Source organism: Gymnoscopelus microlampas (assembly GCF_963454915.1).
Source record: "Gymnoscopelus microlampas genome assembly, chromosome: 3".
Classification (NCBI taxonomy): domain Eukaryota; kingdom Metazoa; phylum Chordata; class Actinopteri; order Myctophiformes; family Myctophidae; genus Gymnoscopelus; species Gymnoscopelus microlampas.
Window position 1 is genome coordinate 24,727,154 of NC_139940.1, and position 72,089 is coordinate 24,799,242.

At 40.5% G+C, this 72,089-nt stretch overlaps 3 protein-coding genes across 7 annotated transcripts in view; all 3 read right to left on the minus strand.

Moving 5' to 3' along the window:
• Positions 1-10,414, minus strand: part of tlr18 (toll-like receptor 18) — an 11,834-nt gene extending 1,420 nt beyond the window's left edge. Inside the window, exons 1-5 of one of the 3 annotated variants that reach the window (XM_084052098.1) lie at positions 10,365-10,414; positions 4,190-4,313; positions 2,406-3,419; positions 272-1,454; positions 1-29 (exon numbers count right to left, since the gene is read on the minus strand). The exon at positions 1-29 is cut by the window's left edge and continues 1,420 nt beyond it. In XM_084052098.1, coding sequence (XP_083908224.1) covers positions 1-29; positions 272-1,454; positions 2,406-3,419; positions 4,190-4,215 — 2,252 coding nt within the window. In that variant the 5' untranslated portion in view covers positions 4,216-4,313; positions 10,365-10,414. Of the gene's footprint in view, positions 30-271; positions 1,455-2,405; positions 3,420-4,189; positions 4,332-8,956; positions 9,143-10,364 lie in introns of those variants that run through there. The other 2 variants (XM_084052099.1, XM_084052100.1) reach the window with 2 other exon arrangements.
• Positions 10,415-15,586: 5,172 nt separating this feature from the next.
• On the minus strand, positions 15,587-42,653 carry LOC311042084 (semaphorin-7A). Its single transcript, XM_084052630.1, has 14 exons — positions 42,442-42,653; positions 37,367-37,506; positions 35,028-35,090; positions 34,128-34,223; positions 32,409-32,514; positions 31,050-31,157; positions 30,315-30,454; positions 29,456-29,634; positions 28,109-28,217; positions 27,712-27,919; positions 23,702-23,817; positions 23,254-23,426; positions 22,589-22,644; positions 15,587-19,673 (listed from the first exon to the last, which is right to left on the minus strand). Exons 1-14 carry the CDS (start codon positions 42,518-42,520, stop codon positions 19,327-19,329), a joined length of 1,920 nt encoding a protein of 639 aa, XP_083908756.1. The 5' UTR covers positions 42,521-42,653; the 3' UTR covers positions 15,587-19,326.
• Positions 42,654-48,501: 5,848 nt separating this feature from the next.
• Positions 48,502-59,334, minus strand: lingo4b (leucine rich repeat and Ig domain containing 4b). 3 transcript variants are annotated; one of them, XM_084052872.1, is made up of 3 exons: positions 59,255-59,334; positions 50,668-50,775; positions 48,502-50,323 (listed from the first exon to the last, which is right to left on the minus strand). In XM_084052872.1, exon 3 carries the CDS (start codon positions 50,309-50,311, stop codon positions 48,512-48,514), a length of 1,800 nt encoding a protein of 599 aa, XP_083908998.1. In that variant the 5' UTR covers positions 50,312-50,323; positions 50,668-50,775; positions 59,255-59,334; the 3' UTR covers positions 48,502-48,511. The 3 variants fall into 3 exon arrangements, with proteins under 3 accessions (XP_083908998.1, XP_083908997.1, XP_083908999.1); XM_084052871.1 differs by lacking the exon at positions 59,255-59,334 and adding an exon at positions 53,853-54,116; XM_084052873.1 differs by lacking the exon at positions 59,255-59,334 and adding an exon at positions 53,849-54,116.
• Between the last annotated feature and the right edge of the window lie 12,755 nt (positions 59,335-72,089).

Sequence of the window (72,089 nt, forward strand, 5' to 3'; positions counted from 1 at the left end):
ACAAAGTCATGTGTGAGGACAAAGATAACCTGCAGATGGATAGAGGAAGAAAACTTGAGGAATATGTAAACAGACTTTAGTATTTACTTGATTATTTGACCTTGTAGTAAAACTATTTTGTTGAACCGATTTACCACACAAGAACTAAGAACTCTTGAGCCATGCTATTCCTCACTTTTTTTTTTTTCCCTCAATTGTTGTTGGAAATCATATCTAAATCACGCTTCTAAAGTATTCTATTCAGTTTAAAGTTTAAACTATCTGCTCTTACCTTATGACTGTTTTCGATGTTTTCAATGATATTATCGATGATCCACTTTCCCGGCATAAAGTCCCTCTCGTGAATACAGAGACGGTATGGGGTTCTGTTGTTCTCCAGGCAAGGCAACAACTGGTCCCTCACCCAGTCTGCGTCAGAGTGGCTATAGGATATGAAGGCATGGTAAGCGTAGACCTCTGATTGGCCTGCTGCCTTTTCCTTGTAAGCCCTGTATTTGGCCCTGATGATCTGATAAGTGGCTTTGGTATACCATGGAACTTCAAAAATGTAACAAATCAGCATTAGTATCAGGACCACGCCCACCGTGGTAGCAACACAGATTACAATAACAAGCCTGATGTCACAAGCCACACGGCCTGGGAAGTAATTGGAAATGACTGTGTCGCGCAAAGCTTCTGGGTGGTAACACTTATATTTCTCAGGCCAGTCTGTAAGATTGACATTCCCCTTGGACAGTGTGTCCTGGATAAAGGTGTGAAGATCACAGGTGCAGTGGTAAGGGTTGTTCCCTGCCCTCAGCTGAGAGAGTCGAGGCATAAGCTGGAAGGATTGTATACTAACAAGACCAAACGAATTATCATCCAGGGCCAGTACCTGCAAAGAGGGACTTTTCCAAAGAGAAGGAATAAATTTGATCTTGTTTCCTGTCAGCAAAAGTTCTTCAAGTTCAGTGGCTTTCTCAAAGTATCTCATGTTAAGCTCATTGAGATCACAGTGGGAGAGATCTAGGTAACGTACTGTAGTGGGCAGACACAGGAGTCCTTCACTGTCAAATTTGTTGTTGTTAGCAATTACCCGAGTGATGTTTTGCTTCCAGACACAGTCCTGACTCTGTCCAGCAGAACCAAGCATGTTGTGGCTTATATCCATCACTTGCAGCCGTGGGAACATTTCTAACACAGATGACAAGTCTTTCAGACTGGACAGACTGTTGTAGCTTATGATGAAGCTGTGAAGACCTAGCCTTTTGGTCTTGTAATCACATCCTTGGTTGAATAGTATTGTATCCACCAATCGATTATTGGAGACATCCAGATGCTGCACACTTCCCATCTCATCCCAGGCATCACAAGGGACAGAATTGAAGTACACGTATTGAATAGACAGCTCTCTGACTTTGTTGAACCAGGTGAAGCGCCAATCAAATCGTAGCACATCAGGGTTGCTGATATACCTACAAAACAGGAAAACAATCCTCAAAAACTGTAAAAGGTTATATCTTTGCGACTTATTATAATTAGCTGCATATGCATATTCAGCCTCAGCTGCAGAATATGAAAATAAAGATTGTAATGAATTCCATTTCTAAAAACGGCATATCAGTTTTGAAAAAGAAAATTCTCACATGCATTGCATCATTCCATATCTTTAAAGCCTGGCTCCTTAGCGGACTGGTAACGTACTGTACGCGCCTTCGGATCCAGGGATCCCGGGTTTGCCCCGCCCCGGCCGACGCTACAATAGCACATGCAGAGCCAATGCCAATGCATTGCATGAGAGCTTCAGGCAAGGGTCTGTTCTGGAGTCTAGGCTAAAGACTAAGGAGTTACGGGAGTATTTGCTGTTAGGGCCTTGGCAATCTGGGAACCCATTGGCAAAAAAAAAAGGGAAAACGCGCGATCGCGTATAGAGTCCGGATGTTGGCCCGTTCACTCGCCTGAAGCCCTCCTCTTCCTGTGGTGCGTCTGTTTTCATTCCTACTAACAAACTCTACACGTAGTAATGGTAGCTGCCGACTGATACAGCTGCGGAGCTCTGAATCTGTTTTGAGAGATTAGGGCCTGGGTAATCCAGTGCAGGGCTAACACACAGTAACAAGTGTGGATCTGGGTAGTACTAGTGCTTTGGGCCTTGGGAATCACCACTTGCCTGAGGAAATTAGGCTACTTAAGTTAGTATCATCTTTTAAATCACTCCATAAAACATACAGTACTTTTGCAACAGCTCATTTTGAATCCTCATTTACTATATAGCTTTGTTATCTTTATGGTTTTAATTACTTGCAATTCGCTCTTTTATGGCTATTGTGTAAATGATGGATATCTCAATTTGGAATGGTACTTTCATTTCCTCCATTTTAAAATGGTGCGCAATGCATAGAAGACATAAAATAGATGGCTCTTACCAAAGATCTAGCTTGTCCAGTGCTAGGTCTGTTATACTTGAATCTGCTCCATCATCAACAAAGGTGGGCGAACGAGCAAAGTCAATATACTGCAGTCTTAGCCTCTTGATAGGAGTTACTTGTAAGTTCAGCAAAGCCATCCTCAGGAGATTCTCATTGAATTTACCCCTGTGAAAGATGAGCTGATATGCTGTAATATATTGTAGACCCTGGAAAATGTCTTCATCTCCCTTGTAGTACATGAACTCAAAGAGGTTCCGAAACTGAATGACACTGAAGGTCTTGTTGGCAAGGTCATGAAGCATCAAAGGGAGAGTGTAAGGCCTTTGATCTATCGCCATATCAAAACCCATCTGGCTTGTATGGATAACCTCCAAACTCCCAGCTTCATAGTAGCTCAGATTGGATGAGCATTTAATAGCAAAACCATGCAACTTTATGTTCCTCAAGGGCTGGAAGTCGCCTTTCTTTAAACCCATTACGAGAGGGCCGCCCATGGAGAGCACTTTGAGCTTGATAAATTTGGAGAAGCCATCAGCCAAAGTAGCATGTTTATAAATGTTGTTTGACATGTAGAGCTCCCTCAGGTTCAACAGGGGCTTCAGAGCTGTGGCAGGAATTTCCTGCAGGGAATTGTTAAAGATGTTAAGATACTCCAGTAGTGGATTGTACTTAAACGCATTGTCATCAATACGGGAAATGTTATTGAACTCCAAATGAAGTACACAGAGGTGAGGGAGGTGAAGGAAGTCATTGGCTCGGACAGCTTGAAGATGGTTGTAGGAGAGATTGATCTCTTCCAGCGTGGAAGGAAACTGTCTCCATGGAACATGGTCAAGTTGTTTTCCAAGGCAGTCTGCAGAGCGGCCAAAGTTGTAGATTTGACAGGGTCCCATTGGGCTGGGAGAGGATTCTGCTGCTGCTGCTGATGATGATGGGATTGCTGGTGGAGAGGCGAGAGCTCGAAGCATTAGAGTGCTGAAGCCCATCAAATAGAATACCATCATAATGGAACTGTAAGGAAACAAGACAGAGTGAAATTAAGTTTTGCCTTATCTTTATAGTTCTCTGCTTGAAGCCATACTTGAACGTTGTTACTGAAACGTTCTTCCAGTGTGGTAACGACAAATAAAATCACAGTGAAGTGATCTCTAATATCTTATACCACAGTAGCACCAAAGAATGGACTGACAATTCCATAATAATAATAATAATAATGATAATGATAACAACACAACTAAAACATATCAACATGGCTGAAGCAAAAAGGGGAGCTAAAAACTGATTTTTTTTTAAATTGATGAGTTACATACTGTAGTAAAATCCAGTGTGTGAATTTACTGTAATTCTGAATGTGTTAGATTAACTCTTCAGTCCAAAATTTGGAGCAGCAGTTCTCTTCTTTTTGTGGACGACCCTTAAACACTGAGGATTTTACAGTAAATTCTGCTTTGTAATCTACTTACCCTCTCAAGACTGCGTCAACTGCTCAAGAATTTCAATGAAAGTCTGCTACCCTCCTAACTGAGCTTCTATTTATGTTACCAGGTCAAAACTACCGGTGCTCACATGGACAATATGTCACCTTTTATAACCATGCTGATCAAACTCCAGTAGACTTGTATCCAGTCCAGACAAGAGTTGAGTAAATATTTACATCTTGGCGGATATGTGCCGTGAAGACATATACAGCTGTTTCCGTGTGTATCCTCATGGATCATTATATTTAATGACTGTATGACATGTAAAACTGTAATGATGTGTGCAGGAACTACATGTGTTACCTATTAGGGTGATAATGATTAATCATCTAGAAAAGTGCTTCCCCGAGTGCAGATTTCCGCCAGGCCTGGTTGCCTACCCAGGGCTGTGTCAGTCGTGGGTTGCAGCTGTCAGGACATGAGGAAGCTGTGGGGAGAAAATAGAGTTTGTACGACAGATGGTGCAACTGTTTGTTTTTGTGATGCCCCTTATGGACTGAAAGTGGTTTTGGAGGTGCAATCTATGGAGGACCCTTACCATGCAATGACAATTTGAGAATGATTGGATGTTGCGTGCATGTCATGATATGGCTTTGTTTGTAAGAAATAGGCCCCGCCCACACATTTGTGAAGGCAATTACAGGAAAACCGTCTGCAGTTATCTAATGACAAGTTTCCCCATAATATTCCATGAACCATTACTTTTAACCTCTGTACTGTATATGCAGAATTGGCTATAAATGTATCCTCCTTCCTGGTTATATAAAAAAAACACAACAGTGATGCCACTTAAAAGGAGGAAAAATAAGATAATGATTCAGCCATATAATATAATCAGGCAAACAATAGACAGGCGTTCCTGGAAGCTAACAATAGATAAGATAGACATTCATAATATTGCCTCATATGAAGCTCAATATTGTAGAATGATGTTGCAATATTGTTTTCTAATCATACATATTTGAACATGAATACAATTATTTTCAAGACCTTTAAGTTTATTTTAAGGTGTACAGTACAGGCAGGAGTAACCTAAGCAAAGAGTCATGAATGAGTAGTTATTAATGAATTACTAGAGTTATTAATTAATTAGACACTTGAACAGGACACAATTCAGTAGTTGTTGTGAAGTCAAAACTGTGACTTTTCCATTACATCTGATTAGCTAAAACTAAAGTAGCCATGATTCTAACCATGTCTATTTTTAACCTATTATGTATGCAGAACCCTTTTGAGTTCATGAACTGAGTTGTTTAGTCATTAACCACAGTATATATTGACCTTCTGCATCTTGATCTAAATTGGAGAGAGATTAACAGATGAGTCACAGTTAATAAATGTGAAGTATGTTTAAACATTAAACTATTTCCTTCCAGTCTATGCAGCTTATTGGAAGTCTTTATCTACAACAGAGGAATGTGTGCACTCACTCACTCACTGCCTGAGGCATTTTGTGGTAAACATGAATCTACCCTAGCTTCAAGTCCCTCATGTACAATACATTATAGGCATTATACACATGCTCTATACATTGACTATTTTTGTGTCAGCTTTGTCCTTAACTCAACTGTATAACCTGCTGGTGCCTGCTAAACAATTGAAGCCCCGGGAGTAAATGAACTGGGAATGCATTCAAAGGTAGCTTACAATGATTACATTACATTACATTACAGTCATTTAGCAGACGCTTTTATCCAAACGCGACTTACAATAAGTGCATTCAACATAGGTAGGGAACGAAACTACTAATCACCAGAGGTCTTAAGTGCATTTCCTGTAAAAACAAGTAACCAAGAGTATACCTAGCGCTAAGGTAAAAGTGCAATATATCAGCTATCTACTTCCATAAACACATGAGATAAAATAGCCAAATCAAATGAGCACGAGCTAATAGATCCAATACAACAATACAACAATAGTTCCTACAACTAGTTAACAACAAGTAGGCCAGGCAAAGAGGAAGGGTAGTGTTTCCTGAAGAGGTGGGTTTTCAGCCTGCGGCGAAAGATGGGCAGTGACTCTGCTGTCCTGACATCAGTGGGAAGTTCATTCCACCACTGTGGGGCCAGAACAGAAAAAAGTTGTGACCGTGTCGATCGACCAGAAGGACCGTTGAGTGGGGAGGGAGTCAGTCGCCCCGAGGTGGCAGACCGGAGTGGTCGGGCAGGGGTGTGGGCATTGACCAAAACCCGGAGGTAAGAAGGAGCTGTTCCTTTCACTGCCCTATAGGCTAGCACCAGGGTTTTAAACTGAATGCGAGCCGCTACGGGGAGCCAGTGCAGAGAACGGAGAAGGATAGTTGTGAGAGAGAACTTGGGGCGGTTGAACACCAGACGAGCCGCAGCTTTCTGAACAAGCTCCAGAGGTCTGATGGCAGATGCCGGAGCACCAGCCAGGAGGGAGTTGCAGTAGTCCAGGCGGGAGATGACCAGAGCCTGGATGAGCACCTGGGCTGCCTTCTCCGTGAGGAAGGGGCGAATTCTCCTGATGTTGTAGAGGAGGAATCTGCAGGACCGTGTCACTGATGCGATGTTAGCCGAGAACGACAGTTGATCGTCCAGGGTCACACCCAGATTCTTCGCAGTCCGAGTTGACGTCACCACAGCGTTCTCAATGGTGATGGCCATGTCTCGGTGAGGACAGCCCTTCCCTGGGATGAACATCAGCTCGGTCTTGTCCAGGTTGAGCTTCAGGTGGTTTGTCGACATCCACTCCGAGATGTCAGCCAGACAAGCAGCAATGCGTGCCTCCACTTGTGTGTCAGAGGGGGGGAATGAGAGGATCAGCTGGGTGTCATCGGCATAGCAGTGGTAGGAAAAGCCATGGGAGCGGATGACAGCACCAAGAGATGTAGTGTAGAGAGAGAAGAGAAGAGGACCCAGAACCGAGCCTTGGGGAACCCCAGTAGTGAGCCTGTGTGGTTCTGACACAGACCCTCCCAGCATCACCTGGTAGGAGCGACCCGTCAGGTAGGATGCAAACAGGGAGAGTGCAGAGCCTGAGACACCCATCCCCATAGTTTACAAAATGTTTCAATAGATTAAACTTAGCAGCTAACAATGACTTTTAGGCATCACAAGTAAAGCCATGTGAAAACACACAGAACTGACCATTGTCAGCTGAACCTCACTTAAAGGGTAAGACCACTTTGGTAGAGGTTTGGGTTGTGTAGTTACCTTGCCATGATGTAACTCGAAAGTTGGGCAAGAAAAAAAAAATGCTCCATTGATTAGAAATTGATAATTCAAAATACGCTCCTCATTGACTTACATTGTACGGTAAAACAGCTCTCAAAGTCACTATTTTAGCACGTAAACGAACGCAAACAAAATTGATTCAGACAATATAGAACATCACCAAACCCAGTACTGTTTTTTTTTTAATAAAAATGTCAACTTCCTGTTGATTTTGCCATTTTTAATAAGTAGAAAACCTGGACTGGATCCGCGGATCCGGATCCAGATCTTGAAATAGTAAAATCAACAGGAAGTTCACAGTACTGGGTTTGGTGATGCTCTATATTGTCTGAATCAGCTTTGTTTGTGTTCATTTATGTACTAAAAGAGTGACTTTGAGAGCTGTTTTACCATACAATGTAAGTCAATGAGGAGCATATTTTTGAATTATCAATTTCTAATCAATGGAGCAATTATTTTTGATTTCTTGCCCACCTTTGGAGTTACATCATGGCAAGGTAACTACACAACCCAAACCTCTACCAAAGTGGTCTTACCCTTTAAGGAAGTGATGGCATCTTGTTCATCACCTGACCAAATTCAATATGTCCTGACAAAGAGTCAGTAGCCTACTGTAACAGGAAATGGTGTCGTTTGACAGTAAACTCATTCTCAATAGGGTTGTCCGATATTGGCTTTTTTACCGATAACCGATATACCGATATTGTCCAACTCTTAATTACCGATACCGATATCAACCGATACCGATATATGCGGGGATTATTGTGATTAGGATAAGCTCAAATTTCATATCACACACACCATATACAGTAAGAACTCCTGTAACTTATTTATAAAGCAAAAAAAAAAAAAAAAAAAAAAAAAAAAAAAAAAAACGATACCGATATTTTCCCGATATCAATTTTTATGCTAATATCGGCCGATAATATCGGGAGGCCGATAATATCGGACATCCCTAATTCTCAACTAATTTGACCTGCGTAATATACACACCCACCCCTGGTTTGCTGTGGTGGCTACGCCACAGCACTATCTATTGTACACCAGTTGGTAGTGACAGGGACAACTTTGGAAGCATATGTAACAGAACTCTAAAATTGGTTTAGATTTTATATGCTATTCAATTCTTGAGTCTTGAGGTTCATACATGAGGATAAATGCATTATACTGTACTGCCTCGAAAAAATGCCCTACCAACAGCCATTAAACATCTCGATTCCCCATCCACATTTAAAACTGATCTAAAAACATGCCTCAAATTATTGTTGGACTTAGGGTTAGTCTAATTCTATCCCCTACCAGCTTTACCTCAGAGAGCCGAACAACGCACTCCCTCAGCAGCTCCATGAAGGAGCCCTGTAGGAGTGGCATCCTCTGCCCCCCGCCCCCACCCCTCTTTTTTCTATAAATATATACTGTATTTTGCTGCTAATGGTGTTGCTACTGATATGTAATATATTGTATTATGTCTTGTTTTCTGAATTGAGTACAATGGACCACAATGGAAACAAGCCCCCCTGGTCTTTTTGTGTTATCCTCCCAGTGAGCCATAGTCGGCTATTAGACGTCTGTCTAAAACCGGGTTATAGCTGGTCTATACAGTGAAAGTTTTCTCAACGTCTAGCCTTACCCTAACCTTTAAGCGTCTATATATAGACAGTTGAAATGACGTTGTTTCAATGTCTAGGCTTAGCCTAGACGTTGAAAAAACATTCACTGTTAGACCAGTTATAACCCGGTTTTAGCCTAGCTGTTTAGACAGATTTTAGATGTCTAATAGCCCGAAAAATACTCAGTGGTTTAGCATAGCTTTTTTTTTACTGTACTGCCATACTGTTAATCAAACATGTTAATAAGATAATGGGTATGCCACCTTCTGAAAACTGGAACTGCAGTTGTGCACAGAGCCGATTGGGGGACAGCGTCAATCACATAGTGACATGTTGCAATTATGAGCTGGGCTTTCATTGTATGATGTATGATTCATGCATGATTAGATATCATCAGCTGTCCAAACTCTATGCGTCATTCTGTGACGTGAATTTGCAGGTGCTTTGACTTGTTGTCCCTGAAAGAGAATGACTTAATCATTGATTACACTGGTATCTCTCTTTAATGTCCTGTGGTTGGCGTCATGCAGGGATTTTCAGTGCTTCATTGTTACCTATGTTATTTACCCAACAGTCAATAATACAGTAGTTGTTTGTAGGCAGCATTTTTCATTGACGTCTGTTGGCAGTCCTCTTGGTTTTGCCCACCAAATGCATTCACAATAGTGTGACAACAGACTTGTCACCTAACTAATGTGATTTGCATTGTGTGTTCACTGATGTGTTAGACAAATACAGCAGCAAGTCTATCATTTTCTGGACATTTTGACACCAGGTCATGCTGTCAGTCTAATGTAAGATTTCCACCAATATTTGTTTATGACATTTGTATCTATGTTGTAAACATAATAACACATAATAAAAAAAAGGTAAATCACAAAAAGAGAATACACAAAACAATTCCTCTTGCTCACATCCAGCTGTGTGCAACTATCAACTGTACCCAAAGTTTTGCAAGCTACCAATTACCTCACACTTGAAGTTAAGTTAACGACATGAACCACATGAACCATAGCATCCCTATTCTGAGAATGTCATCGACGAAAATAGGCGAACATAGAAAATAGAATATTGACAAGCTTATCAACAAACTGTTAATAATCTATTTTCAAATAGGCTTCACGTTATTCTGGTCTCAGTTAGGACTCTGTCTCAAATACAGCACTTGCCTCTAGTTTGGATCAAGTAACATGTGATAGTGGAGAGACCCCTTTTGGGTCAATCTTTACACTCTCAGAGTAAAAAAAAACACTCAGATCTTACTGTGTTCCCCAAACTATTCCCATTCAATGATTTTTCCTATAATCATATTATGTCACCAGATGCTACAGTAGATCAGAGATTTGATTCCTGCATCAGCCAAAGGTACCTGTTGTAGCAGCATCCTTGTCCCATACACAGCCCTGCTCTCTTACTGTAAAACTCTGCCTATACCTAAGTTGAATGAATAGTGCTACGGCTGACTGTTAATCAAAGATGACAAATTGTTCTACTATTAACAGTCCTTGAGGTACGTGTACCTCCAAAAGTCAGTGTTTTACTATTAAACATACTATTTTAACACAAACATGGTAACGTGTTGATTATTTATGGCACACAGCATCAGCTACATACAGTAATACTATAAAAAAGGCTACATAGGGAAACAATAAGTAACTCCTCAGAACTTACCTAAAGCTTCTGTGATGAGAGATGTAACCTTTTCACAACACACTTTCACATACACACACTGTGAGAAGTGACTCAGCATTAGATGGGCTGCCAAATGCAGCTGTCATACTTTGTTATTTTCCTCCAATCAGTGTGCGCGTGCGTGCGTGCTCGTGTGTGTGTGTGTGTGTGTGTGTGTGTGTGATTCACTGTAAAAGCCAGACTAGAAGTCCTTCCCACCAGACTCAATCTTTCCATCTGGTCTCCCACCACCCAGGTCCCGTGCACCACACCACAGAACAGATCACTGAAACACTGTCACACATCTTGAATGGCGTTTATGCATACAAAGGGATGTACATAGCATGCCAAAATATCATGTATCCTCAGTGAGAATGTACATTCATTCCCGTGACATTCCATCCATGTTTCATCTCTGTGATAACCCTTACATCTTTACATCTTTGACAGCTAATACCCACATGTTGTTGTGGTTGATGAAGAGTCCAGACAAGTGTCTGTATTAGAGATAGCCTGCACTTTTGACCCTAGCCTAGAGGAAGCTTTTATGACCAAGGTCATCGAATACTTCTCTGTGTGCTGCTTCATTCAATATCTGTTCACTTCCTGCAGGTGTAATGTAGGTAATCAGAGTGTTGGAAAAAAAGTAAAATATAGGAATTAAGGAACTACACTTAAAAAAAAGCCACAAATGTGCTTATTATAAGCAGACGTGTGTGTGTGTGTGTGTGTGTGTGTGTGTGTGTGTGTGTGTGTGTGTGTGTGTGTGTGTGTGTGTGTGTGTGGCAGCCGCCACATATGGCGGAGACGCTGTTACTTATACCCATAGAGTACTGAGTGACATGCTTATTGTATCATGAAGACGTATTCCATGATTTTGTGATGTAATCTTACTGCACATTTAATATTTGTGTCCTTGTATACTCTCCTTTGTGTGGACATGTGCGTGCGAGGAACCTGAGTGGTTTCCCACCACTCAGTTTCCTCATTGCCAGCACCACACCACAGAACAGATCACTGAAACACTGTCACACATCCTGAATGGCTGTTATGCATACAAAGGGATGTACATAGCACGCCATGATAGAATAGTGGAACTCATAGCAAAGGACATATCAAAAAATCATGCACCCTCAGTGAGAATGTACAAACATTCCCGTGTCATTTCATCCATGTTTCATCTCTGTGATAACCCAGACATATTTACATCTTTGACAGCTAATACACCAGATGTTGTTGTGGTTGATGAGGAGTCCAGAGAGGTGTTTGTATTAGAGCCTGCACCTTTGACCCTTGCCTAGAGGAAGCCTTTATGACCAAGGTCATTAAATACCAACCACTTCTACATACCATCTCAGAGCTGGGCTATTAGGTGCAGACTATTTGTTTTTATATTTGGCAGCCTAGGAGGACATACCCACAGACTGGTTGTTAGAGGGTTCCAACAACTTGGGATGCCCAAAACGGAGGCAAAAAGGCTGGCATAGTATTGTTCTATTTCTGCTATAATTGGCAGCCGCCACATATGGCGGAGACGCTGTTACTTATACCCATAGAGTACTGAGTGACATGCTTATTGTATCATGAAGACGTATTCCATGATTTTGTGATGTAATCTTACTGCACCTTTAACATTTGTGTCCTTGTATACTCTACTTTGTGTGGTCATAAATAAATGGTTAAAATGTGTGTGCGTGTGCGTGTGTGTGTGTGTGTGTGTGTGTGTGTGTGTGTGTGTGTGTGTGTGCGCGCGCGTGCGTGCGTGCGTGTGTGTGTGTGTGTCGGTCTCTCTGTTAGCAACTGCTCAGGAATGCAGGGGGAGTTTCTTGCTGGGAAAGGCAGCAAGAAATACAATATCTCCTCGCTTGAACTTAACTTCAGGTATGTATTAGTGGAACCGTTTTAACTAAACTTTCCACTGCTTGGTACCAGCTTGACTCGAGTCAACTCTTCTAGCTTATGGTAGCCTACCACATAGCACTGCAGATAATGTAAGTAAAGAGTTAAAGAAGGTGGTGGCTTTTTTGGAAACAATCTTTATTTCACCTACAGTCCAACAACAGTTTCTGATAACCTTTTCGGTTAGAAATAGCCAAATGGGCCATGCAGTTGCTCAATATAGATTAATTTCACATTTACAACAGCTAGTTAAGTATATTAATGATGACATGAACCCTAGCATCCCTGTTCTAGCATCTACCGCCCTATGAACTGAGATCCTCTACAACATTTATTTCTTTAAGAGGAAGGTGCAACTCCTTGCAGATGAGCGAGTGATGAAGGTATCTGGCTATGACATCCAGTTCCAGTTTCTCCTTTGCCACATGCTTGTGGCAGTGTAACAGAGCAAGGTGATTGAGTCTTGCTTGCCCCATTGTGGATCACAGATCAGTCACCGCAGCCCTGAAAATTACCTTTCTGTGCTGCATGATGTTACAGTTATAGTCAGCACTTGTTTCACCAGTCTTGTGAGCTCTGGGCAAATAGCTCTGGAGCTCTCTCCCTTATCACCTTTCAAGAACTCAACTAGCAGTAGTGCTTCCTCAAAATGGTTGGCATCCTTCACGAAGAGACGTCATGTCTCCTCTGAGTCTGTCCACCATCTCTCTCTCTTCTCTTCAAAGTGCAACTGGTGGTCTTGGAGTGCAGCATTGACCGTTTCCATGTGCGAGAAAAAATTCACCATGAGTTCAAAGAGAAAAAGGTGCTAAACTTCTGTAGGTACAAAAGCAGACCACTGGCTTTACATCCTGTGTCACCTGATTGATTGATTGATTGATTGATTGAATAAGCACATGAAAGTAGTAGTACATTTCAATACAAGGTCAGCTAATAGGATTTAAAACCCAAGAAAGCCTATGGCTTGTTTCCATTGGGGTCCTTTGTACTCAATTCATAGAGACATTTAATGACAGATATACACTGCTATGCAAAACATCATAAAAACGTTTTAAAAAAATGTACAGCAAACAGTTCGAGGGGGGGGGCGGGGTAGGCTTCCCTTTTACAGGGGCTAGTTTCGAATTGCAGCCCCCCGTAGGTACTCTTTTAGGGCGGTTTTGAAGGAGAGTAAGGTTTTACACTTCTTTTATGGTTTTTGGTAGAGCATTCCACATTTTTGTGGCATTGCAGGAAAACAAATTCAACCTCTTGATTGTGCCAAAGCTGGGTTGGGCTTGATCAGCGGAGTTTCCTCTGGTGTTGTGACTGTGGACTTCATTGACATTTTTGAAGTACTTTGCCAGGTATATGAGTTGTAGGTGTAAGGCCAAGAAGTAGCCTTACCAGTTTGTTTTGGGATGTATGGAGCCTTGTTTTAAGGCCTTTGTGGTGTTGTGGTACCATGAGGAGCATGCATAGTTGAAGGGCTTCTGTTAGAGTCCTCAAAGTATTCTTACTGACCAGAGAGGAAATCTTATACACAAAACTTGTTCTTTGGTTTACTTTTTTGATTACTCTTGTTGCCATTTTATCACTGGAAATGTTAGCCTCTATAATGGAACCTAGGTAGGTGATTTCCTCTTTTCTTGTGATAACATTGTCACCCACTTTGATTGTGAAAGGCAGACGGCTTTGGTTACCCAAAGAGACCACTGTAGGTTAGTTAGATTTTGCAACACAAACAGATGCAAACGCAATGTTACAGTACCTCTTTGTTGGTGGCTTGTTGTCTTGTGAAACTGTCTTGTGATAAGCATGACAGGCATGCGTGCATCATCAAACCCAGAACAATAAACTGCAAATGAACAGGGTGGGACTGTTGATTGACATTTGGACTATTGTGAGTTTCTAATCCCTGACTAATCCCTGACTTTTCAGTTACAGATGTTACTACTACCTTAAAGGAATACCCAAAACAATTCTTATGTTCTCTCAATTACTCACCCCATGAAGCCTTGAATACATGTTTTTGTTTTTGTCGCTTTCCTGAGCCAATAATCCAATATTTGACTAACTGAAGGTAATAGGATACCAATCTTAGCAAGAGCAATTCTATATTTAAAACAGTGAGAGTTGTTTTGGTGTTTTTATTATTCTTTTATATAGTTTTGAGTCGGCCTATATTGGGATTATTGGCTCAGGAATGCGACAAAAACTAAAACATCTTCATGTATTCAAGCTTCGTGGAGGGTGAGTAATTGATAGAAAATAAGCAATTTTTTGGGTGAAGTGTTCCTTTAAAAATAATAATGGTTAACCAATTAATACAAAATATAATAAATTGGGTCTGGTAAAAGCAGTAGAAGTAGCTTTAGTACTTACAGTAGCCTACAGTGTCCTATCCTCCAGCTCACTGTAAATAACTTGGAGTGTTGACCAGTAGATGGTGCTAGACCTTCATTGGCCTCATATCATGCCCAGGCCATGTATCAACCATTTTGTGATATGTGTAGGCCTGTTTATAAACAGTACAGTTGATTTTGTAGGCCCACATGCAGCCTTGTTCTTTACAGTATTTTCTAGTTTTAGCTGTACTTTGTTTATGCACTCATTGTTAAAAAATAACATTTTATCATATGGGTTGTCATCAAGCAGCTGCTACTCTTTCTATTTTGTCTACTGTCAATCAGTGGTGGGAAGTAACTAATTACATTTACTCAAGTACTGTACTTAAGTAATTTTTTTAGGTACTTTTACTTTACTTGAGTACTTCCAATGTTCAATACTTTTACTTCTACTCCACTACATCTCAGAGACAAATATTGTACTTTTACTCCACTACAATTATTTGAAATCTTTAGTTACTAGTTACTTTGTAGATTTTGATTATTATTACAAAACATACATTAACCACTTCAGCCCTATCATACATTTCGGCCATTTGAAAATAGCCGATCTACAAGCTTGTAGATCTGCTATTTTCAAGATTTTTATACATTTGAAAACTTGAAATGGGACATTCTGCATAATTAGTACTTTTACTTTTGGTACTTTAAGTACATTTTGATACCAATACTTTTGTACTTTTACTCAAGTGAATTTTGAATTCCGTACTTTTACTTGTAACAGAGTGTCTACATTGCAGTATTGATACTTTTACTTAAAACATGGTGTACTTTTTCCACCACTGCTGTCAATATTGTAAATCAGTTTGAGCTACAGTACATTAGATTTACAGAGGGGTCGCTGACAGCTTAAAGTAGTACATACATCTATCTCAGACAAATGAAATGCTCAAGGTGTATACATCATTTGAATACTTTATTAATTTTCACTGCACATGTTCAGTCGAGGGAAAACATATGGCATTATGGATTTGTTACATGAATATCTATTGCACTATAGATATCTGTTATTTAAAAATACATGATGTGTGATTATGAGGCGATATTAGACTGATATGACACCAATATAAATCTATTTTTAATAGAGTTTGATGTGTTAATTTTAAAATAAGATATATCAAGACACAGAATTTTGGCACACACACACCATGTACAGTATTTGACATTCAAAACCCCCAGAGCAAACAAAACACAATCCACTTAACTCGACATAGATTCATTTACAGCAGATGGCGTGATTTACCAAAATGGTTTCCTGAAGGCATTATATCAAGATCTTGCTTTGAGGGAGATTAGCCTTTATCATCAGACTGGGCTGTTGATAATAGATGGCAGTGGATGATAAGTTTGATGAGTTTGATGCGTTAGTCACATGAATGTCTACGTATGTCAAAGCAAGGACTTGAAGATAGATGGTGTCAGCAATTATTAACCACTTTCAACCTGGTGCCCCTATTTTGGACATGTCATTACAGGCAAAAAGGAAAACAAATTAATAATACAGTAATTGTCACAAGATTACATTTTTATTTTTTTCAAAATTAGCAGTTCTACAAGCTCACGACGCATCACATTGTGACGCATTGTGAGCTAATAGATCGGCCATTTTTATAAAAGTGGTTAAAAAATCTAACTTATATGAGCCACACACGGGTGTAGCTTTGAAAACGAAATGCCTTTTTTGTCTATTGGCCACAGTGTCTGGTAAACATTCAGAATCACCAACCACTCTAGTAATTCTACCTGTCATGTTGGCATTTAGAATTGAATGGTAGTAGGTATACAGTAAGGTAAAGTCGATACATTTACCAGTGACAGTCCAAATCTACCAGCATTTGGCTGTCACCCTGGTCAAGGATGTTAATTAGATGAGGGGACATTTCAGAGGGACATCAGCCTGAGCACTGGGGCTACTCCCTTAGGAAAACCATAAAGGGCCAATACAATCAACAATGCATGGCAACAATTCATCGGTCTTCTTAACAACACACATGACACCAGGTCATCAATCTTGTGTAGTATTGAAACTACAGTAAGCTTGTTTCACACAACAGTGCAGGCAATGCAGGTGTATTTGCCCAATTAGCCATGGCTAGCACAACCGTTTTACCGTGGCAAATCTAACATACTCTTTAGAGCACAGTTGCACAGATACAGTAGTTGTACTGTAGGAACAGGCATAACACGTAATTATATAATATGGCCTGTACAGTATGTGTGTGTCTACAGTATGTGTGCGTGTATGTGAGATGTGAGGAAAACCCATCTAAAGAATGGTGTGTGGATTTGATGAACAACCATCCTAAAAAGCAACATGAGCGATAAGTGTTAGGTGGATGAGGGGCTTAACATAGCTTAGTTTTGGCATCAGTGCAATGCAGCAAGCTGATCCCTTAGATCTGAAGACAGCGACACACAACCAACCACAAATAGAAAGAAAAAACAGACAGGTCGCCTTCATTAACTAAGAGATTTATGTTATAGTTACTATCTTGTCATATGTAAGGTATGCTCATTATCTACCTACTGATCTACTGATAAGGCATATTGGACAATTCTTAGATAGGGTATACTTGGGAATAGATGTGTTCCTGATGATCTGAAGGCTCATGCCTTGATAATGTTAGCATCACAAGCTGACTTAGTTGTTTAAATATCATACCCGCTGCAGTTAGTTAGCCTAGCGTGGCCAGATTTATATTACATTATTCTAGATGTTAATTTTCCAAACTCGAGAGCAGGCTAATCCACTGAATAATTCATTACAGAGGAAGCTTACTGTACTTCCTCAATCAGTTTATTAGTATGCATAAGGTTTGACTTAGACTTGTGTATATGCTTCAGCAATCTGGGAACACACTCTGTAAAAAAAAATATGTCTTGAGAGATTAAGGCTTCAGTGATTCAACAACTGTTGTTTAGTAATTGACCATGTTTACAAGGTGACATTTAGTTTTTATGTCATACTCGGACCCCGGCGATATATGGCATAAGAGAAAAATGGCCGTCGTGAATATTGTCAAAGATTTGTCTCTCTTGTCTCTCTCTCTGTGGTTGCTGTTTGTTGTGGTTGCTATTTTACTCTACTATGGGATCATATTGAAATCTATCATGCCTTTTGTTTCGCAGCATAGATAAAAGTATGAAAAATAATACTTCTTAGCCTGTTACATAGCTCTAATTTCCCTGTGGAAAGAGGCGAATGCTTCGCAGCCCGTGGTTATGCATCTTGTTATAACTATGGTATAAAACTCATAACCATCAAGATAAACTGGCACATACATAGGCAGCAAAGGTAGGATTCAGCATTGGCAGAGCATAAAATACATAACATACTTCACTGTTATAATTACAGTACCACAAGCCTTTTTTCTCCTGGCACGCTACAAAATGCAGCTCTATTGTCTATGCAACTTATTTTAGCCTCATCTGCCCTTAAAATGATGACTTAATAGTAATGGTTACTGAAAATGCAGTAGTGAAATGTTTGTCTGATACCATCTGATAAAATGATATGCACTGCAAAAAAAGATGGCCTTGAGTCATTTAATCTCTTATTCTGTCTTAATATCTAATTTATTGTTACAGTTATGAAGAAAACTGAGTTAATTGCACTCCACTACGACTGCACGGAAGAGTGATCTGCCTTGTTTCAAGATAGTGTCACAATGTTCTCGTGTACATGACAGATTTTATTTGATTTATTTTGTTTTGCTGGATAAGAAGACTGGATTTTGGAAGTTGGATTTTAAGACTGAATTCAACCTTAAATGACTCACATTTGTTGCAGTGCAAAAACTGCCTTGTCTGAGGAGGAGGTGCTGAGACACAGTGATGTTCGAGAATGAGCTCACGCCCATCCGCCTACTTCCTGTCAAAAAGCTGACACTTTCTTCTTGCTGATTTGGAAAAGACTTGGCTGCACCATTATTAGTTCCAAGTCTAACCACATCTGCAGTATTCTGCTTCAACTGCAAAATTGTGCTTAGGGGTACATGTCCCAGAAGTGTTAAGGCTTTTTAAATCTCAATACCAGACATTCTTTCTAAATACTAGTGAGCTATATTGATGTCCAACAAGTCCGACAAGATGCATGTTTAGATGTAAGAGCAGTATTAAAGGTTTACATATTCACAAATAAGCACAATCAAGTAAACTTAAAAATAAGTAGAGAAACAGTAAAAATAATTGGCCTGGTATTGGGTTTTTCTTTGCCCAACTCATTGGATATGTATCTTTTTGAGTCAGAGGCAAGGTTCGCAAAGCACTTATTGTGATATGAATCTAGATAAAAACTCTCATGACTTCATTTCATAGGAAGCGACCCCAAGCTTAAAAAGCCAACTTCTTAAGTTTGAATATTATGTATTTTCCAAGTTCTAATACATATAAATCTTTATACAGCTGCAAAGTATGTTGTTTTATCATTGAAAGTAATGTTTTAATCATCCATTTACTAGTACTGTAGTTTGGGGACTAGAAGTAAAATTTGTTCAAAATTGATATGATAAATTGAAGGACCAAAAGGAAAGCAAATAGTGGTCACCGTGCAATCCAAACCCTGTACCTCAATGCTGTGCGAACCTAACCTGGTAACAGTGACCCCCTGCCTTTCCTGTTAGTGGGAGCCAATAAGGATGAGGGGTTAGCTTTAGCAGCATTAGCTTTAGCTGCAATTACAGGAGCCAAAGGGTGGCTGCAGCGAGCAGGAGAGAAGACCCCAAGGTCGCAGCGAGGGAGGTGGCTAGGGCCCCCCCATTGTATACCAGCCTAAAGGAGATAACCTCAACCTTAAATCCATCTTCGGTAGCCATGCAACGGAACACACCCTCCTTAAGGGGTGTGTCCACAGCTGGCCCCAGGACACAGGAGTCCCCGGAGAACAGGCAGGGATAGTTCTTGATGCAGTTGTCCTTCTCCCAACGGTACATTGCATGGAAGGAGCGTACAGGGCAAGGGAGGAAGATAGATGTGTTTGACTGCACCACCACCTCCCTGGGCGATGTTCTGCGCTGCTTCAGTGCTGAAAAAAGGCAGAAATCAAGAATTATTTTGAGGAATTAGATCATCGATCATCGAAAAATACAGAAGGTTTACAGTAAAATGCATCTTTTTATTAGCTAACTGTAGCTCCTAATTTGGAAAACAAGGTTTGGCATAGCTGCCAACCGTAGGCGGAGAATATTCTTTATTTGTAATCTTTGGCAAGTCACCATGGTATCTGGTTGATGAAAAATAAGGAGGACTTGAAGAACACAACACAAAGTTTGTGTTTGTTGCCTTCCCCAGTCAGAGTTGTGTTCTATTCCACATGTACTGTATGCAGTGCTTTCTCTATGACAAGTTATCACAAGGTTACTAATACTACTACTATTTGGATACAGGCCTGATGGGACACAATTATCCATTCTACATGCTTTTAGCTATGGCACATCCTGTGTACCTTCATGAACCTGGATAACCCCTAATGGTTTTGGTGGCCTTTCCTCTAGCACCACCATTAGGCAAAAATGTGCACAAGATATCTCTAAATCTAATGGGCCATGAAAATAAACCTTTCTATATTTGGTGACCTAGCAGCCTAGCACCACCCTTCAGCTATTTTCCAGATGGGTTTAGGAGCAGTCCAGACCCTAGGGGATGCTAGCAGGGCATTTGGACTCTCAGCCCTATTTTGGGGTAGGATGCGTGAGGCGTGCAATAGGCGAATTGACAATTTCCGGGGGGCAATGTGGCATATTTATCCCTTCCGGCATGTGTGGGGAGGAGAGGTGCATTTATGGGTCTATTGTTTGCAAATCGAATTGAAACTGAAATTAGGTGGTCAACAAGGAACACGATTTACACCGTCCACCACCCACCTTGTTTGGACCAGATCTATAATGGCATATAGTGAAGCACAGGCTCTTCCATTGCTAGTTTCAGCACATTTTATTATTGCCAGAGATGCATGCAGATAGATGTATCCAAAATCACACCCTCTTTATGTACACATTATGCTTGTCTGTTTCACTTTGTTATGAATCCCTCAAGCTGGAAAACATATTAATATGTTTCTATGCATTCTAACCCACACGTGACAAAGGTTAAATGCTTGTATCCAGCACAATTGTTGTGGTTTGTGGCACCACAACACATGGAGACTATTGAAGGCATGTGGTGTTTATTCTTTCCAAAATGCTTACTGATTCGTCAATTGGGTCGATTATTACACACACTGCCTGGTTCGGTTTCATATTCCATTGTACCAACCCCATTTTATAGACATTTGTCATGGACAGATCACATGGACAGGTGCACAGATACAAATAAATGGCTGCTGCAGACCTCCTACTGTAGACGTCTGTGGATGTCTACTCAGAGCAACAGTTCAAATGGCTTTATTTCGCCTCATCCGTCATTGTCAATGTCAGTGAAGACAAACAATGCTTTTAATATCTTTAAAAGAAGTCCAGCGCGTTTCAGCCAGTAGAAGGGCTTGTCAGTGCTCAACAGGGACAACTTACATCAAAGAAAATAATAATACCTGGGCATTTCAGGAGAGACCACCCAAATAAAACATACTGGAGCACTCAACTGGTCTGCACGTGTATTATTGTTTTGCAGGGGTGACTGATGTTTCGATTGACCAGTCGAGTGCTCCAGTATATTTTATTTGGGTAGTCTCTCCTGAAGTGCCCAGGTATTATTATTTTCTCTGATACTTTTAATATCTCTTCTATCATTCACTAGCCTCATGTTACACACACACACACACACACACACACACACACACACACACACACACACACACACACACACACACACACACACACAGAGACAAAGAGAGAGGTTCAGGATCTTTCAAACGTCAATCACTATAGGTGGACATCTGCTCATTGTCTGCATTTGAGCAGCGTAGCGGACCGAAAGTGGACCCTGAGCAGACATCCGATTACTGTAGGTTCATGCAGCAGACATTTTCTGGCCATCCACCCATGTAGTTTTTATGGCAACTATGAATTGAGCTTAGAAATGCTTCTCATAGGTTTGATGTGCTGTAGATTCATTGGCGTCACTTGGCCACACCTCCTACACAAGAACAAGCATACCATTGCATTGAGCACAGCACACTTCTCTTAAAGATAATGTAACGTCATTTGATTGGTCATGATTGAATCCACCTGCAACACACACGCTATAATATATTCCCCCAGATAAATCAGCCTATTCCAACCCACGTCACCACTTCACCACGGGTACTCTGTCCTTCTCCAGTCCAGAAATGACCAAACGTCTGTCGCCATGCCCCACCCGCCACAGTGTTGACTGCACTTCATGCCGGTTCGCCACTTCCCCCAAAATAGGGCCCATAGTCTCAAGGAAACCCATCAAACACAAACTCTAATACACATCTTGCCAGGTGATAATTTTACCTGAATAGAAAAAGTCGTCATTATTGGACTTCTACTGGCTTGATATTTGGATGCTACAGAGGCAAAGTTATTGTATCATGCTAATAATACACAATACCTGACCTAAGATTCCATTGTTGAAAGATATATGGAAATTATAACAGCTTTCTCTTTACAGTGTATCTTCTCATCTTGAACTTTTCTTGAGAAAGATTCAGGGTTGCTAATTTATCAGTATAGACAGGCATGACCGTTGCAACGCTGACACAACTGGAAAGATGTGTAATGGAAAAGAGAGATCTCTCATGAAGATACCTACCCAGTTAGATCGGAGAAACTGCCATGAGTAGTCGCTTATAGAACTTGGCTTTTGTCTTGGAAGCAGGGCAAGCTTTGATATAAAAATAACTCCCTACTGGCTTCTGGGGCACAGCTCAATTATATGATAATCATCTCTGGACTGTGGCTCCTCAGAAAAGTTCCCTTTTTTGTTTAATTAAGATAGCATAGGGCATGGAGAAAAAGAACATAATACTGTACTCACCAGCAGCTCCACCACAAACAGAAGCATTTGACTGGTCCAGATGCTGCATGAATGTCCTGGAAGATAATAGAGAGAAGAAAATTTGCAGTAAAAGCTTTACAAATGGAAGGCTTTCATGTCAAAATTATACTCAGAATTCATTACGCTCAATTTAAAAAATACAGTGATAAATCATTCTATAATGCGAATAGAAAGGTACAAAAGAGTGTTAAAGTTTACATAGTCCTATATTGGTATATCAAGTTTCATTCCAAACCCATGATAAAACCATTCCAATCCCTCTCCAACCCCATGACACATTTTCAGAAGTGCATAGCTGCCAAAATTACAATGATGCCGTACTCCATCGTACAATGGTGTCCTGTTCCAAAAATAGAAGATCTACAAGTGCACAGCACATCACATCATGGCTATTTTTGATACGGGACACTGTCGTATGACTAAGTATAAATCAGGCTTGAGGCTGCTTTGAAGATGCAATTCTTTTAGCTGACGGCAGCGATTCACTTCTTATGAAACTGCTTGGGAGTGCGCTGAAAGAAAGGACCCCCGACCCTTCCAAAAACAAAACGCAATCTTGGCTGCATATTAAACAGGCAGGCTGTTATCAGTCCCTGCAAACATGTAACAGCCCCACTGACACGTGACATCATATCCCATCATACCCAGTGGTGATGTTGTATCCCGAGGGGATCGCTAGGCACTTCCTCCTGGCCTTGTCCCAGCCGCAATATGGATCGCGAGAAAGGATGCACTCCCTGCATGTGTCTCCATAGCGACCACAGTCAGCCAATGGCAGTCGCTGGACCTCCATCGCCGTGCCAACATAAAGGTGGCCCTAAGAAGCAATTATGTAATACCAGATGTACATGTTGCTGAAATGTTATAAGATATATGAAAGATACTGTATACAGATAGGTTAAAGTGATGATAGTGTAACTGTAAAGACACACACTAATGCACACTAATTTAAACTAAAATGAAAACTAATAAACTCCAAACTAATTTAAATTGTCCAATTCATTCAAATAAGCATACATAAATGATTGATTTAATGGCAGCTAAAGTAATGAAATGTGAGTAGGCTACTGTAGCATAGAATGTTTTACATACTTTTTGGGAGTCGATGGCCATGTTTAAAACGGGACCCTCGTTGTGAAACAGAGAATACTGGGCAATGATGAAGGCCTCGTCGCTGGTGTGAATGACTTTCAGAACTTTGCCTTGTTCTGAAAAAGAGGAGATGAGTGATATAGTTTGTAAACAGGAAAAGAGGGGAAGTTCGCACATTGTTTGAGCTCCCATTGGAAGAGTAACGTTTTGACCCTAACCGGTCTTCATCAGGTATTTTCCTGATGTACGTACTGTATTGTTGTACAGCACCATTGTTTTAGGATGTGCGTGCTCCTTGTTCCTTCAGTTTGTAAACAACCTCCAAGCAAGGCTTGATTCCATCTACATCTACAGCATGTACCAGTGCTTGTTGGTGATGGTGATTCTTTAGTTTCAGAGTAAAGCCTGATTTACATCTATTTCCAACATGCCACGTTGATGTGTCACCCTTTTTTCGTATTGTTTTGTGTCACCAAAGCATAAATCAGTCTTTACTTTACTTACAGTGGAGATTTCTGCAAGTCTACTGTATTTTCATAGTTGATATATCCCCATTTGATCTAGTTTATTTTGTTCCTTTTCGCCTGTCAAGGACTTTTTTGAATTGTAAAAAAATTAAACTCTGATCATAAAACATAAGATAATGAATATATATAACCAGCATACTGTTCAGACTTTTCTTCCATCCCTGAGGAAGGCTTTACTGCAACAGCTCAATGATTGAAAATGCAAAAGGCTTTACTTTACCTTATAGTCATGCTGTCTGTCAGTGAGTTACTGAAGGAAAATCATTCTTTTAATACCTGTTCTATCATTCTGTAGCCTCAGAGACAGACTGCCTCTCTTTCTTTTCACACACAGAGGTTCAAAGCCTTGCAGCAGTCAATACCACAGTACATTACACAGTAAAATCCTCATTAATTTAACGTATAATCTGCTACTTTTAACTGCCGCATTGTATATTTTTTTCCTTAAACCATGCACCTTATGCAATGCATCTGTCATTACATCTGCTGCTATTTTTACTGCCTCATCCCACCTTATGTATATATCATGCACCTTATGCAGATATCTTCACACTGCCATCTTGATATCTGATCACATTTTTCTTTATATCTTTCCACCTTTCTTGAAACTGCAATGATGGAGCATGTATGACAAATAATTTCACCCACTTTTCTTCACCTGTAAACCTGTGATATGACAATCAAGTTGAGTTGAGTTGAGTTCAGGTCAATGCTGCACTAGTGTCCACCTGTCAGTTTTCCTTTGTTCCAAGCCAACGTTAGTAAATAGAACTGCTCTAGTGTCTAAATACATAATGTTGCAGTCTGTGACTGTGGAACACACCATAATATGTGTATGTACTGTATATGGTCTGAGTAAAACGGAATGAGTAACATTCTCCCCTCCTGCAATAAGAAGTATTGAATTTCCCGGTGAATGCAGAGTGTGCTGTGGTTGTACAGGGCAACTCACAATTGGAATTGATTATAGGCGTGTCCAATTGTATGTGGAAAAACAAACGGGGACAAAACTATCTCATTAAGACAACTGAGCAACTTTCATTGTATCCCTTTAATCCAAATTATAGGCTAACCCAATTCCCTGGCCCCTGCTCTGCTTCACACTGACCATAGATCAGATCACAGCCTCTACTACCAAACAAGCACCATTCAGGATCATGTCAATCCTCTTGAGACTGACACTGAAGATAACATTCAAGTCAAATGGAATTCATGGAAACTTGATCTAGAATGGCTCTTCGTGGCCTTGAGAAAATAATATTTACTATAACCTCCAACAGCAGACCAGAAACAATCTTTGTCTAAAATCTCCTTAAGCGGCCCATATAGGCTGTCCTGCTCCTTATAGCAAACTGAACCAAAGTGGTTGGACGGACCGTCCGACTGACCGACATAGCGATCCTTAGAGCCCCTGCCACAAGTGGGGCTAAATTATAAAAAGGCTTCTATTTCACTGTCCCTGGTCCAAGGACAATCCTGTTGTTAAGGCTGGTTCAGTTGTACTTTCAAATTGGTTTGGACCTCCTTAAAGGTGCAGTAAGTTATATTAAATGTATTTGTTGTTAACCTCCCTGTCTCTCCAGCTCTTTAGTAGACAGTAAAGGCATTTTCAGGTTGAGATACCAATTTTATCTAGTCAGAAGAGAGAAATCATACACAGCATACAGGATAAACAAGTGAAATTGAAGTGATGACACAAAGAAATGAGCAAACAAAGTTGGAACTGTCTGGAACACTATAAAATGTATGCTGAAAATATACTGTTTTTGGCAAACTGAAAATATATTTTCTGTCTATTAAAGAGCTGCTGAAGAGAATGGGGAGACCCCTGTCATTGAACAAACACTCTATGGCAATGATACAATCACACTATCAATCATGATGAGCTATCCACTTCTCTCAACAACAAATATTCAGATAGTATATACAAGGAGACCCTCTATCATTCCTACAGACACAGGAGACATTTAGGCTAAGTGTGCAGATTGCTGACCTTAACTTACAGTATAACCTTTCAATATATATTGTTCACAGTGAAGCTGATGAAATGTGGAACGGGGCTAACCTTGGTTTGTGAACAGCTGTCAGAAGTGAAAAATATTTAAGATGTGAGACACACCAAATCTCAACCCCCAAGTATGTATGCATGCATAAACACCTACAAACAGCATGCCTATAACACATCCCATCCCATCACATACTGTATCACAGCCTGACACCATGACTGAACAGTTACGTATACTGTAACTGCTCTAGTTTCTTTTTTAGACCAGCACAGAGGCCCATGGCTGTTCATAGCGTTATATCTCTCCTCTTCTTTTCACTGACACACTTTGCAGAGGCCACAGTGAGAGGCCATACTTTCCTGCCAAGTTGCCCTTCATGCACTCTTGTTTGAAACAACTCAGAATTATGGTTATGAATGACAATGTGTACCATCATATCCACCAGAAATTATAGTGAAAGCATCACTTTGTTTTGACAAACAGAAAGGCTGAGGTTTCATCAGTGGTGGAAAAAGTACTCAAATGTTTCACTTAAGTAAAAGTATCAATACTGCAACGTCGAAATACTCTGTTACAAGTAAAAGTCCGGAATTCAAAATGTACAAAAGTATTGGTATAAAAATGTACTTAAAGTACCAAAAGTAGAAAGTAGTTATTATGCAGAAGGTCCCACTTCACAAGTTTTCAAATACAAAAAATTAAAAATAGCCAAAGTTTAAATAGGGCTGAAGGGGTAATGTATGTTTTGTAATAATAATCAAAATCTACAAAGTAACTAGTAACCAAAGTTTTCAAATAATTGTAGTGGAGTAGAAGTAAAAGTATTGGAAATTGGAAATACTCAAGTAAAGTACAAATACCTCAAAATTGTACTTAAGTACAGTACTTAAGTAAATGAACTTAGTTACTTTACACCACTGGCTTTCATGCCCACACGGTATGAGTGTAAATTTTGACAGGGTTTCCATAGCAACTTACTACAGTAGGTCAAAGTTTTGGCCAAGGCTTGCGCAGTCTATTGGGTTGCCTTAGCAATCCTTCTGTAATCACAAAGGAGCACTTATGAAAGATTTTTTTCAAAAAGCAGCATTTCAATAAATTTTGACACTGCCATTACTGTGTCGCCATTTGCTGGGTGAACGTCTTGCTATTGATTGCTCGCAGTATTGGTAACATTTTAAGCAATATTAAATCCATAATGTAAATGTCAAGATTAGCCATCTAATGTATACCATTACCCATTAATTTGGCCTTTCATGAATTTTCGATTCTACAAGAACAGGAGGCTTGTTTTCCCTATATAATGATCTATTCATTATTATAGCTTGTCTTATAAGCTTGGACATAGATCATTTGAACCCTTTGTAGTAAAAATGTAGCTACTGTACTAGTGAATTTAATATGTTTTCATAAATTATACATAAAAAACATTCCTTATGGTACTGTACATGCACATCAATCTCAAAGACACACATACCTGTTCCTAGATACAGGACACTGTAGTGTTCATCATTTACTGCGAAGACGATGTCGGCCACAGTGTGTGTGATCTGGTCATCTGTGGGTAGATCGAGGGGAGCGACGCCAACCGGACGGATCACGTCCTCAATTTCTGGGTGGTACCGGATGACCCCCAGGTTCTTGATGTTGTTCTGATCTGGTATCGATGCGTTCTTGCGGACGCACTACAAAGAAAGTAAAGCCAGATTTATACTTTGTCGTACAATGGTGTATAAATTAAGCATAATCACTAATCAGGAAAGAGCAGGCTGAAGATGGTGCAAAATGTCATTACACAATCATTTCACGTTCACTTCTTTTATCTCAGATACTGGATTTGCTAAATATTGTAACTTAACTGACAATGAACTTACCATTCCAGGGCGAGTGCCAATGAAAGCAGTGCTGTAGCCCTTCAATTTAGATGTAGAGAAGGCCTGGTCAATGTCTTGAATGGAGTAGGCACATATCACTGTTCTGCCCCTGAACAAAACCATACAACATTTTAGTTTAGACAGAGAAAACACGTAATCTCTGAGTACATCAAAAATAAATACAGCCAATTAGACATTTGTTTTTTCCACTCATTTATGAGACTAAATCCTAAAACATGATTGCAATGCATTATCTGAGCTGTTTGAAAGTGTGTTTTCTATGTTTGTTTCTGTTAAGGGCTAATTTGAACTTAAAGGACCACTTAACCCATTTTGTATAAAATATTATCATTATAATATGGTACTATTTTTTCTACTCAGTTTCTGTCTCAGAGGAGGACTGTGGGCAGTTCAGTTTAATGTTGCTTTTATCCAGGTTAATGCATTTCTGCATTTCTCTTCCTGCTTTTAATTGTTTTTTTTTATGTATTTAAATGTATTTTTTACATATTTCTTTTCTCTGTTAAGCACACTGAACTGCACGTGTTTTCTGAATTGTGTTATATAAATAAAGCTTGATTGATTGATTGAGAAACCCGCCTACCAGTGACATCATCGATGGGGAATCCAAGCTAATAGAAACTACAACCTTTCATTTCCTGGAAAGTCAGCGTGCTATAATATTAAAAAATGTTCTCGCATTAATAGAAAAATAAATAATTGAAATCTTGTTTGAAACGTCCAAACCTGCCTACCAATGATGTTACTGGTAGGCGTGTTTCTGAACTGTCAACAGCCTTCCTCTGAGACACAGAGTGAGTGGACAAAAATGGTGCCATATTATAATGAGCATTAGTGAGGACCAATAATATGAAGATAGGTTGGAAAAATGGGTGAAGTGGTCCTTTAACCCATTAAAACCGGGAACGCATTTGAGTAACCACTTAAACCATTATTTTATACATTGGCTATTCATAAATAGCAGATATACAAGCTCATAGCACGGCACCGAGTGCCGCGCTATGAGCTTGTAGATCTGCTATTTTTTTTAAAGCGAACACTTTTAACTCAAATCTTTGTTTCTGGGGGTCCCTGGAACAAAACATTTTCAGATGGGGGTTGGCGGCCAAATACATATCATTTTGGAGGTCCTTAATGTGAAAATGTTTGAGAACCACTGATATAGTAACATAAGTGTTTCAGAAAAACTGTTAGGATTTAGAAGACATTTTGTAAAATCAGAACCTCAGGCCTTAATGGGTTAATACAACTGTGGCTCATCAAAAATAACTCATTTGCAATTGAAAAAAAAACAAAAAAACATTCAGTCATTCAGCTTTAGCTTACCATGCATTGGCAAACAAGCCATACATGACTCCTGCCCTGTTGTCCTGAGCTGTCAGCACCACGGCCTGTTTGATGTTGTTGTACTGCTGCTGTGTGCTGCCTGCACCGCACATCACCCTGGCCTTCATGAAGGTGGTCCATGAGTTCTCCAGCAGGGCCTTAATACCCCCTTCATCCGCCTGGGAATGATACACATGACAAGTGTATTTACACAATCTGTAATTTTAATGAATGTTACATTCACTACATTTTACACGGTATTAATGCACTTACAATGGGATAGGAACGTACTGTATGTACTGTAGTGCAATTTAAAAAGTCTAGGTTCAGTCTGGTGAAGGTGTGCAATTCACTTCAGTCATTATATTAAAATTAAGATAGTATATAGTCTGTGAACTAGAGAAAGCGTCTAGCGGTCCGGGCACCTGGACCCAATTCGCGGGTTCGAGTCCCGAACACGACGGCCTTTGCTGCGTGTCACTCCCCGTCTCTCTCTCCCCGCTTCCTGTCTACCTACTGTACTATCAATAAAGGTATAAAAAGCCTAACAATAAATCATAGTTTCATCAAATCAAATCATCATTGATCAAAGTGCCGTAAATAATTTTCATTAGTTTACTTTTATTTTCTTTTTTCAAATGATAGATATCTCATGCTGGTAAACTAAATTAGATATTTTGGTTTATAAACTAGTGACATATGCTCTACTCATTATATTTCATTGAATAACAATAACATTGAAAGTCTGCCTTTCAATGTTATTTAAGGCTGTATGGTACAGATGGTATGCTAGCAAATGTGGGTTAATAACATTACATTGCACAACAATAACATCACTAAATGGCATGTAAAAACCTACCGTACAGATTCGTCCGATGCGGGCCCTGTATGGCTCCTCATCCACCCTGGCTGTTTTGTTGATCTCGCTGAAGAAGAAGTAAACCTCCTCCTTGAACTTCTCTGAAGATGGTATTACATGAGCACCAGCAAACTGCGGATCTGTGTCAAGAAGGATAACGGTACAATGTTTACACTGCTGACAAAAGTCCTAAAATGTTATTTCTCTCATTTACAAAATTGAAAATGTGAGTATAATGCAAATCCACGTCCTATTTTTGAATTTTAACACCTTGAAACAAAGGCGACTTGCCTAGTATTATAATAGTGTCACAGAATAGTGTAAAGAAGTGAAACTGTGTTAAAAAGAAACATTTGAAACGGGTTGTTTCATTCCACATATATTTCTCTCATCTCCTCTCAATTTGAGACATAAGCAAGATGAAGTCTGACATGATGAGAGACCATTTCTTAGTTTGCAATGCACATTCTCTGCTTCTGCTTTCGTATTCCTTTCACATGCATATCTCTCCTCAACAACCAAGCGGCATGCAGGGCACACTGGCTTCGAGGGATCTGAATAACCTTTAATCCCCGCCACAGACTGGGCAAATTTGAACACGGCAAAACAATATCTTTCACAGGAGGCTGCTGGCTGATGTTGTTAAAAAAAAATAACACAGCCCTGTACCACCCACCATTATTCATCACCCTCCACTAACCCTGCACGGGTCTCTACTTCTCTCCTCCTACTCACTCAGCAGCCAAACGTTCTCCGTCTTCAGGAGCTTCTGGGAGCCAAACGTTCGTCGAATAGAGCCGGCATGACCTCCCACCGACGACATAGCCGAGTACAGACTCCCGTCTTTGGCGGGAGGGGGGTTGTGGGGACACAGAGTGTGATGGATTGGTTCGAGGGACGAGAGGAAGTTGAAAGGAGATGGAGAGAAAAAGCCAGAGAGGCCCAGAAAGAGATTGAGTGAGACAGGAAGAAGGGAGGACATACAGAGAGAACATTTAATGGATGTGAGAGAAAGTATAGACAGGCAGAGAACAAGATTACAGAGAAGGCCAAGGTAGAGAGGAGAGAGAATAAAATAAAAAATAAATGTGTTGGCCAGACACAGAGAAGACATCAAGGGGGAGCAGCTGTCTGTGCCAATCAGCATCCACCCCATCACTACATTTCAATCAACCCACTTAATGGTCTGTCTCCATGGCAATACAAAGGGGAAGCTTTTGAAATCATGGCACTAATGGCTTCATTTGAACAGATTATTATTAGAATGCTGCACTACTCAAGCAGATGACTGGCTCATTGAACAATCAATCTCCATCTGATTTAACTTCATGCACTGCAAATTGATCTTCCATTGGTCTCAAGAATACCTTATGGATTCTTGTAATGTTTCTTTAATTATTCTAGCAGCAAACGGTTTCGTAAACAGTTTTGTGTCTGTTTTATGTTGTCAATCTAGCTCTGATTATGAATGATGTTTTCCTTTTGAGCGACTCTTCATAGTTAAGTGGTCCTGTGTGGCTAAAGGGGTAGAACATGGCACTGGCATGCCAACCTTAGGGGTTCCAATCCCAGGTTAGTGCAATGGGTAGAGGATGGCACTAAATATTCCAGGGCTTGTGTCTCTATTCCTAATGTGCAGAAATGCTGCCAGGATTAGGGGCTGATTTGTGATACTAAAAGCTGCTTTTGATACTGTGCCCAGCTAATACCATGTTAATTTGTGATTCAGGAGTAATAATGAGGTCTGGTAGTAGACAGTTTTTCTTTCTACCAAGGTTTTCTGTGTCAAACACAAGCATTCAAAGCATTACATGGTTGGCTGTATGGTTTAGCCCCCTTTTCTCATTTGTGACGTGTGCAAATTAAGTAAATTGAACGACTTTAGTAGATTCAGCCATTTCATTCATAACATTTGTAAAGAAGTACCATATACAATGCTGACAGTATCCTTACAATATGATTGAAAAAAAGAGTACATACAGTAAATAAACAAATGATGATAACTAGCAATTGACTTAATTATTGTAATGCATTTGCTATGGTAAGGTGACCGTCTTCCACATGAAAAGTAAACTTCCCATCATTGTGCTGTACCTGCAGGCAGACTGATGAACCTCTGGGAGGGATAGGGTGGGGAGATGTCTGAGGCGGACGCTATGTGTCCATTTCCCTGGACATCTGTCAACACCGTGTCATTTACCTGTGGGGAGGTAAAACATCTCACAACCTGACATGTCCATCCAAATTTAGCATGGTATCCCCATTAGATTTGTCATACGGCGATGCTGAAAATATCCGATCTACAAGCTCACACCATGTTGTGAGCTCACAATGCACATTGATCAATGCTCTCAGTAGTCTAAATGAATGTTGCTTCACGTTGTTTATTAAGTGATATTTAAAACGGGGAAAGCCATGTCCAAAAGTGTTGTTTACACATAAAAGATATTGTGGTATCAACGTTCTCTGCCCTGCATCTGTAGTGCAGTTGCAGAGTAAAAGTGGACCCAGGCCCATTTTTACTCTCTCCGAGTTAAATGAACACAGAGGATTTTACTGTGCAGTAGAACACAATATGTTGTAACGCAAGACAAATTCCTTGTGTTCTATCTGGCAGCTGCAAAGAGAACAGTGTTGTCCAGGGGAAGAGCAGTCGTACAGCAGTACTTATACACTATACCACAGATTCTCAACCGTTTTTTAAAATTCAATTACAGTATTGCTCTTTCTCTCCATGCACCATGCCAGTGATTCTCAACCTTTTTCATTTCAATGACATTATTATCTTCTTTCTGTCTATGCCCCAGGCCGCAGTCATTCTCAACCTCTTCTTTCAAGGACCCCCAGGTTTGATATGCACAAGGCCACAGACCCCCATCGGATGCTATAATGTTTTTAATCTCTGAGATCTGCACTGTAAAATTCCCAGTGTTCATTTAGCTCTGCAAGTGTACAGATGGAACCAATCGGACCCGTGAGGGTCTGTTTGCTTCTATTTGTACTCTCACAGAGTTACAGACCTGTAAGGGTCCATTTGGTTCCTAACTATTGTGGTGGCATCTTACGAGGAATCATGTTCATCATTTCCATATATACTATGTATATGTTAGTATCAGACATATATTCCATATATTCTTTCTTTTCGTACAAGCATGAACCTATTATATCGGTTGCCACATAGAGAGCACTATTCGTCTGTTTAGTACACAGAGAGCACCATGTGTCTGGTTTAGCACACAGAGTACACCATTTGTCTCAACCATTTCCTTGCCAAGCCGTGTCCCTGCCAAACAGTTGAACTTGGTTAGATCCGGCTTAAACCAGATTTCTGGCAGATGTTGTGATAGGTCTTATCTTGGGAGCCTTATATTGGTTAAGTGTTACCAAGGATGCCGCCATTAAACGAACAAAATCAATTATATATCAGAACTCAGGGCCTGGTCATTGTGATCCCCTTTGAATAAAATGCACCCAAATGCCATGCCAAATCAAATGAATGATTAGAACATTGTGCAAAGAGGTATGTTTTTATGATTTATTTTAATAACACTATCAATGAAGCCCACCACCAAGCCTGAATATTTCTGATTTTCGTTCTGCACAGACACCTGAAAATCTCTCTCAAATACAATTCTTGAATGATACATTTCTGCCTCTGAGATCGATCTCCCACTTAGGTCCCACTTCACTATCAATCATTTAGCTGCATGGGCACTCACTGTAACCTCTGAAGGACACGCTAAGAACCAGTGCAATATACAACTGGGGACTGGGTGCTTCCTCTCCAGACTTTTCATAGGCAAAATATCTTACCAGCAGCCAGCATTTTGGACTTCCGGCATTTGTCCCGCAAACCACGAAGGTGTCGTTCACCTTCTGAATGACTGTGATGAAATTATCACACTCCAACTGTATGAGAGCCAGGGAGAGACGGAGAAGGACAGAAAAAGACACACAGAAGGAGAACAGACGATAGATGAAGAGAAAGAGAGAGGAAGAGAGAATTCGCAACTGAAAAAGACAAACTGGAAGTGATCCATTTTCTAAACATTTTGGCAGAGAACACAGTGGACTTACCCCTGCAATACAGAGTGGTTGCAGTGACTTCAAAGCTCCGTATGCATCACTTATTCATCAAGTACAGAAAATGAACCTCTACCCTTAAGACACCACAAGATGAAATGTGAGAATGAATACTAAATACAACCTTCGGGCATAATTCATGTATTGTTTTATTTTTCATATAATACTGAATCGTCCTCATAGTAGCAGAGTAGCAGAACCAAGTGAAGCCAAATGAGACAAAATGAACACCAGCATCCCCTTGCACTAAGATTATTATTTTATAATATTAAAGTTAAAAGGTTCAATAAGTACAAAATAACAATAGTGGAGGTACAAAGTTAGCCTATTGGCAGCGTGCACAATACATTTGGCGCTGATCGGTGCAGCGGTTTGCAAGATTAGCTCTAGACAAACACACAGACAGACACACAGTCTGTCCCTCTTATAGATGGCTGGCCTCCTGTAGAGCCACATTATCACACTGGTCCACTGCATGACTAACCTCACTGTAGTGGTGCTGAAGAGGATGATGGTGATGGTGATGATGATGATGATGATACATAAGGATAAGGACGATAAAGTGATGGAATAGGAAAAGGATGCTTTGAAACAAGGATGACGGAGCAGTCTGAAAAGTGGATCATCTACCTTAGGCGGTGCAGACTTTGCCATGCAAGTCGCCTTTGCAGTCTCATCAGTTGCCACAGGGATCTGTGGGTGGAATGACACATTTGTTATTTTGTCCTGTTCAGTCAGAGAATTTCATCATGATAAACCATTTACTCTAATCATATTGCATTAAGTTTGGCGGTGTGACTGTCTGAAATAATCTTTTACTTTTTAATCTATTTTTTCCCTAATAAAGTTGTTTTTATTTTGTTTCCTGTTTTGTAAAGCGACTTTTGTAAAGCGAGGGAGAGGTAAAATACAACTATGTGAAAAGGACATTCACTGTGTGCGGGCTGTTTTCTCAGTTTCATGATATTGTTGAGCCGTGCACCTTAAGACTGTTGTTTAATCTGGAGTGTCGTGGGCATTCTGCATTGCAGTGCTTTCTCTCTGGCTGAACTATCGCAATGCTTTTATTCTTTTGGACAATAGCATAGCATTGGACAATAGCATCATAACTGTTTTTTATGTCACTAATAATATAAAGGTAGTGGCTTTGGCAGCATCATACCTTCAGCTAGTGTTTTGGTGAGTGGAGCCAACCTGTTTTTATCAAAGGCCCCTTTCGGGACTGTCTGTGCAATTGATTTTAGCATGAGGGTGTCCTGTCCTCAATGGGAATCACAACCCTAACAAACTAATACCCTGCTGTAACAGTGGCTTTTTCTACCCACTGCACTACCACAACTGCTTGGCAATTACTTGCAAGAGTGAACGTTAAGGCTGCCGTAATTACAAAAAAATAGAACACAGTAAGATGAAGCTCCGTATTTACACTGGCAATCTGTTTGGCTATAGCCGCTGTTGACACTGGCCAACACATACTATTATAACAGTATTATCTTGAGGCTATATTGACATTCTGAGCTTGGGTTATTATCTTCTCCCTCTTCATTGACAGAGATAAGCTTGGTTTCATTCATTTATGTATGCATGTCCTAATATCTTCCATAGTGCTTCCTCCCCGTCAGACACTGACTTACAGCAGGTCAACACTGGGACAGACAGTTCACCTCTGGCCCACTCCCCTGGACACCCACTCCCCTGGCCCTGTGTTTGGTCACTGTGTCATCCTTGTCTCTAAGGCAGGATACAAACTTTTTTGCTGCAGTGCCTGGTAAATCCCCAGGCACTGCATGGGGCGACAGTGGCTCAGGAGGTAGTTCCCGGTTCGATCCCCCAGTGTTACTGTTGAGCAGGTTGGTGCCTTGCACACATTACCCCTGTTCTTGTCTCACTACACTGGCTACTAGTGGCGTTCAGAATTGATTTTAAAATGTACATTGTTCTTAAATCACTGAGCGGCACCTGTTTACATTTCTGACCTCCTGACTCCTTACAAAAACAATTGCAGATCTAGCGGAAAATAGCAGATCTACAAGCTCACACCACATCGTGATGCGATACGTTGTGAGCTTGTAAGTCGGCTATTTTCACTATTTTATTTTCATCATAATAAAAAGGAACGGTTTTGGGGATATGAGGTTTTCACCTGACAGCAACTATATTTACTATTTCCCCAAATGAATCAGCCACTTTGAGAATTTTGCCAGTCCATTACATTGTTGGAATAGAACAGGACCCCCAAACGATACATGATTACCTGCCATATGGGCCAAATAGAGTGGACACACTGACAACAGACAGAGCCAGACAGTTGGAACGTGTCCACACTGTTTACCCCTCCTCTCCTTCCTTGTTATTCATAGTGGTGAGGTGGCCTTGGCTGGTTAGAGTAATTGTCTCATAACTAGAAGGTCATGTGGTTGGATGGTCTCCATAACGACCATGTGACCTGTCATAGTGTCCTTGACCAATATACCGACTCCCCTCCTACCTGTTAGCTCACCGCCTGCTTAGATCAAAAAGAGACTACATGCAGTGGTGGAAAAAGTACTAAATTGTTTTACTCACAGTAAGTAAAAGTATCAGTACTGCGATATAGTAAGTAAAAGTCCGTAATTCAAAATACTTGAGTAAAAGTGCAAAAGTATTGGTATCAAAATGTACTTAAAGTACCAAACGTAGAAGTACTCATTAGGCAGAATGTCCTATTTCAAGTTTTCAAATGTATAACAATATTTTGAAAAAAGCAGATCTACAAGCTCACAATGTGTCGCATCACGACACATTGTGAGCTTGTAGATCGTCTGTAAATTTGTCTCAGAGATGTAGTGGAGTAGAAGTAAAAGTAATGACATTTGGAAATACTCCAGTAAAGTAAAAATACCTCAAAATTGTACTTAAGTACAGTACTTTAGTAAATGTACTTCCGTTACTTTACACCACTGACTACATGTGGAAAGATGTAAGTGTACCTGCTGGTCGCGAACCCTTCTGTCGGTGAACGTCAACACGTAGATCACTGCCTGCCCCCCCACGTAGATAGTGTTGGTACCTTCCGGGTGGTACATGCTTATGTAGTTCTCAGGTTTCTGGAAGTGGAACCTGGGTGGCTCTGTAGGTCACACCAAAATGCTGTATTAACATACCAGTATACAACAGCATGAAACATGTTAATGAATTGAATTGAGTTGAATTGAATTGTTACACATACTTAGTTTGGCCTAGGAGGTGGATGGAAACATGAAATTACTGAATTAGCTACGTTACACATACTTAGTTTCGCTTAGGGGCGGGTGGAAACATGAAATTACTGAATTAGCTACGTTACACATAATTCGTTTAGCTAAGGGTTGGGTATAGTGAAATGACTGAATTAGCTTTACTCATCACAGATGTTTGACTGAATAAAGGCCAATAACATATCCACACGGTGCAACAGTGAACCCTGGGATCCCAGAACCACCCCTCTGCCTACACTCATAAGATAATTCCATTTACATAGACAGATAGTAAGCATGATTTGATTTCTTCAAATCATGTCTATTTGTCTTTACGCCGTCATGATAAAATTTGAAAGGTTTCAAAGTATCCTAAAATGAAAGGCTTTTATGTAGGTCTGCAGGTCTACACAGTAAAATTGTCAGTGTTAATTTAAGTCTGATTTAACTCTGAGAGAACTAAATGGTCCCATACAGGTCCATTTGTTTCCATTTTGTACACTCGCTGAGTTCAACTAACGCTCAAGGATTTGTTGTTGTATTATAATCATAAAGTTACAAATTGGATTGCCTGCAGTGGCCGATGTGTCCAATTCTTACCAAAGTGTTATTGAGTAAGTAAAACACGGAAACCCTGTTTGCTGTTGCACCACTTGTGTAGTAAAATCCTTCCTCAAAGGGCAACATTGCCAAATTTGCACCCAACCCCTATTTTAATGAAGTTGAGGACATAATAAACGTGATGTTGGAGTGTGTCTGGCTTTTTTTCCCTGTGTTTTGATGTTTTGAACATGATTTTGGCGCCTGTGACATCATCGTACAGAATGTCAGTTCTTCCTGGACTACAATGGACTATACAGCCCATGTTTCCTGTAGTTCCAGTCAGACCTTCTCCTCCAGCTGATCAAGTCAATCATCTTGTTAAAACTGCTCTAAGGTGTCAGTTAACTTGTCTACCAGCACCTCCACAGTGAAGGCCACCATGACACTCCTACAATAACTTTATAAGATATGTAAACACCATCTAACAACATTAATATTTGCAGATAAAATACAAATGACAATTTACCTAATACAGGTTAAAACAAATGCATAAAGAACTAAAGAAATGCAAAACAAAAGCCAAACTAACAAAACAAAAACTCCAGTCAAACACCCCTCTCTCTTCCCTGACCACTTGGTACAGTCTGACTAGGTGTTAGACAGTCTTAACAAGGTGATTGACATCAGCTGGAGGAGAAGGACTGACTGGAACTACAGGAAACATGGACTGTAGTCCATTTTAGTCCAGGAAGAACTGACATTCTGTGCGATGATGATGTCACAGTCGCCGAAACCATGTTCAAAATATCAAAACACAGAAAAAACACAAAACGCACTCCATCATGTTTATTATGTCCTCAACTTCATTAAAATAGGGTTTGGGTGCAAAATCGGCAAAGTTGCCCTTTAACCCGCTGTGCTACTCAAACACTGTGTGAGTCTTCTACTGACTGAGCTACCAAGACACATGTGGACATATGTACTTTATAGTATATCTACTGTAATGTGTATATATATCTACAGTACGTATATACCTAGATGAATGAATTATTATTATTATTATTTGAATCGTGTCTTGTCATAAGACCCATCCCTTACGGGATTATAAGACACCAAAAACATAAATAAACAATATCACATTCACTTCCTAGAAACAGAAACTGCATAGAAACAGTAAAAATGAAAATATTTTGTTAATACCCAAAAACTAAAATAAGTATACATCAATCACATATGTTTTCTTTGTCCGTTGTCCCATGCTTTCTCTAAATATTCTGCAAGTACAAATATCTTATGTTAAAAAATCTATGCAAGTCACCTTATCAAATCAAGGTTTTTACACCTATTCAATATTTTTGGACGCAGGTCATGAAATAAGGGGCAGTAGAAAATAAAGTGAAACTCATTCTCAATACAATTTATGTCACAATAAGTGCAAAGCCGCTCTTCTTCTATTACTCCTCTATACTATATGTACTGTGCTACACAGTATTATTTGCCCACTGAAGAGCTCTAGAATGAAATAAGTAAAACATTTCTAAAAGCCACTGGGCTTGTTTTTCTTGATGTTGTTTGTTGAACAAAAATGTAAAGTTAAACCTTTTCATCTAAAATTTCTTTAAGAATTCTTATTTCCAGCTTACTTTTTGGATGTAGACAAAACATGTCAGATACCATTTTCATCTGCATCGATTTTTTTTCCCTAGAAAGTCACTTTTAATGAATCATGAGTTTAAGGTCCTTCAATAAATATTTGCCAAGATATTCTGTCTAAGTCATGAATTCAAAAGAGCTTTTTCACTGATGTGCTCACAGGCAATGGTTTGATGAGACCCTATCCCCATGCTCTTTCAGCCATAAGACCAAGTACATGCATTCACTGATGCAAAAGTGTGGTGTGTGTGTGTGTGTGTGTGTGTGTGTGTGTGTGTGTGTGTGTGTGTGTGTGTGTGTGTGTGTGTGTGTGTGTGTGTGTGTGTGTGTGTGTGTGTGTGTGTGTGTGTGTGTGTGTGTGTGTGTGTGTGTGTGTGTGAGTTGGAGTGATGTGACTGAGTGAGAGAGAGTTCACGTAGGGGAGGGTGTCGTCGTTGTCCATGGTGCTGAAACAGGCTCTGGTGCTTGACTAGATTACTGCTCCAGCCTAAACCAAGGAGCGTTTTTATCGATTTTCTTTCTCCTTTTACTATTTACTTCGATCTGAAGGTCTTAATGTTGTGGTGACATCACCTTTACACGTTGTCTGTGGCTATTGCATAACATCTTTTTTGATTAATTGACGGACACCACGTAAGGCCATCTGGACCGTTTTGTGTTGCTCATCTCTGCCAGGGGAACGAGTGTTGCGTCGCCGCATATTAACTGGATCTACATGCCTGGCTCTATCGATTGTGAATACATTACAGAGCAGTGTGTGCGACGTAGTGCTGGCGTGAGGGGAATAGTTAATTGCGAGTCATCTTGGTGCTGCCTGGAATTTTCCATTCACTGGATGTGTTTGCAGTTAAACCCTCTACTATAGACTTCCTCAGTAATATTATTATTATCATAAAATCTCTCTGCCGATCTACAAGCTCACAACGCTTGTAGATTGTAGATCTTCTCATTTTGGCTAATGCCTCCAGACTAACTCTACCTACAATTCAAGGCTTTTCGCCTCTCTCTCTCTCTGTGTGTCTCTCTCTTCTCTCTCTCTCTCTCTCTCTCTGTGCGTGTGCGGCGTGCGTGTGTGCGTGTGCGTGTGCTCGTGTGTGTGTAAATGGTCGCCGGCTGCTGCGGTAGGCTACCATTAACAACCCCCGCACCTGCATTGCAGCGCTGCCGCTGCAGCTGCACGGAGCTACAGCAATGTCGACCTCTGGCTCTAAAAAGACATTTTCCTCCACAGCAATGATACATGTCAATAGTGGTGGAGGACTCAGTGATGCCCCCATGCACCCGATATCTACAGTTTAGAGTTAGGTTTAACAGAGTCAGAGATTAGTCTACAACAGTGGTTCTCAACCAGTGGTCCGGGGACCACCAGTGGTCCTTGAGGGGGTTCCAGGTGGTCCTCAGCTAAATGAAGGAGAGTTGGTAACCAAATGGAACTCTTGGGAGTGTAAAATGAAACCAACGGGTCCATTTGGTTTTATTTTACGCTCAAGAGTTAAATTATTGTTAAACATCTGCATCGCTTAATTTACTATAAGTCTACACAATTAGAGAAAGTAGAATAATTATTATTTTGATCAACGTTTGCCTGTTATCATACCTAATAGTACCACATCAATACAGCATGGAATTGTGGACAAAATCTTATCCAACGACAACAACATATTCTAAGTTTGGGGTCTGAGAGGCTAAATCTCATCAAATGGTGGTCCGTGGCTCAAATGCCGAATAAATAATGAACCTTGATATGAAAAAGGTTGAAAACCACTGGTCTACAACCAGACATTAAGGAACGGGAATCAGATGACAGATGTGAACATTTTAACGCGTCCTAATTGGTAAACAAGTGCATCAGCTCTGCTCCGTCTCAATGACGTAACCCACGAATGTTGCTACGCAATATTATGCGTATGAACGCAATTCATGAGTTTATGAAAAAAAAATCAAGATGATGAATTCTCATTGTATTAGACCACAACATTTTGCAAAATAGGATACATAGGCTAATAGCCTATAAGTATGAGATCAAATAGCCGCTATACAGTTTGTTGCATGCATATAGTGCCAGTCAATAGATACAAAGCGGTTTCCTAATCAATCATCATGCAAAAGACTGGACATGTGTACCGGGCCTAGATGGAGGAGGGGGCGTAATTTACTACTTGGGCAGCGGGGGAGGGGGTTAACATAGGTCTATCAATCGAATAGAAGCACAATGGTTTAGCCTATTTGTGCATTTTGATGCAATTCTTTCAATATTAGGCTATTGGCCAATAATTGGGTGCATCACTTCCAGATTAAACTACCACTCATTCATTCATTCATTCATCTAGTCGTTCATTCATTCACGCATGCATGCATGCATGCATTCATCCATCCATTCATTCATTCATTCATTCATTCATTCGTTCATTCATTCATTCGTTCGTTCGTTCATTCACTCATCCGTCAATCACACCGATCACACCATTTTAGCCTTCAACAATATTGATGATAAAACGTCCAGACGCGGCTCGTGACACACACACACACACACACACACACACACACACACACACACACACACACACACAGCATAGAATTATTGTACCGATGTTTGACTTAATATTGAAAGCAGAAAACATAGGTCTGCCTACCGTGCACAACAAATTTCAGGCGAGGTGACTTTACAGCACAAACCACAGCAAAAAGCGACAGCAAGATGAAATGTTTCATCTTTGAGGGTAGAAGACAGTCCACCTAAAATAATAATACGCTCTCCAAAAAGCCTTCCTTCTGTGGTTGCCACCTATTATTATTATTATGTCGCTGTTATACGTCCTCGCGCTGATTGGCCCCAGTCAGTGGAAGGAGAATGTTGTCCGTGTGCCTTCACTCGGCTGTGGAGAGGATCGGGGTATCAGACAGACAGGCTCCACCTCGAAAACAAAAGGAACGGGGAGCGGAGATTGGAGGAAGCGCCAAAACACAGAAGTGCTCTGGTAAAAGCAATACTTTTGGAACCAGTGGGAATGTGCTGCTGGAACATGTGCGCAGCAATATTGTGCGTCAGTACCTGTTGAACAGAGGAATCATCATCACTAGCTCTGAAACATGACTGTCATATATTTTATGACAGTCATGACGAAACTTCAACCTGGTGTTTGCACTTTCTCCCCTTTTGGCCAGTACATCTACATACACGTTCATATTTCAAATATAAAGTGCTTACCCCATGGCCACGGATGTTACAATTCACTTCGGTTGGGTATAAGTACCCGTATCTTCCGTATTGTTCAATAAAAAGCATTTTAATCCGATCGATGGCCATTTTCTCATAGAGTTATAATGTATCAGAGTGCAATGCACCTTCCAACCGATAGGGTCACATGGCGATCACAAAATTAGAAAATGGCCACCAATCGGATTAAAATGCTTTTTATTGAACAATACGGAAGATACGGGTACTTTTGAGGACCCGTACATAATTTTAACATTTGTGGCCATGGAGTAAGCTCTTTATATTTGATATTTTAACGTTTATGTATATGTACGGGCTAGAAGGGAGAAAGTGCAAACACCAGGTTGAAGTTCATCCATGACGGTCGTGATAGACGACCGTCACACGACATACATCATCACCGATTTTCATGTTCTGAATGGCTGCTTTCTTTTGAGTTTGCTTTTAATCTAATTATCTTTTTGGTATATGTTCCAAATAATCAACTAAATTGTTATGCTCAAGATCTGTTTAGTTTTCAAGAGGTCAATAAATTGTTATAAACCCTGTTGAAAATACACCAAATAGACCGTTTAAATCCCTACAATTCCGAATTCCCATTTTCACAATAAAATTTAGAATAATTATGATTTAGTGTAAGTAATTTCACCAAACAGTCAGCTATAGTAGCCTTAGCCTAGCATATCCCAAATCAATCAACGTCTATTACTGTAGTAAATCAATAACTGTCATTAGCCACTGCCCACTTCAGTGAGATGAGTCAGCAATGTGTTTCTGCTGTAAAATGAATCTGCGTAGTTAAACTGCCTAATTTTAAATGATAGCCATCTTGTAAACATGAACTGTAGATAGGCCTAATTAGCAGTGAAGTAAGTATGGACATTTGCTTAAGTACTGTACTTAAGTACGATTTTAAGGTATTTTTTACTTTACTGGAGTATTTCCAATTTACTTTTTCAGTATACTTTAACTTCTACTCCACTACATATGAGAGGGAAATATTATACTTATAGGGTACTCCACTAATCACTGTACAAATATTTGAAAACGTTTTAGTTACTAGTTACTTTGTAGATTTGTATTATTATTACACAACATATACTGCACATTAACCACTTCAGCTCACAAAACATCACAATGCAACGCATTGTGAGCTTGTAGATCTGCTATTTTCAAAAGATTTTTATACATTTTATACATTTGAAAACTTGTGAAATGGGACATTCTGCATAATGAGTACTTTCTACTTTTGATACTTTAAGTAGGCTCCATTTTGATACCAATATCTTTGTACTTTTACTCAAGTAGTAGCCTACATTTTGAACATTTTGAACTCTACATTGCAATATTGAGTACCTTTTCCACCACTGATAATTAGATACTAGATGTGAGGGTTGCTTTGCAGAGCTTTTGTCAATTATATAGTAGTAAGATAAGATAAGATGATTGAAGAGCAAATTGTACAAATCCATGTGGGTTCATGAGGTTCCAATATATGATGTAGGTTCCCAGGGGCAAGAGGATTCCTAGAGCATGGTTGTATGCAAGAAAACAACATTACACAGAGGTCAGTTTAGGGCTCTCTGCCTGAATGGCAATTGTTTACAGTCAACCTACAATCTATATAGCTCCTGTCATTGTATGGGATAGGCTAAATCTTGGTTGATTAATCCACCTGACTGTCAAACGTGAGGTCAACCTGGTGGTGCTGCGCTGTATGTTGGAATTTCTGTAGAAATGTAGCCTATGGACAGCAGCTTCTAGTCAAACATTACTGAATGTCAACATTTTGTCCAAGCCAATCCAGTAAAATCAGCGCAAAGGATGATTGCATGTGATATTTGCAATCATCTCTGTAGGCAGGCCTACTTTCAGATACTTAGCGCAAATTAGAATATTATGCTTTCTAATGATGATGATTGAGAAAGAAGACCTCTTTTAGGTCTTCTTTCTAAAAGGTTTTAGCACCCCTTGGTGGTGAATACTAATATAAAGAATTGACACCCACGAGGACAACGCTGGAAATAAGCCTTTAATACATTCATGATATGTGTTTCAACATTGAATGTCTTTTCCCCCAAAATAAGTTAAATTAACGTAAGACTCGAAAGTTAAGTTAGATAAAGAAATACTGTAAAATGACGAAAATTATCAAATGACCAAAGGAGGAAAAAACATAGAGGTGTTCATTACTAAATGAGGCTAAATATATTGCTTAGTGCTCTTGAGGGATGCAAATTTAGTTGTTGAGTTTGATGGGAGCTTGAGTATCAGTGCTGATCTTCTGTTTGGATGATGGCAAAATTAAGGTGAACATGAATGTTTAGTGTAACTGATTCCATCACCTTGGAGCCAATAGGGAACTTAAATAGCCTAGCAACAGATGTGAGTAGACTATAATGTTCTCAGTAGTGAGTGTTTGCAAGTCATCAGGACCATTGGCTTATAAACACTGCTTTAATCTGACCCTTGACTTCTCCCCCAAAGAGGAAGTAGATCTATTAAAACAGATCCAGGCTGGGCCTGGGGAGGTAACAGCCGCCAGACACAGATTGAGGCATGCAGAGGTAATCCAAAAGGGTTTAAATCTCTGCTCTTACACGTGATTATAAAAAAATCTGGGTTATTCTGGGCAAACTGCATGAGAGAGAGGGAAACTATTTGCTGTCCATTGAATCCATATTGCTGTGCAGTGAGAGAATGTCAGTGGTGCTCAAAGGTTAACATAAGCCCATCAGTCCATCACACTCATGATACATCATACATACAACACCTCTAGATCAGGGGTCTTCAACGTTTTCAGGCCAAGGACCCCCTAGCTGAGAGAGAGATGAAGCAGGGACCCCCTACTCTATATTGTATAAAATTGTGTTTCAGATTAGTTTTTTTTTTTACTTAGTCTGCTCTTTTTTCCCTCTACACCTATAGCCTCTTTGCCAAAAATAGCCGATCTACAAGCTCTCAACGCCTCGCAGCGCAAGGCGTTGAGAGCTTGTAGATCTGCTATTTTCGGCTAATGTTCCCCTCAGAAAAGGAATTCTAGGGTTCAAGTGGTTAATGTAAAAAATCACACACAGATTTGGCGGACCCCCTATAGTAGCTCTGAGGACCCCCTAGGGGTCCCGGACCCCCTGTTGAAGACCCCTGCTCTAGATGAATCAAGCCATGGTCACGGGTGAGTGGGTACACATGATCTTCTAGGTTTCACTCTTTATTAAGGCAGAAAGTAAATCAACAGTAAGGGAGATAAATTAGTTAATGCTCTACTGGTATTCAGGCTTGAGCCAGTAAAGTTACATGTTCCAGAGTATGGGACCATTACGTATCTCTGGGCAATGGGCATTATTTCATCTAATCAGATCATTAAGAAAACCATGTGTGCCTAACATTAAAATATACAGTATTATTGTATTCTCTGGGACTGCAAGGTCATCTGTCTGCTCTAATCACCTGAAACAGGCCTCAGAGCTCTGAGATTAAGTTAGCTTAGTTCTGAAAAAAAAGTGTTCTAATGCCATCTATCTAACAATAGCAGCTGAATCATTTTAAATAGAGCCCAAGAACGACCCACAGTGAGATTGACTTTGGGTATACTTAATCTTTTTTGTTTTCTTTCATAATCACCGATCACAGCTCGAGGAAAAGCACAGAGACAACACAAGTTTAAATATAGGCATTTAATACTTTGAAATGCAAAGTTTTAAGTGTATCTTACAAACAAGATAGTTAAAACAACAAATTGAAAATGTTAAATGTGTGCACAATATATGCGTACACACAGCTTACATCCATTTTCATGGCATAACAAAGTATTGATTTGTGTGTGCTGTATGTACACAGTAAGTTTATACAGTATGGTACAAAAGTGACACTAATCCTCAGCAACAGATGAAGTGATGGAATAAACCCAAGAGGACAAAAATGTCCTTGGTCTATACTATCATTCAGAATTACAAGCCAGCAATGATTATTTTATCACTGATTTTCTCAGTCATGTGAATGTTCTTCAGGCACATTTGTTATGTTATTCATTGTGTTCTATGAGTGTGGGTAAAAACTACATTAAAGGTAGGGTAAGTGATATTTTTTCTTTTTTTTCTTTTCTTTGTTAAAAGCTTAACGTACTATATTCTGATAGTAATTATTGCTACAGAGCGTTTGTTCGGTCACAGGGGTCTCTCCAGGTCTTTATTAAACAGAATATAGTACATTTTCAGGTAGGTGACAACATATAAGCCAATCAGGAGAGAGCACTGAAAATACATTTTCTGTTTAATAAAGAGTTGGAGAGACATGGGAGACTCCTTTTACTGAACAAACACTCTATAGCAATGAGTACTATCAGAATATAGACCCATTTTGCAATTATTTGAATAATTGCAAATCACTTACCCTACCTTTAAATGTGAGATTACATGAATGTAAAAAAAAATATCATAGTGACGTTTAAGTAACAAGGATTCTCCTCAAGCACCTGACAAAATCAGATAAAAAAAATAAATTTAAACGTGATCCAATCTGGACCTGAAAAATGATTGCATAAAGTGTGAAATGACATTGGGATACAATCTTATATACATAGTATTATAAAGTATACCATCAACAAAATGGCACTACAATATTTTTAGGTTTTCCTAAATTGTATGCAGAACACAAAGTAATATTCCTGTCATGTACAGCAAAGGTCCAAAATAGGCATTTCCAAAAGTCAGAAACGTTTTGTCTAAAGTAATCTATTCTACATATATTTCAATGATCGTCGTGTGTTTGCATTAGAGTCAGCCATTTGCTCTTATATCATACTTGGGTGGGAAAACGATGCTGTGTGGGGGTTCCCACCGACCGAGTATGACGTAAGACCAAAATGGCCGCCATGTGTATATGGTCAATTGCTGAGCTGACAGTCTCTGAAATGATCCCCCGTGGGTAAGCATAAATAGCAACTCTCGGGTCAAAGATCAAATGGTTGCTTGGCCTGTATTGACAGGTTGAGACATAAAGCCAAGCACACATGGATGTTTAACCAAGCACACCTGATATGTTTGATGACATACAGTATGAAGAAAATATATTAAAATTGAACTGTTTTCAATTGTGTCATTCCCAAAGTCTATGAAAATAAAATATATTTTTTACACTGTCAAAAGGCTTGATCTACAACGTTTAAATGGTATTTACATTTGCCTCATCATGATACTCCACAAAAACTAAATGCATGACAAAATGGGATGGATTTGCAGCCTCACACACAGCCTATTGTCTTTCTATTCTAGGCTCATGAGATATTCATCAGTTAGTTGACAAAGCCAAGTGAGCACAGACATTTCAGCTCTAAAATTAGAATAGGACAAGCAGTAGCCCAACAAATGGGCTTTAATTTGCCCTATGAAATACCAGAGCCTTCTAATAGAGGACCGAGGCCGTGGGTGTCCCAGCGGGGTCTCCGTAGCACAGGAGGTGGTAGGGTCAATATTGAATTTTGGGTTTTAGATCAGCTTCATGGTGAACCTGCCACCGTCCCCTCCATCTCCTCCCCCCGTGGAGGCACGGGGAACAAAGTCAATAGTAGTTGTGTGTTTGACCTGGCCTTTGCTCTGGCTCCAGAAGAACATGAAAACAAAACAGATTGCCACAGAACTGAGAAAGGACAGGAAGCCCATGGTGGTGGCAATGACCAATGTCTTAGCATCAAATGGGTATGGCTTTGCCATCTGAGCAGAGGAGTTGGCACTAGTTGAGTGTGATGACCCTTCTTCTGTAAGAAAGGGTATGGTGCGGTTTCGTGGGAACCCCCTCACCTGCAGACTGACCAACAGGCTGTCATTGCCAGCTGCATTGCTTGCTGTGCACTGGTACGTGCCGCTATCCTGAACCTGAGCGTAACGCACTTCTAGAGTACCATTCGGCAAAACCCTGATTCGGCCCGTCAAAGAAAGCAAAACTTTGCGGGCTGAGGTCCACGTGATGGATGGGGCTGGATCACCATCAGCCTGGCAGGAGAACAGGACCGTGGTGCCCTCTTCTACTCTAGCTTCCTGCGGCCTGTGATCAAGGACACGGGCTGAACGGCAGGTGAACAGCCTTGGGAGCTCCTTCTCTGAGAAGTCTCTGAATTCACGCTCTCGCACCATATCAGGAGATGAACAGGTAGGTTGACGCCCATCAAAGTTGAGCCGCAAACGCCTGCGTACCACCCAAAGAAGTCGGCAGTCACACGCCAAGGGATTCCCATCCAGTCTCAGAACCTGCAGGTTCCCAACTGAGTGAAAGGCACTCTCCTCCAAGGTGGTTAGCTGATTGGATGATACGTTGAGCATGCGGAAATAGGCCAATCCCCTGAAGGCCCCCAGCGCTATTTGTAGCAGGCTGCCCCCTGCCAAGTGTAGCTCCTGGAGCCTCAGCAGGTCCCCCAACAGATTACCCTGTATGATTGTAATGGGGTTGTATGACAGGTCCAGGTAGCGTAGGTAAACCAAATGACGCAGCGCAGAGTATGGAACTACACTGAGGTTGCAGTTGCTGATGACAAGAGAGGTGAGATTGAGACCGATCAGGCTGTTGCTAGCAATAGTGTCTAACATTGGCCAGTTTGCGATCAGGAGGCTCTGTAGGCGGTGGAGCCGGCGGAAAGCATTGTTGGGCAGTGCTGAGATGGTGAGGCGTAGCATGCGTAGAGTCGCCAGGCTCTGGAGCTGTGACAGTGCCTCGGTAGGGATGGAGGTCAGATTGCTGCGATCCAGATTAAGTTCCTGCAGGTTCTGCAGACCAACGAAGGCCCGCTGGGAGATGAATACCACGTCATTCTCCCCAGCTTCCAGTGTCTGGAGGCCCACCAATTCCCTGAAGGTGAAGTCCAGGAAGACAAGAATCTCATTCTGACTGAGATCTAGGAAGCGCAGACTGGATAGGCCTGAAAACACCCCAACCGGGAGGATTTTAAGTCGGTTGCTCTTAATGCAAAGACTCCTGAGGTTCTGCAGGCCCTGGAAGGCTTCCACCTCTATCATAGAGATCACATTATCACTGAGGTCCAACTCTTGAAGTTGCGAGAAGCCAGAGAACTGGCGCCGTCCCAGAGTCTTAAGTTTATTGTGAGATAAGTCCAAAAACCTGGTGTCACTGGAAAAGCCCTCCGGCACTGAGGTGAAATGTCTTCCAGAGCAGTTCACTTCTGTTGTGTCAGGTCGACATGCACACCTTGAAGGACAGCTCGCTGCAGAAACATCCAATCCAAAGTGGAGCAGGATGCTCCAGGCCCCCCATCGGACAACAGACTCCACAAACATCTTGTCTCCTGGCTGAAAAGGGAGACATACAGTAGTCAGAGGTGGTAATGTTTTTGACAATTCATGCAGTGGTATTGGTGATATCAATTGTATACAGTAAAATTTTGTCTGGCATCTTCAAAATATGGGATAAAATAAAATGAATCTAAAGCCAGATGCAGCATGCCTGTATTCTTTATATCTGTATTCATTTTATAATTATAATTTAATATTAAAATAATAAAAATGTATATTATAATAATAATAATTATTATTATTATTGTATTATTATTATTATTATTACCCTTATTATTTTTATTATTATTATTATTATATTATTGCATGTAGTTTGTTAAAATATGTATATTAAAACATACCGTTTGAATGTTGGGGTGCAGATTTTCATAACCAGTGGTGGTAAAAATGGAATTAGGCTGAAGTCTTCTGTAGAGATGTGGTTATGTTAACATGTCCTTGAGAATGGCCTGTTGAGAGAGGAGAGAGAGAAGAGAATCTTGAAGCAACATTAAAAATGCATGGATAGTGTTTTATAGTCTAGAGTCTACAACATTTTGAGGTAAAACTCCAAAATGCAGTCTGACTCTGTACACTACTGTAAGTTTTTCTTGCAGTGGATTTATAAGCCTGAGTCATTGCGTACATTTTGACTTTCAGGCTCAGTAAGCAGTTGAAATTCGTGAGACGTACTTATAGTACATCTCTTTAATGCAGGCAATGAAATCCTAACATAACTGATTATGAAAGAATGCTTCCTCTCCACATCCTTTTCACTCAGCAAGTTCTATCCTCACATCTATGTTTCAGGCTGAGACACTAGAGAAATGAATTGATAAACCATATCAAAGACCACATACTGTAAGCTCTTCTGTACTCTAAAAGCACTCATTAGTACATCCAGCTTATAAACGTGCACGAGGCACCTGAGGGCATCTGGTTTTAAGCAAACCAACAGGAATCCGGGTCAATGATTAGACAAGGCAGGTGGAGTACACTTTGGGAATAGGAAGCGTTTGATTTGAAATGAGCATATTTTTGAAGGACATTAAATCAAATGATAACACTTATAATAACTGGATCCTTGCAACAAACTGTAGAAAGTTTTCAACTTGTGAGAATGATGCCAATAGCCATGTCAATTGGGAAAATCAATATAATTTTATCTTAATTAGGGAAAATACTCACAAGCACTCAAAAACAAATCAATGGGCCCCATGCTATGAAAGACTTGAATCATAAACTGACAAATCCAAATTGAACACATCAAAGCAGATCATATTTTACAATATTATTTCTTGCTCATGCACTGCCACTGTTCCACTTAAATGCTGGGACAATATTTACTGTAATTGATACATTGTCTTTAAAACCATGTCCAGAGCAACAAGGAGTAACTCACAAACTCTCAGCCTGCTATGTGTTATATTATCTCATGCTGCGGTTTTGAGAAAAGAATGTAGCAAAGTAAAACAGAATCTGAATCATTTGTATTGCCAGTCCAGGTATGTTTGTGCATACATGGGTTTTACACTGAAAGCAACAGTATACAAATATTTGACTCTTTGCTAAAAAATAAACATGAGCGTAAAGGAGCTATTAACTACGACATGCAAGTAACTACATGCCATATCTAATCATTACAAAGAAATTCAAGGCCATTCAAACCTGCCACTGCCGTAGTCTCTCACAGTCCACAATCAGAGACTTTCTAAAGGGTAGTTTATATTTATACGTCTCACAACCTCAGTGCATCCTCTCCATCTGAATGGCTAAATTGACAGCAGTGCCAGATCTTTGTCTCTCGCATTTGCTTTGAAATGCGTAGAACCACTTGTGTCACTCTCACGCCAGATTTACTGTGCACATAGTCCTGAGGATGGAGGAACTTGCACAATTTAAAAGTGTTGATCCCACTGTGCCATCTAGTGAAAGACAGAGACTGGCAGGTGTGCGATGTCGCCGGCTGGTGCATGGGTGTCTGATTGAGGCCGGGCTCTCAGTCCTTGTGCACCCCCCCCTCACCCCACCCCCATCCCAACCACACTGACTGGGACAAGAAATCCTCCTGGCTCTGCAATACACCATCTAGATACATCTTAGCCAAGGATCATGACCCTGGAGTCACGGCAAGAGCTGACCCTGTCTGTCAAATTAGAAAGTGAGTGAATAAGTGAATTTGGAAAATGTATTTCTCACCCTCTGTGAATACTAGTCACATGGTGTACTGTTACCAGTTAATTACACTAACTATTTTCTATTACATATATCCGCCTTGCACTTCTATTAGTGACACCATCAAGAATATAAAGGGGAATAGCACTCATTGCCCATGGCATGGTCTGAAATAGCCCTATCTGTGAACAGAAACAACTCTCCCAAAGCCATTACACACCCTACTCACATTTGTGATGTTTAAAAGCATAGCATCAGGAGGCACTCTATAGACAATCCAATACCAGACTGATTTAGTGACCACTATGCGTCTTTAAAATTTTACTACCAAATGACCTTTGTTCTATAATGGTGTTACCAGTCAGCCTGTACAAGAAAATACACCCTCCTTTCCCCAGTCACCTTCAGCATCTTTCTAAATTAATTCTCAGCTTCAGACTTAATAACTGATGACATAGTCTTGAATTCTCATGCTTTATGGTTTTTGGAGTGATTTGTCATACAGTATGGATTGAGCTGTCCTAGGCCAAGATTTAAGAATGTTGTCCTTGAAGCTATACTGTCTTATTTTGTGGCCTTACCAGTGGATTGGATCTTGTCGTTTGGATTTATTTAATTTGCTAAAGCATGGCTAACCTCGCCACATAGGGTCCACTTGACCGATAACATGATAGTTTAAGTGACGGTAAACCTTTTGCATAACTCCCGCTTTAGCTCTTATCTCATAAACCCTTACAATGTCAAACACAAGCAATATCAAAGTCAAACGGGAAATAACCTTAACCCGGACAATCGTAATACTAATATTTTCATAATCGACTCATCTATTGATCATTCAGTTAATAAAGAAAAAAGTAACAAAAACTATGGTAAATGCTCATCACACATGATCTGAACCCACCAAGAACTTGCTTAATTTATTTACCCAGCAGTAAAAAACATCTTTTGGAATAAAGATCAGTTTTCATATTATGGTCAAGTTGTAGATAGCACATGTTAAAAATGTGTACATGATACATCAATAAACTGCCATGGATTTTACAGAGTGCCCACAGCTGCAGATTCCCCTATTGCTGTTTTTAGTGTTCATCACATTGACCAAAGTGACTATGAGCTCATCACATTCATTATGTTGCTAAAGTGAATGACGCACAGCAACCTAACAGTCAACTGCAAAGAAATAAACAATGCAGTGATTCCCAAATTAACTTTGGTTCTTTTCACTTCTGTAATGGCTCCATTACAGCTGCGTTGAAATGAGATTGCTCTGAGCTCTAAGCTTTTAAGATTAATCTGACATTCCTCAAGATTCCATTCTTCCATGTTGGGACACACAACATGTCACACAACTTGTCAGACAGAACAAACTTACTGACAACTTCAGATGAACAGTTCCATCGTAATACCACAGGTGTGTCACGTCTTATGGTGAAGGTGACTTCGGATGGGCTGAAAGCGTGTAAGTCTTTTAATTCCAACTGAATTTGCTCTTTCAAATGGACGTCCCTCCCTAGTAGGAAAATTTGCACGCCACCACATATGACAGAGAATGCTCAGTGAATGCCTTGCTGTACTTTCTGCCACTTGTCTAAGTACTATTTTTAGTCGTGGTGTGAAAGAAAAGACCTTGGCTCAAATCCCGAAATGAAGGCAGCTGGAACAGAACAACAGTGGAGAACAAAACAACAATCGAGATCGCACAATGTGTGTGACTGTATGTGCTAGGGTCGCTGTATCTCTGTACCGTAGGTGAGAGAGAGAGGGGAGAGAGGGGGTGGAGAGACGGGAGAGAGAGAAAGATATGGTTGCATACTCTATGTGTGAGTGTGAGTATGAATTTGAGTTGTGTGTGTGAGTGCATGCTGGTTGTCATGCTTCTGTTTTCTAAATGGGTCTCTGAATATGTGTGCGTGCAAGCGCGCGTGTGTGTGTGTGTGTGTGTGTGTGTGTATGTGTGAGTATGTGTGAGTGAAAGACAATTTCCTGGCACCTGCTGCTGTATGGTAGCCCCAGAGTCATGCTCAAGCGTGCCACTAGCATGTATTAAAAGGTGGGCAGAACAGCTGAGTGCCAGACAACAAGAAAACAACAGAGCTCTTAAAATGTGTGTGCATCTTGCCCCATTGAGCAATGCCAGGGAAGGTGGGACGTCGGACGAGAGCTCAAAAACTACTTTAAAGGCCCTCTTTAACTGTTTTTTATATATAAGATTTAATTTTGTCCAATCTGTATGGTAGAGTATGTTAATACAATATAACTTATACAATTGGGGTGGTTGTATTTGGTCTCCCTGCTCTTCTATTGAGACATTTAGATCCTGTGTCTAGGTGAGACATGACCTTTGACACAATCCTGTTTCTGGTTTGACACAAATTTTGACCCGAAGGTCAAGATTAAATGCATCCCCTGAGCAAACAGGCAGCCTCTATTAGCTCAATGGTAAAACATTCAGCACTTGCGCAGGAGACCGGGGTTCAAATCAATCCGGGTTACAACAGGAAAGTTGCATAAGCCTTTTCTCACCAAATTTTCAAAAAGTCCCATAAATGTAATGTAGGTCAATGAATACTAATACGAAACAGTAGGGGTGCGTTTGTTTGATTTCATATTCTAATTTGGCATGCATGGTAAAGATAAAGAGGCGCATATGTCTGTCTGGCTTCAAACTCATGTCTGTGACAAATATGATTATATTACTTTTGTGCCTCGGTGGGTTTTTGCATATTTGAAAAGTTTCCTTTTCAAAAGCTCAGGCTTTTGAGACATTGTTGCCAATTCACTGTGGAGCCTATATATTGTCAATGTTGGGTGCAAATGTCTGTGTGCTTGTGTCCACATGTGTCTATTATAGAGTCTGCTTGTATGAGAGGGAGCGTGGGAGACGAGAGAAAGACAGAGGAGGAGACAGATGAGAGAAAGAAAAAGACAGCAGAGCGTCCAAATGATGGAGAGACAGGGTGACATACTGTACTAATAGAGAGAAAGATTGATGCAAAAGTATTTACAAATGTTGTTTGTTTTGGCAGGCAGTGACAGAAGTGGGTCACCATGACAACCATTCAAGCCAGTATTACTACAGAGAAATGAAAGTGGTGTTCCAAGTGTGAGACCGAAGACACGTTCGCACAAAGTACACTGTCTGCAATATTAATAATAGCACAAATAAATGAGAGGAGGGAATCTGTGCAGCCACAACGTGACATGACAAATTAGGTTGTTTCAGCTAGCATTGATGGGTTGAGAGCACATGAAGAAGGTCAATTGGTTTCAAACAAGAGGTGACTGATAGAAAGCAAGATGCTCTGCCTTTAATTGGCTCAGGCAGTTTATAAAAAATGTACCCCCAACTCCTAATTTAATTTAAAATAGACTCAGACAGCAACAAGACGGGGCAGCAGCTTATTAATATTTAGAAGGTTTGTGACACAGGGCAAACAATGATCATGGGTTTGTGCTGTAAGGAAACTCTATACTTTCTTTAAATTAAAAGAATGAAAGTCCCTTTAGTCCCACTCTTCTGATGCAAGTTAAGGGGGGAACCAATTTGGTTGACCTCCTCAGAACAAAGAAAAAACAAAAGACAAATCACTCTAGTTTGTCATGGCTTGCTTTTTCCCTGAAAAGCGATCAACTACTTAATCCTCTCACACTATTGGACAGGTGGGGGGGGGGTGGGTTTCTCTTTGGCACACTTACCGGCCTACCTGCTAATCTGATGGGGCCAGTCCACAATCCCACCTTGATTCCAATTGAGCCAGCCAGCTATAATAGTGCAAAGGCTAAAGGGGACCGACAAATCATTTGGAGTGCTGTGCTACTGCCAACACCACTAATGTGTCCATCCCTGTCAAAAGAGTGTTTTAGCAAGACACCGAAACCCTAGCTGCACCAGGATCACCATTCCTGGCTCCACCTGCTTTCTGATCCCTCTGGAAGAATTAACACCATGTAGCCTTCTGTATGTCTGTATCTGACAGGGATACATGGAGTGACAAATTGCTAATACACTTCGTATAATATAGCATATAATGTTTTAAATGATACCTTACAGCGCTTTTGTATGCGTTTCCCCTTGGCTATCTTTTTAGCTTTTGGTGTGTGCTTTCTTTTTGGAGCAGTGTAAGAAGTTTGACCTTTGAAAGTGTAAGATTGCCCCTGAGACTCATCCCACTTAATCCTGTCCGATCTACAATCAGTTTTGGTGTAAAATGCTGAAACTCTTTTGAAATGACAATGTATCTCAAAATGTGGTATTTGGATATTTTACATAAATGTATAAGATAAAAACAAATTTGGCAAATAAAGAGGCCACCTGAACCCTAGCAAACACAACTAAAGACCTTTCTGTTTGGCACTGCCTTTGATTTTTGTTTTTCTTTCTCTTCTGAGAACATTTGAGAACCACAGCATTAAAGACTCAACTTTGTAGCATGACATCTTTGTATAGCATAAAGCCTGTATTATTGATATAAGCCACAGGCCAGTGGCATTAAATTCTTAACTCAAGGTTTCATACCCCACTGGTACTGAACATATTATCTCTCTATTCATCTACATGAAAACATATGGATGGTGAACTTCAAATGACTATGTGGCCTGGATATTCCTTTTGTATGCAGCAGGCAACATGCTGCGGGCACATATTCTGTCCTGTATAGACTGTCTTTATCCCTCCATATGGGTGTAGAAATGAGCAGAAAACAAACAAAAAATGCTGCCCTTTGAGACAGTTGACCCGGGGCAGCACTGGTGTGAAAATTGAGAGTGCTGCCCTTTTGGTGTAAAGAAGGAAAAAAATATCAAGGTTTTAAATTGATGCTAATCGTATTGCCTTTTAAATGCAAATAAAAACACGGACTCTCCATCAAAAGGTCTTGCCTGAATTCTGAATAAGAATTTGTGCTTAATTGTTTTGCCGGCAATGGTTATATAATACAAAATAAATAAACTTGATGAGCATGTGTGTGTTATTCCAAACTCAGTGCTTCACAGATATCTTCAGTGCTCTTCAGCTACATATGCCTGTTATTAAAGGTTGCGGTAGTGGAGTCGAAGCTGCAGTAACATTGTCAGAGGACATTCTCTTATTTTTTTCCCTAATGGGACAGTGACTCTGCAAGCCTTGCCTCCTGGAAATTGTATAATTATTATACAGAATGTGCATTAAAATCTTATCTGACTGCCGCTGTGACCAACAAAACACAGTGATAGAAGATATATTCATCTGAGTATAATCAATTCCGGTCTGGTCTGGCCAACTATTACAACAATTCCAGATAAATCGTTCCCTAACAAGGAGACGGACATACTTCCTGAGCACAAAATGTCCTCTGATTAAATTGCCTATTTGGCAGAGTCCCAAGCATCAAATCCTTGGCACTCTCTTGATGTGGATGTGGCTCCGCAGCCATACTTCACCATTATGATATCTTTCCTCATTATGACAGGAAGAGAAGACTGACTGCCTGTCTCAGGGGAGAGTTTACCTCTCCACTGTGACTAAACTGTTACTCCTGTAACTTATCAGACTGCAGGTGAGACAAAAATATACAAAATAATCTACCATTAGCCAAGTTAACAAATGTAATGTTTAGTTAGGTTCAGCAAGTAACATATCCAGCTTGAGAACAACATAGGCTGAAAATACAACACTGTTGGCAATTCTAATACCAGCACTCAAGGGGAAAAAGAGGATGCACCATCAATCTAGTTATAGGCTAATCGTAAAATGCACTATAGGCTACAAACAAATTGACTTCACGTCCACTTTAAGGGTAGCTATCAAAGTTATTTCACACAGTCAATTCAAGTGTAGCCTATAGTGCCACACTCAACAATAGTTGCAGAATATAGATGTTACAGCAGCAATTTCACACCATGCATTTGATTTGACGGAAATAACAAATTTGTGCATACATCCAGTTCATTAAGAAAATCTAAATAGTGTGCTGGCCCTTTAAACATAGATATAAGAACGGGAAGATCACTAAAGATGGCTCTTCAATTAGGCTACTGTCACCATAAACAGGTCAAATAAAATATTCAAAACCTGTATGTCCAACTGTCGACAGGTAGGCTACTGAGCTTAAAATAAGTTTAGGGTAGTGGAGCAAAAATGAAAATTCATTGTGATGTTCTGTTCAACAGACTGACAGCCTAATAGGCGGCGTTTAGGACTAAGAAGTAAACAACCCATTTCAGAAATAAATAATCAGTGGTGTAAAGTAACTAAGTACATGTACTCAAGTACTGTAACTTAATTACAATTTTGAGGTATTTTTACTTTACTGGAGTCCAATTTTCAGTACTTCTACTCCACTACTACATCTCAGAGGCAAATATTGTACTTTTACTCCACTATAATTATTTGAAAACTTTAGTTACTAGTTATTTTGAAGATTTAGATTATTCTTACAAAACATATAATAATCACTTGAGCCCTATATACATTTTGCCATTTGAAAATAGCAGATCTACAAGCTCACAATAAGCCACGTTGTGAACTTGTAGATCTGCTATTTTCAAAAGATTTTAATGCATTTCATACATTTGAAACCTTGTGCATAACGAGTACTTTCTACTTTTGGTAATTAGTAGGCTATTGATACCAATACTTTTGAACTTTTATTCAAGTAAATTTTGAATACGTGACTTCTACTTGTAACAGAGTATTTCTAAATTGCAGTATTGATACTTTTACTTAAGTAAAAAATGTGAGTAGGCTACTTTTTTCCACCACTGACAACAACACATTTCAGAAATAATTAAACTTACCAGTTTGAAGGTGCATGAATGTATAGGTTACTGCAGAATCAGATGCTATAACTATAACGTGTATCCCTTTCAGCCCCACACAATGATCTTGACAGGATTTCCCGCGTCTGTTTCTGACTGTTTCGCGCAAGACTTGGAAACATCTGCCTGAAGACTCTCAATTTAATTCGCCCTCCTTTTCTTCATTAATTTCTTGCCACTGCATGAACCTCGGGGAGTTTCAGAATAATTACGATCGTGAAATAATTTAGGTCGACTTATATCTTTATTCTCTTGATGCTTCAGAAAGCCCGCCTTCCTTCTGAATCCGTGATGGTGCTGATGCTGGTCCATCCACACACATGATCTGTTTACACAGCGTCCGGAGTGCTGCTTTACCGCATGTCAACTAGTGTTGCCAGATTGTGTGATTGAAATAAGCAACCATGTCTAGGAAAACATGCCCAAAAGAATCCACATGAGCACTCTATAGTTGTGCTCATGTGGATTCTTGGGTTAGAGTCTCTATTTCTCTAACCCTATTGGCTATTTGAAAATAGCAGATCTACAAGCTCGCGTTGCGCGCTGTGAGCTTATAGATCTGCTATTTCCAAAGAAAAATATTGGGGGGAAAAAATGTAGGAATATTTTCAAACCCAAAAAATCTTGTAGCAGTAGGCTATGGGATCTCTGGCTCAAAATATTTTCAGAAGGTTGAGTCAACTACAAATACATATTAATTTGGGGTCCTTGACATAAAAAATGTTTGAGAACCACTGGTTTAAACAACATTAGGAAATAAGCCGAAATAAGCAACTAGCCTACACTTTAGAAACAAACAAGCAAAAAAAACGCAACCCGCAACTAAGCAACTTTACGAAAAACAAACCCAAAGTCGCTTATAATAAACAGACATGGCAACACTGCGTCCGGAGTGCTTTACCGCATGTCAACTGAACAAGTGAGAAAACTCCATTGATTTATAACACCGTCCGATGGTCCATCCACACGAGAGGGTGGTTTGGTCGAAGAGCCATAATAACAAAGAAACTGTTGACAACATCCACATCGCTACAGACGCGCAATGTGGTGGCAAAGACTGGCAATGACCAAACTATAAGCTCTGACGGGATTTGTGATTATTTTTCTTCCCTTAAATCCGATTGACTCAGAGCGCTGGCATGTGTCCAGGTCAGCACATTACTATCACCTATATTATGGAGGGAAGGAAAATGCATGGGTCAGCCAAATCTCCCACACGCACGCACGCACGCAAGCAAGCAGGCACGCATCACACACGTATCTCCCTCATCCCTCCACCACATGCACACACACATATATACAGTAAGTACAGTATAAATAAGCACACAGTAGCCTACTCTCTGTAGGCTATGCGGTCTCTCTCTGACACACACACACACACACACACACACACACACACACACACACACACACACACACACACACACTGCAGCCACAGCACCTGTGCTGATTCATCACTGCCAAAGATTTAGGCTACAGGGGAAACTAAAAATATATCTACCTTAAATATCTTGTAAACCCAGAAAATTCTTCACGTTCGACCATACAATCAGCATAAAAATCTATATATAACTGCACACAGATGTGTCCTCGGTGGGGGGGGGGGTCATAAAAGGACAGAGAGGGCGATAAGCTTATCACAAGTTCTTACAAGATGTGTGTGTGTGATACTGTGTTTATCACGTGACCATAGCCTTGTTTATAAACAAAGACAAGAAGAAAATACCATTTTGGGGTATGGGTTGTGGGGGTTGTTGTGGCGGGTGTGGGGGGATGTTGGGGGGCTTTCATAGACTATACTCTGTATGGAAGATGGGGCAGTGGGGGATGTACAGGGGGAACATTCAGGTAAGAAGGTCCTGAATGTATAGTACCCTTTTTGGTATGGTGCCCAGAATAGGGACGGCTGGTTGATGTGGTTAAGGACCCTAACGCTAACCCTAACCCGTAATGATGAATCGTATTTTCCACAAGTACACAACATATGCTTAAAAAAGGAGGAGGGGGACAGGGAGAATCTAACATTAAAGAAGCACGTCAAAGAAAACATAAAAAATATAAATATTTATCCTATGATCTCAATCCCAATAAATGTTTTGGTTTTGAACTACCGGTTTTGAAGATTTGTTCCTGATTAAAGCTTGGATTCGATTTTCTGATCTGATTGGATATCAAAGTGATCCCAATCCTGTTTTTTGTTTGTTTTGAACTGTATGCAAAATCGAAATTTGATGCACTCAGATAGGGATTAAAAGTTTGAACCCTTGGGCCCAGTGAAAATAGCTCAGCCTATGGGCCGGGCCTTGAGGCTGCGGTACCATGTGCCAGATGGTAGCAGCTGAAACAGTCCATGAATAGGGTGGTTAGGGTCCGGCTGACATACAGTATACACCATATGTCCTGGATGGAAGGAAGCTCACATCCACTGATGCTCTGGGCTATCCACTCGACCCTCTGCAGTGCTTTGCGGTTGAGGGCAGTGCAGTTCCCACGGCGGTGATGCATGCTATCAGAATTTTCTCAGTGCTGCCTCTATAGAAGGCATGTAGGATCTAGCCTGAGGTGAACGATGTTTTTCTGTGACTTTTGTACCACATAGACAGTGTGCTCATCCCAGGCAGAGAAAACGTTGTCATAAAGGACCCCAATGGAAACAAGCCCGCAAGGACTTTTTTGGCCGGACCTTTTAGACAAAAGTATTATAAATGTAACTGTGTTGTTTTACATTCTTTTTGCCTAATAAAAATTTCAATCAATCAATCAATAGTATGTTTTGCAGAAACGTACAGTGAGATTTCTTTTTATCCCAAAAACGTTGCATGTGAACGTGGTGCGCAGATGAGAACCATGTAGGGTTCTCATCTAACCCTAACCCTAACCCTCACCCTAAACCTAACCCCTAAACCAAAACGTTGAAATGCGACAAAAATGTGAAAATTTTACGTTTTTTGTGGTCCAGAAAGTTGTCATTGAACGTTTCTGGAGAAACGTTCAATGACAACGTTTTCCTCTGACGATAGGGTTACTGCAGAATACTGCAGAAGAATTGATGTAGATGGGGTCCAGCCTCTCTCCTCTCTTCCTGTAGTCCACGATCAGCCCTTGGTCTTGTTGACACTGGGAGAGAGGTTGTTCTCCTAACACCACTGTGTCAGGTTGTCGACCTGTCTCCTTCAGATGCTGCTGACTGCTCATTCTGCTGGCTGCAGGTGCTGCTGGCTGGCTGCCCTGTCATTACGCAGCCATTCTGTGGACAGTCAAAGTGGTTGGATTCCATGCTGTGGACCTGAGGTGTTCCTTTGCAAAAAGATAAACTTCTGTGTTTCCTCAGCTGTTTTAATACACCGGCAGCTGTAATCATGTTTAGCAATTGACAGCCTTCTTCTCCTCCGCGTCATCAGCGCCCATACCCTAGGTGGGGTTGGCGAAAGGGCCTACTCTGTGTGGAGTTTGCATGTTCTCCCCGTGTCTCCTAGGGTAGTTAATACCCTCACAAAAACATGTAGTAATCCTGGTCACTATACTGCCTCCCCCTGGTCAGCCGGGGCGCCTGATGGAGGAGAAGGGAACTGGTTGGAATAACGTGTTCCTTCCACGCGCTATGTCCAACCAGGGAAACTCCCCCCTGTCGGGTGATAAGAAGCGGCCTGCTTGCTCCTCATGCATTGAAGGAGGCATGAGCTTCAGCTTGGGCTCTCCCTAGGCTGGCAGAGGGTAGGTAGTGCCCAGGATTACATAGGCAATTGGCACTGGGTGAAAAAATGTGGGTTACAAAATCGTGGGATAAAAATTATAGTAAAAAAAAAAAAAAAAAAAAAAGCAATTGACAGCCTATTTTCACAATCTAAATATGCCTTTAGCTTTTGCTGATTGATCAGCTGCCTTATCCCCTATATAAGTCCTCTCACCCAGGGCAATTAAATGTCAAAAATACATTAAGGTATGTGTGTGTAAATAATTATATTATTATATTGTGCATTTGACATATGCAATCTAATGCATCAAAAATGCATCCACTTTTGATGCATTTTTTTCACCCGTCAGTTTGTTGTCAAGAATAGGGAGAGACATGTATTTTGATGTCACTGGTCAGTCAGACAGCTTTAAGCTTTGTGTGTGTGAGTTACACACGCACGCACGCACACACACACACACACACACACACACACACACACACACAGACACACACACACACACACACACACACACACACACACACACACACACACACACACACACACACACACACACACACACACACAGGATTCAATAGGGTTAAAGAGTTTTCAGACGTATACATGAGATTGTTTATGTATTATTTGATCAGGATTTCAGGATGGTTAGAAGGTTACATCTTGGCTCCCGCTGGGAAACTCTAGATTGGGGATCAACCTTGCGTTCCATTTTAATTAATCTTCATCTGCTTTGCCTGTGGTTCACTGATTGGAGCCGGCCAGCCTTGCACTGCCTGTCTTCCCCGAAGCATTGAGCATCTGCCAACAAGAGATGCTTCTCCTGACAGACACAAGGGGGAAGGCTTTGTTTGATACAGAGCCAGGTGCAGGAGGTTAAGTTTAACAACAAATAGACCTGTTAATTGTGGGCCGGCTGCCTGGGAGGCCTTGTTGTCACAATCCTTTTTTCTATAGCCTGTGTACCCAGCAATCTGTCTCAATAGAATTGATCAAAAATGCATAACACACTCGCATACTGCTTTGTGATGACTGTGCACTCTGCAGGCAATTTTGCCGTCACAGGTGTCCAAATTTGCCAGACAAAATTGTTCTATTCATCCAGTTGGGAATGTGTCAAAGAGAATTTGAGCAGTCTTTTATCTCTCTGTGTGTGAGTGCCATTGAGAAAAAACACCCACTAGAGTGACTAGAAGGCAGTTGGTCTCTAGAAAATTGGGCCAACTGAGACCCACTGTTTCAAAGCCTGGCCCTGAATTTCAAAAGCTGAACCAAAATCACCCTACATTTTATGAACAGTCAAAGTAGGCGAGGGGGGCCCCAAGCAAAGGCTCATTCAAGGAGGTTGTAATGGCCCCATGGTGTTTGCTGTTCATTCTCGTTGCCCATGACCCCTGGACCTTCTCTAGAACATGGGTGGGCAATACATTTGGCGATCTACTATCACCATTAACCAGACAGTTAAAATCACCACCACTTTTATGTCTTATAGGCTGCTAATTCAAGTAATGCAAACAAATAAGTCAATCATTTAATTTACAAAACTAACATTAAAAGTCAATAGTTTAATATAATAAAGGCAAGATCAATTATGAAAAAGGTGTTAGGCACATCAAACAATGCAAAAATGATTCAGGGGACTTTTAAAATACTGATGATTGCACTTCATGCAGTTTCATTTCTTTCTTTCTTTCTTTTTCTCAGTTTGCCTTCGGCTGGAAGAATCTAGTCAATGATTTTTGGTTTGTCTGAAAGTGTCTTTCCAAGTTCGCTGTCTTCGCCGTCACTGTTCAGTTGTTGCTGATTAGACAAATATTTACTTAAAATACTGATGACAGCACTTGCAGTGTCATGTATGGTACACATATACAGTATATAATCTATGGCTGAGTCTTAAGTTTTATTTTTCTCTGCTTTCCAAGTTCATTGATATGCTGCCAGGGTCATTCCGGAGCTAATTCAGAGAGGTTTTCTTCCTGAAAGTTTGCCTATTAAATGATGAGATACTGTATATTGTGTAAGAAGAACTTAACATTATGGCCTGAGTGTAGTGCTAAAGAAAATGTCATGTGGTCACTCAAATGATTAGGGTTCATCCTCCTGGGAGCATCAATGTGTTCCGCAAGTCTCACAGCAATCTGCTAATTACATTTTGATACAGCTTTTGTGTAAGGTTTTGTAATCTATCCATTACAAATGGGAGGATGTATTTAATGCACAAACCACTTAAACCCCAGCATCCGTATTTTGGGGGAAACTTTCTCAGAAAATAGAAGATCTAAAAGCTCACAACATATTTCGTTGCGACACATTATGAGCTTTTAGATCGTCTGTTTTCAGCGAAGATATTTAATGTAGAGCAAAAACAGTATAGAGCCTAGAGGGACTCAGGTCAACCAAGTATAAGGTTTAAGTGGTGTAAGCTGCAATCCATAACTTTCCTATCCTACCAGGATTTGAACGTGGGTCTCCCATGTGAGAGACCAAAAGTCTACCGTTCTTCCCAGATGGACCACTTGTCCACCAGTCCTACTCTTTTCAATGGAACAGTAAAGTGACCAGCTCCAACCATTACAATTATAGTGAGTGTAGTTGATTTAACATTCTTTTCCATACAGATTGGTTAACATAACAACTGTTTTATTCATTAAAACAAGTTCTGGCTTGCAGCTTTAATATTTAGAGAACACAAAGGAGAACTGACATGGTCACAGTCAGTTCATCAGACTGTTGCTTAGAAGTGAATACAAAGGCCAAAGTAAAGTTGCAATCTACATTTAATGCTGCATACGTCAGTGCTTTGGGAGAACATAGTCTTGGCAAACTCCAGAAGGCCGTAATTAGATTTTGTCCCTGGAGGGACAGTCTGTGAAATTAATATAGGGAATTGGAGCCAATTCTCAATTATTACAATGCTTGATCTTTGCACCCATGGTGAGACTATTAAATTCCGAAAAGTAACACAGTAACACAAACAAGAAAGTAGCCTGCATGTCACTAAAGACATAAAGTTGTAGTTGTGTTTTCTGTTTTGTTTTAGTTTTTTTGCAGATATCGGTAATTATATCATAGCCGTTACCATAGACGGACAAATGTGGATCTAAATGTTTTTCATTCAATATCAAATGAAATAGAATGGTCTGCAGACAGAAATGTGATCAGACAGACAGAATAGCAGACTAATAAACTGTTACAGTAAACTCCACTGCATCCACGTATAGCCTACTGTACAGAATGTGACATAAATGTTTTAACGTTTGTTTCCTCACAAAACAATCCAATATGTTTGTGATTGTGTGATTGTGTGATTGTGTGTGCGTGCGTGCGTGTGTGCGTGCGTGCGTGCTTGATTACTTCCTTAAGCACTTCTCCATTTATAACACCTGCCAATAACGGCCAGTTGGTACAGATGAGAAGTGAGGACTGCCATTGACCGGCTGCTTGGGAGGTGGTTGTCTAGCCATAAATACTGCAAAGGGATTATTGTTTGGTGTGTTGGTCCACCATCGAGTGTTTGTATAATTAAAATAATTAAATCTGGTAATAATTCAACTAAAACCTGAAAGTACATTAATGACTTACGACTTAATGACTTGTTTTTTTAAACATGTATTTGTTTAGTTTTTCAGGAACTACTACTACGTAATACTAACTTAACAGTTGTACATCAACAAATGCACTAATAATACAAATCTACACCTTTATGAATGGAGGCTGTGGTGGCATTTAAAATGGTTTCAAAAGTCACACTATTGCTATTACATGGATCAAAGCATACAAGAGCTAGCAGGCCTTTTAGCTTTTAAACCCCTGTTGAGGCCACAGCTGTTGCTTCATGTGGCCTCCCTAATGAGCATCCACATAAAGCAGAGTGATCAGATATTCTTTATGCTCAAATATTGGCACCACTATAAAGTGAACAACACTCTTAAACTACAGCCCCCCAGCTCATTTAATTTTCTTGTGTCAGCACTGTGAATTTGACCCCAATCTAAAAATATGCATTAGGACACAGGAGCATGAGACACACACCACTTTAACTCAATCTTGTGTTGAACTATTAAAAAAACATATAGACTCCCCCGGAGTCTATACTAGACCCCCTCCCTTTTTCCCTTAACACTTTGCCGATCTACAAGCAACCTTTTAGATCGGCTCACAAGTCGCAGTGTGATGCGTTGTGAGTTTATCTGTTTTGCTAAATGTTCACCCCAGAATAGGTACACTAGGGTTCATGTGTTTTAATCCTTGAAGAGCAAATTTGGAGATGGCTTAGCATTTGGCCAATCAACCCTTGGGAAAATGTGTGCTGTCCTGGCAGCCTGTGTTCTTGAAATGGGTTTTCATTTTGTCCAAGTGATATGGGGGTTGCCATTGCTGCTCAGAATAAACACTAATCCTTTAAACGTTGGAGCACATGTGCACATCAGCGAAAGACAAACATGTAGCAGCAAAGCCAAATAGAATTACTAGATGCCAGGAATCATGAATGGCTTTGTTTCACTGCCAGTCTCTGACAGGATTCGTTGATAATTTTCTCTCCGGCACGTGACAGGGCTCAATGAAGAAGCCATGCTGTGGTGACTTTATATTGAAAGCCTCTAAGGTTAACTGAGGCAGAACAGCTGTTGTGTTTGGATTCTGTGCCAGGATCCATTCATGATTGTTGAGCACATATGAGACAGATAGGATAGACAATATCAATCATTCTGTGTTAACCCCGGGTATTAGTTGTCAAACATAACAACCTGTCCATTTAGATGTTTGTCATTTAGCAGGTGTGTAGCTAAATACATTGTTACATTAATGAAGCTCCTGAGCCCAATATCTCCGCTGGCCAAGCAGGGAATGCCTCTTGTATGAGTATAGAAATGTAGTCTCTGGTGTGGGAGACCCAGATTTGAATCCCGGGTAGAACATGAAATTTATGGATTGATCCCTTAAGAATTTGTTCTTGTCAAATATGAAAGAACTTTGACATTGGAAAGAAAACCAGTTTATTTTTTATTTACAGCACTGATGAATAGAAGTCTAGTGTCAAATAAATGTAAACAAGTCTTGAAATAATTTCGCAGTCTATTAATATAGGACTAGAAATGTTGCAGTTTTCATCTTGGGCCAATCGCAGATGACGGTCTGTCCAGACCATGGCATTTTCAACATTTTCCATAAGTTGTTACACTAAATCAAACCGATTAGAGCACACAGTTTGTAAATCTACACATTTGTTTCATAATATATGGGTTCTCATGTGAGGGTTTGTTTGTCAGCACCAGTTGGAAATTGTTATTGATTATTACAGTATAATGTCAAGGCACAGTGCTTACAGACTTTAGCTGTATGGGCTAAATACAAAAAAAAAGGGTGGGTGGGAGGGTGGTTGTTGTTACACTTCTTGTGTATCTTGTGACCATGCCTATGTCTATGTTATTGTTTATGTATGTTTACTGTGTCTTAGAGTTTTTATTATCTGCTGTAGCATAAATTGCCCAGTTTGGAACATATTAATAAACTTGACCTTGACCTATCATCCCAAGTGCAACTGGGCGTAGTGGTACAATTCGTATCAAACGGGGAGGTGTGGCAGAATTTGGCCCTTATACATGGCTTCAGTTGATTTCCCTTTGATATACATTGTAACATTCGGAAAGATGACAAATAAAAAGGTGTATATATATATATAACAAATAAAAAAGAACATCCAGACCAGAATGCACAACCTCAGCTAATGGAAAAAGACAACGCTTGGTGTCTAAAGCTCTAATCACTGAACTCGTCAGTGAAAAGAGCATAATGAGGATTTAAAGGCTTTACGTCGCTTTCAGTAGATTGGAAGGTGATGGGAACAAAACATGTGAATGAACAATATGGCAGCAACAAAGCCGCTGCTTTACTGTTATGATCCACAGATTCACAGTCCATTCTCATCTGAATTTTATGGGTGCTGCTCTAGGCCCATTACGTTATGTAATCACAGCCAGAAGAGGCAATATGGATCAGGGTGCATATAGAAAGTGGGATGTCACTCGACTATCTCTGTAGAACTCCAACGAGATGTAAGATTACTTCTTGTTATTACCATGCCATCTGAGTATAAGTTGCTGTCCCATGATGGTCTGAGTCAGCAGGTTGGTCATATGATGGGAGCGGATGCTCCTGGGAGCTGTGTTGCTTCCAGTCTTGCGGTAGACCTGGATGGCGTGTATATTCTTAACAGGAAACAGATGTAACACCCACTCCTCTCCAGTCTCAGTAACAGAGAGGGAAGGAAGGAAAGAGGAAAGAACTGGCCTTTACATTATGTTCAGGGACAGGGTACATACACTGTAGGCAGTCACATTTAACACAAAATCAATTCACCTCAATAAGATAATGGCCACCACTGATCACATCAATATACATGCATGTGTTCTTCAGCAGTTGGGGAAGACAGACAAGCTCTCCACATTAACTACTATGAAACTGGTAGAATTTTATAATGTTCCACGTAAAAGTAAGGCTTTTGGTTACCACTTCAATTAAATATATTGGCTAATGAATCTATAACCCACCAAATCCATTACCCTTCTTAATCAACACACGCAGATGCGCACACGCACACGCACACGCACACACACACACACACACACACACACACACACACACACACACACACACACACACACACACACACACACACACACATACACACACATGTACACGTACATTGATGTGCCGTGACAGACCTGTCACTCTTGGTTCAATAAAACCCTAAAGTCCAGTTTATAGACGACATACACAGAAATTACCGTTCACATGCGCAAGGCATCTTTATTGACAAACAAGGGAGACTCCCTTTATACTAAGTGAATGAAAGAACAGCAAATTAATGATATTAAAACAATACGACCTGATATATCACGAAGGCAATTCGCTCCACATCTAAGTCTGCATGCAAACAAGCGTTCAGTTGAGCGCCTGGAGAATTCTCCCGTTCTTATCTTTAGCATTCAGTATATCAAAAACAGTGGATGACACGTTCAGCCTTCTAATTGGAGTACAGCTTCTGTGCTCCACACTCTATAAAGTAAAGGTTGACGGCCCAAGGTTCCACAATGGACCATCAACCCCTCCTTGGGTACGAATTTAGTACCCACAACACCTAAATGTGAACAGTATTTTATATCAATTACTTTATAGCATAACATACTGCATGTTTAAAAAATTCAGGTCCCATTTTTTCTTTTTTGAGTCATGTGAGCCGAGGAAAACCCTTTTCTTTGAAGGGGAAACTCTGAACTAGGCTGGGGCAGTCCCAAACCTACCATCTGGACATGAGCTCTTATTGGGGACAACTACATAATTTGACATTTGATTCCAACAAGTATATTGCTAAACTTAGGGTCCCTCAGTGGGGCACTCCCACTGAGTTTTCCTTTACAAGCAACTCTTCTAAAGTGTGTAATATTATTATTATTATTTTTTTTTTTTATTAATTGTGCATTTTGGTTTCTTCTTCTCCAATTCCTCCGGTTGAGGTGGTCACTTTTCCGAGCCCGGAGGAGGAGGTTCCGACAGAGTCCAAGACTAGGCCCCCCCCGTATTATACACAGGGGCTCAAACCCCAAGCGCCAGTCAGATCCGTACCCTCCTTGAGGTCAAAAGTCGGGGCGTAGATATCGTGCAGGGGTGTTCTTCGTCAAGTTCAGCATGGGGGCCCAGGTGGCAATATAATGTTATGTGGTGTGATTGTGAGAGTGTGTGTAGTTGTTGATTGGGGAGAGGGCCATATATTTATATACATACCCATGCATGGCGAGACATCACATAAGTATATATATATATTAAAAAAATGTAGACCATATATCTATATAGATATCTATGCATGGCGATACATAACATAAATATTTATATATAAAAAAATGTAAAAATGTCAACCATATATCTATATAGATATCTATGCATGGCGATACATAACATAAATATTTATATATATAAAAAAATTAAACATACTATAACCCTCCTTGACCTGCCACCCGGCAGGGCACACAGCATAGGAATGTGCAGAGGCCACCCTCCTTGACCGTTCACAACATGTAATTGGAAACACAACAAAATAACTTTCCTGTGCCTTATGCACAGGTCAATTGACATTATTCTTCTGCACCCAATGACCTGTTTCAGAGAAATGGAGGGTTAACGACACCAAAAGTGTATACGTCTCTCCTGCAAGCAGTCGACCTATTTTAGAGAAATGGAATGTTACACTTAAGTCTTTCGGACCTCCCCACTACCCTTGGTCAATCAGTGGTCACCTGGTAATAGAAATAAAAGTTAGGTCAATGCTCAGCAACGTAATTGGATACATTTTGCGCCACGATCGATGCACTTAAGTCCTTCAGACCTCCCCACCGGGGCGCAGTCCCAGGCTAGACCCCTTTCCACTTGAGGTCTACACCCAGGTCACCCTGGATAGAGAGTTCAAGCCTCCTGCTTCCCGGCGTCTTCTTTTCAAAGCCCACCGATCACAGGAGCATCACTCGCTTACATGACTGTTGCACTCCGGCGGTCGCTTTGAGCTTGTGATGGCCTGACTGTACATTGAGCCGGAAGCAGCGACCACACGTCTCCTGTCGGGGAGCACGCCATGGTTTTAATGCTTTTTGCGATCCGACCGGCGGGTGACCCAGTCGATAGCGATCCCTTACCCGTTGGCGTGGTTGGCGCCCCAGGCAGGAAACCGACGGTCTTGTCCTGGCCCCGCTTGGCTACGGGAACCAGAATATTAACCGTTTTCACCCGCCTTGCCTGTAACCGGTGAGTCACGCAGCTCCCTTCCGGTTAGGTGTGGACTGTCATCCACGCACCATGTGCTGCCAACCCTAGGAGAGAGCGGCAGTCGGCACATCGACTAGACGGTTCCACAGCAGGATGTTGATTCATCCTTGACAGAACACGGGGGCCCTTCAGTCTCTCCCCAGCACTATACATACGTCTTTAACGTGCTCTGGGAGCCTTGCGACCCCGCTGCCGCCTGTTTTACACAAGGGATTGGGGAGCCTACCCCCTAACCTCATGTAAAGTATGGACTTTTGAAGACCGTGTAGTTTTCAGCCAGTCCACCGCAACTGGCAACAAACTGC

What these genes read in the sequence shown, in the direction of transcription:
- LOC311042084 (XM_084052630.1), bottom strand. Translation starts at nt 42,520, where the DNA reads ATGAAACATTTCATCTTGCTGTCGCTTTTTGCTGTGGTTTGTGCTGTA. An exon ending in TGTCCTGTATCTAGGAACAG is followed by an intron (nt 23,818 to 27,711) that starts GTATGTGTGTCT and finishes CCTCTTTTTCAG; the next exon opens with AACAAGGCAAAGTTCTGAAA. An exon ending in GGATACAACATCACCACTGG is followed by an intron (nt 22,645 to 23,253) that starts GTATGATGGGAT and finishes ATTATCTTCCAG; the next exon opens with GACATTCATGCAGCATCTGG.
- lingo4b (XM_084052872.1), bottom strand. Translation starts at nt 50,311, where the DNA reads ATGTTTGTGGAGTCTGTTGTCCGATGGGGGGCCTGGAGCATCCTGCTC.